Genomic DNA, 54,471 nt, shown 5'->3' with positions numbered 1-54,471 from the left:
TGTTATGCTGTGATAAATTTACACACAATACTGAGCAAATCTTATAAGAATTTTCAAAAAGGACACAAAGGGTGATATCAGAAGGCTGATTTGGAGCGGCTTGAAGCCACTCCAAATAAAGCCGGACAGAACTAGAGTGCCCCGGAGCATCCAGATAGTGCTTGGGGAAAGGGGCGGGCCATGGACACCCCGGGAGCGTTATGAAAGCTTGCGCATCCGGTCTGCGGATCCCCAGGTGCTCTCCAGGTGTTTCCCGGCTTTCCAAACAGCTGGGAGGCACCCAGCAAAAAGGCACCACTTTTGAAGTGGTACCTTTTTGAGCCGGGTGGATCGGCCTAGAGGACGGGGTTAGTACGGGACAGGGGCGGATGGCAGATGTTGCCGTCTGGAGCTGGTTTTTTTAGGTCGATCTCAGAGGCGTCTCTGAGTCGACCAAAAGTGCTGATCTGTTAGCAGCCAAAGTCTCCGCAAAGGCTTCCAAACCTGCAGCGTGCTCAAAAATGGCTCAAGGCAAAATGATGCTCCAGTGCTAGAGATTTAAAAACCCTAATTACCTTCACCTGTTGAGTCCATTAAAGGGCTCTAACACAATTTATGTAATATATAATGTCAGCATAGCCTTCAGGCCAATCTTAAATTCTATGTTTTATAACCTACTATTACAAAAAGCATGACAAATTCAAAGTCATGTAAAGACCACAGGGGTAACACAATTCAATTTATGGATCCAAAAACATTCTTCACAAAGTGGAATCTTATGAATATCATCAGAAGAGCTTCTAGCCTCATATTTATAAAGTACAAAATATTTAAAACTAGGGGTGCTTTCAGAATTTTATTTTTAATTCAACTACAGTGTTCAAGGATGCTAGTCCTCACAGGATGAATATTACTTCTGACGTAATACAAGCCACTCACATGAAATTAAATATACCACATTTCTTGTTGCACATGTGGAATAATGACATAATGTGATAGGCAAACCTCCTTGATTTGGAGTGAAACTTTGAATCTCTAAGGCTTGTGGACAAACGAAACACCTCTTACATGGATGATGCCCTATAAGGCAGGGGTGGCCAACGGTAGCTCTCCAGATGTTTTTACCTACAACTCCCATCAGCCCCAGCCATTGGCCATGCTGGCTGGGGCTGATGGGAGTTGTAGGCAAAAAACATCTGGAGAGCTACCATTGGCCACCCCTGCTATAAGGGCATTTTGTACTTTACCAGTTGAACTCATACCTGAATAAACCAGACAATCTTTAATGTTTCTTGTTCTTCTTAACCCCACATATGGTGGGTTTTCACAGTCCAGTATGGCACTAATTAAATGCCAATGCTACATAACGAATGTTATTAAATATTGGAGTGAAATCAAAACCAAATGTAATTCGGTTAGATTTTATTTTATTCTGCTGATTGAACAAAGTTTGTCTTTCCACTCTGTCAGCTCTAGTTTTGGCCAGTTTTATTATCTCTTCCAGGTAGCCCCTTTTCTTAAATTCTAAAGCCATACACCTGCTATTCTCTTGACAATGTGTATACCTTGTGCAATTGACCGTACAGAAGATTTTTACAAAGATGCACAGGATGGAATGAACGAAAATGCAGATATGAGTTTTTGTCCATCTGTTTGCTGTGGGTGCGGATTGCCAAACTGTTTGACATTTGTCTGTAAACCCTAGAGTCTAAAAAAGTTTCAGAATTCTTGTCATAATGACTAGAAATATTCATATGCAAACCATTCATCCGTTCCATAAATGCAGGTACAATATTTTTCCTTCTCAAAATCAGAAACAAATATTATATGAAACGATTGTAGAACGCAATCTGATCAAAGTGTGGATTGAAATTCACATTACAAATTTTGTCTTCTTCTAATTGTGCCATAAAAAGATTAGCAACACTTGGGACAAAACTCGACCCCATGGCAACTCCCCTAATCTATATGAAAAAAATTCTCCTTATACTGAAAGTAATTATTTTCCAATATTATCTCAACTAACTTCAATAAACCGGAAGTTGGGAGATCTGTATTCAACCTCTCTTCCAAGACTTTCTGAACCACCATTCAAGCCTTCTAGTGAGGAATGGTTGTTGATAGCAACACAATGTCTGTGATAACTAAAACGACTTCCTCGGGTATTTTAAATCCTTCTGTTAGACTCACAAAATGTTTGGTATCCTCAGTGTACAAATCCATTTTTTAAATGAAGGGTTGCAAAAAAGAAATCCACATGTTTTGACAGTGACTCAAGAATAGAATTTGAACCTGATATTATGGGGCGGGAAACCAGGCTTATGAATCTTGGCTAGTAAGAGTCATAAGTTAGCATCACTCCAGTATTGTTTGGATTTAATATTATCTATATAAAGTCTACAAAATTGATATTGGATTATTAGTAATTTTGTCACAATACCCATTCAGTTGTTTCACTCATCTTCCAGACAAAGTAAAAAAAAAAAGTAAAGCTAGGGAGGGACGGTGGCTCAGTGGTAGAGCATCTGCTTGGGAAGCAGAAGGTCTTAGGTTCAATCCCTCGCATCTCCCAAAAAGGGTCCAGGCAAATAGGTGTGAGAAACCTCAGCTTGAGACCCTGGAGAGCCGCTGCCAGTCTGAGAAGACTGAAGAAGACTTTGATGGACCAAGGGTCTGATTCAGTATAAGGCAGCTTCATATGTTCATATATGTAGTTCCCTGTGCAATCACCAGTCGTTTCCGACTCTGGGGTGACGTTGCTTTCACAACATTTTCACGGCAGACTTTTTACGGGGTGGTTTGCCATTGCCTTCCCCAGTCATCTACTGGGTACTCATCTCACCAACCTTGGAAGGATGGAAGGCTGAGTCAAGCTGAGCCAGCTACCTGAAACCAGCTTCTGCTGGGATCGAACTCAGGTCATGAGCAGAGTTCAGACTGCAGTACTGAAGCTTTACCACTCTGCACCACGAGGCTCTTGGTCTGGAAATCTCCGGGTATTACAACAGTTCTTCAGATGACAGAGATTAATCCCCCTGGAGCAAACAGCAGGTTTGGCAAGTGGACTGTATGGTATTGTACCTCCTCAAACTGCACACTCATCAGGCTCCATTCCCCGACATCTCCAGGTATTTCCCAATTCAGTGTTGGCAGCCCTATCCACACCCCAGCCAAACATAATAACATAAGAGAAGCCATGTTGGATCAGGCCAATGGCCCATCCAGTCCAACACTCTGTGTCACATAAGAGAAGCCATGTTGGATCAGGCCAATGGCCCATCCAGTCCAACACTCTGTGTCACATAAGAGAAGCCATGTTGGATCAGGCCAGTGGCCCATCCAGTCCAACACTCTGTGTCACATAAGAACAGAAGAGAAGCCATGTTGGATCAGGCCAATGGCCCATCCAGTCCAACACTCTGTGTCACATAAGAGAAGCCATGTTGGATCAGGCCAATGACCCATCCAGTCCAACACTCTGTGTCACATAAGAACAGAAGAGAAGCCCTGTTGGATCAGGCCAATGACCCATCCAGTCCAACACTCTGTGTCACATAAGAACAGAAGAGAAGCCCTGTTGGATCAGGCCAATGGCCCATCCAGTCCAACACTCTGTGTCACATAAGAGAAGCCATGTTGGATCAGGCCAGTGGCCCATTCAGTTCTACACTCTCTGTCACACAGTGGCCCAAAACCCCCAAGTGCCATCAGGAGGTCCACCAGTGCGGCCAAGACACTAAAAGCCCTCCCACTGTGCCCCCCCCCCCAAGCACCAAGAAGTAGGGTTGCCAAGTCTGGATTGGGAAATTCCTGGAGATTTAGGGATGGAGCCTGAGGCAAGATCTCAGCAGGGTAGAATGTCCTAGATTTTGTCCTCCAGAACGTCCAGATCTTGCAACGGTTAATGTGTGGCAGCAGAATGAAAAACCAGTTTTGCACACTTTCCCCCTCCTTTACTTGGCTCTCTTCCTTTCACGATCTACTATTCTTCTCTCCTTACTTCTCTCCCTTTTCTTCAGTCTTGATTTCAGCTCCCCTCTCATCCATTATGGTTGGCAACTTAGGATTTATTTGAGAGTCTTTTAGCACAAGGTTCCCAACTCCGAGCTGGGAAATACCAGAGATTTGGGGGGTGGAGCCTGAGGAAGGCGGGGTTTGGGGAGGGGAGGAGCTTCAATGAAGTGTAACGCCGTGGAGCCCGCCTTCCAAAGTGGCCATTTTCTCCGGGTGAATCGATCTCTGTCACCTGGAAATCAGTTGTAAGCCCAGGAGATCTCCAGCCACCACCTGGAGGTCATACAGCCAATAAGAAACACGGTATAAAGTTGAAGAAAATTTAGCCTGCCGACTCTGTAAATAAAGCCTCAACCATGAATATTTTTTTTACTTTATATAAGATTTCTGTAAGTCCATTTAAAGTTATTGAGAATCCACAGTTCAATATACAAACGGATATAAGCAGGGGTGGAATTTTACCAGGAGCTCCTTTGCATATATTAGGCCACACCTCCCTGATGTAGCCAATCCTCCAAGAGCTTAAAAAAAGAACTGTGTAAGCTCTTGGGGGATTGGCTACATCAGGGATGTGTGACCTAATATGCAAAGGAGCTCCTGCTAGAATTCCACCCCTGGGTATAAGTATGTCGATCCCACAGCAGTGTCTCCATACACAATTCACAGATCAGTGTTTCTCACTCGTGACCCAATACCCAACTCCTGCGCGATTGGGAAATCCTCTGCTTCAGGCCAAATATCAGATCAATTCTTTGTAAATGGTTTCTTTTAAAGTCCAAACTGCGAGTCTCGTTTCACATAATTGCTTTGTCCAAGCTAATTAAAAGATTACGAAGTAATATCATTTTAAAATGCATCTCAACATTACAATTTTACACTAGAATTTGGCAGAAAATACACCCCTTAACAACTTCTCTGAATAATTTTCCATGGGAACGTTCACAATTCTGTCACCTTCCAAATTGGGTTTACAAATTTTCATGAATACAAAGCTGGGAAGAAATTGTTCACAGAGAATTGACTTGATATTTGGCATGATTTCCCAACTGGAGAGCCTCGGACACAGGAAAGAGAAATCATCTTGCAGCTTGTCCATGTATTGAAAGATTTATGATTCCCATTTGCTTCAATTCAAAGGTTAGCAGAAAGGAACAGAAGTACATTGGCAGTCACTTGGGTACGAAACAGCCAGTAACCAGAAGGCTTGTCCTGCTCTGATACATCCAATTACGGCTCTAATTATAACAAAGTGCATTTGCTGTTACACTTTATTGCGATGTTATATTCAATTAGGCCATGAAGAAGACCACAGATTTATATCCCGCCCTTCTCTCTGAATCAGAGTCTCAGAGCAGCTTACAATCGCCTTTATCTTTTCCCCACAACAGACACCCTGGGAGTTAGGTGGGGCTGAGAGAGCTCTTACAATAGCTGACCTTTCAAGGACAACTCCTGCGAGAGCTATGCCTGACCCAAGGCCATTCCAGCAGCAGCTGCAAGTGGAGGAGTGGGGAATCAAACCCAGTTCTCCCAGATAAGATTCCGCACACTTAACCACAACACCAAACTGGCTCAGACTGAAGAATTTATGCACAAGTTTTCTGGTCGTTCATTTGGAATCTGCATTTAACTTGGGATACATATATCTACTGGATTACAGATAAGATATGGAGTATTTTAAAACTGAGAGCCAGTTTGGTGTAGTGGTTAAGTGCGTGGACTCTTATCTGGGAGAACAGGGTTTGATTCCCCACTCCTCCACTTGCAGCTGCTGGAATGGCCTTGGGTCAGCCATAGCTCTGGCAGAGGTTGTCCTTGAAAGGGCAGACTCTTATCCGGGAGAACCGGGTTTGATTCCCCACTCCTCCCCTTGCAGCTGCTGGAATGGCCTTGGGTCAGCCATAGCTCTGGCAGAGGTTGTCCTTGAAAGGGCAGACTCTTATCTGGGAGAACCAGGTTTGATTCCCCACTCCTCCACTTGCAGCTGCTGGAATGGCCTTGGGTCAGCCATAGCTCTGGCAGAGGTTGTCCTTGAAAGGGCAGACTCTTATCTGGGAGAACCAGGTTTGATTCCCCACTCCTCCACTTGCAGCTGCTGGAATGGCCTTGGGTCAGCCATAGCTCTGGCAGAGGTTGTCCTTGAAAGGGCAGACTCTTATCTGGGAGAACCAGGTTTGATTCCCCACTCCTCCACTTGCAGCTGCTGGAATGGCCTTGGGTCAGCCATAGCTCTGGCAGAGGTTGTCCTTGAAAGGGCAGACTCTTATCTGGGAGAACCAGGTTTGATCCCCCACTCCTCCACTTGCAGCTGTTGGAATGGCCTTGGGTCAGCCATAGCTCTGGCAGAAGTTGTCCTTGAAAGGGCAGACTCTTATCTGGGAGAACCGGGTTTGATTCCCCACTCCTCCACTTGCAGCTGCTGGAATGGCCTTGGGTCAGCCATAGCTCTGGCAGAGGTTGTCCTTGAAAGGGCAGACTCTTATCCGGGAGAACCGGGTTTGATTCCCCACTCCTCCACTTGCAGCTGCTGGAATGGCCTTGGGTCAGCCATAGCTCTGGCAGAGGTTGTCCTTGAAAGGGCAGACTCTTATCCGGGAGAACCGGGTTTGATTCCCCACTCCTCCACTTGCAGCTGCTGGAATGGCCTTGGGTCAGCCATAGCTCTGGCAGAGGTTGTCCTTGAAAGGGCAGACTCTTATCCGGGAGAACCGGGTTTGATTCCCCACTCCTCCCCTTGCAGCTGCTGGAATGGCCTTGGGTCAGCCATAGCTCTGGCAGAGGTTGTCCTTGAAAGGGCAGCTGCTGTTAGATCTCTCTCAGCCCCACCTACCTCACAAGGTGTCTGTTGGGGGTGGGGGAGGTAAAGAAGATTGTGACCACTCTGAGACTGAGGTTCAGATATAGGATTGGATATAAATCCAATATCTTCTTTTGTAGTGCTCAATTGATATGTGAAACCAGTTTTTGAATTTTCTATGTACTAGGTTTCATATCAGGTCTTCGACCGCAGATCTGTTACTTTGCTTCCCTCATATATGTGAAGGAGGTATATACTTGTGAGGAAATTCATGGATCTGAGCATGGCAGTTCAGCTGAGAGTCTCTCTCAAGAAATAACAGTGATATTATTGTGGGGGTCTGCTGTAGACCACTAAGCCAGGCAGAGGGCCTAGATGAGATACTCCTACAACAGATTGCAAAGTTCTCAAAGAGAAGGGATACAGTGATCATGGGAGATTTCAATTACGTGGACATCTGTTGGAAGTCCATCTCTGCTAAAAATGAAAGGCCTTGCTAACAACTTCATTTTCCGGAAAGTGAAGAAAGAAATAAGGGGATCTGCTATCTTGGACTTGATTCTCACCAACAGGGAACTGGTTGATGAGGTGGAAGTAGTGGGCGCCCTGGGTATTAGTGACCATGTGATTTTGGAATGTACAGTCTTGGGGGGGGGGAAAGTTGTATGTAGTCAGACACACAAGTTGGACTTCAGGAAAGCAAATTTTGACAAACTTAAGAGTTATGCTGGGTTAGGCTTCCCAAATCCCCCGCCTGGGCGGGGGACCCCCGATTTGGGGCCTTCTCCCCCCGCTTGCCAAAAATCCGGAAAGCGGGGGGGGGGGGGAATGGCGGCCCTTCCCACCCAGCCCCGATCCCAGCAGCTTCTCATTGCCCCTTCCCTTCCCACCTTTGAGGGCAGCCCAGCCAGCAGCTCCAGAGTGGTGGCGCCGCCGGGCGCGCCTCACTTCCGGCTGGCTGCCCGCTGCTGCTGCTTCCAAAAGCATGGCCGGAGCTAGAGGTGAGCCGCAGCACTTCTCTGGGGCCCTGCCTCCTGACTTGCCCTTGCCTTCGGTGGCTGGAGGAGCGCCGGTGAGGCATTGCAGGCACTGTCGGGGAAGGCGCGCGGGGACCAAGCGGCAGCCTCCCTGCAGCCTTCGCCGCTCAGCCAGGCCGGGGGGCAGGGACCGGAGAGAGCCATGGCCCCAGGAGAGGAGCGGAGTCCAGCTGGGAAGGCGGCGCGCAGCCGGGCTGGCCCTGCAGCCGGAAGGCTCTTGTGGCGCCGCAGAGGGATCGGTTTGGCGGCTCCTGCGCCCAGGAGAGCAGAGAAGGAAGCCGCTGAGGGGGGCCCCCACCCCCCACCACGTTCGCACCACCCCCTTGGCCAGGCGTCTGGAGGGAGGCCCTGAAAAGGCTGCGGAAGGGGCGCCTTTTTTCCGAGAGCGTGCAGAGCGCACGCCCCACAGAAGAGCTCTGGCAGCTGCAGTCGAAGAAGAGCCGAGCGCTCCCCTCCCGCCCCGTCCATGGCTTCCCCGCTGCTCCTTTTTGGGGCCTTGAGTCTGCTGCCTTCCACCGCTGGGCCCAGCAGCCCCCCAGCCTCCAACATCAGCTCCGCCCCGACGGTAGTGGTGACCTTGGCTGCGGTGCTGCTCAAGCGCAACATGCGCTGCGTGTGGGCCTGGCCATGTGTAAAACCTGCCCTGCGCTTGGCCCTGGGGGCACTGAAACCCCAGCTGTGCCGCGAAGGCCTCGCCCTCCGCATTGTCTTCACCTCTGCCGACCACCACGGGGACTGCTCCTACGAAGAAGCCGACCAGAAGGCCCTGAAGCTGCGGGCCTCCTGCGACCCCAACGCGCTGCTGGGCCTTGGCTGCAACACCCCCACCTTCGTCGCCAGGTGCAAGGCCTCGAAGTGGTGCCTGCCGCTTCTAACCGCAGGCGACTACTACCGGGAGCCTGGGTTCAAGACCCTGGTGTACGCCGGGCCGTCGGGGCGGGAGCTCAATGTCTTCCTGACCCTCCTGCACTGCCGCTTCAACTGGACTGCCCGCGCCGCCTTGGCCTCCATCGGCGAGGCCCTGGATTTCCATTGCTATCACACCCTGTTGCACATTCAAGGGCAGTGGCTGGGCGCCCCCAACTTCTTCATCAGCCAAGGAGTGCACGATCGCCCCCAGGACACTGTTGAGTTCATCCGAGCCCATGGACGAGGTGAGTCTGGCCAGACCAGGGCTGGATTATCAGTTAGCCCAAGTAGGCACCGGCCTATGGGATTCTGGGCCTTTAGGGGCCCTGGGCCAGCTTTTCCTCCATTTCCCAAGTGCAGGCAGTAACTGAATCGCTCTTTGCCCGACTGGAGATGTGGGGGGTGGTGGGAGGCTGTTTTTTGAGGTAGAGGCACCAAATTTTCAGTATAGCATCTAGTGCCTCTCCCCAAAATACCCCCCAAGTTTCATAAAGATTGGACCAGGGGGTCTAATTCTATGAGCCTCAAAAGAAGGTGCCCCTATCCTTCATTATTTCCTATGGAAGGAAGGAATTGAATAGGTGTGCTGTCCCTTTAAATGTGATGGCCAGAACTCCCTTTGGAGTTCAATTATGCTTGTCACAGCCTTGATCTTGGCTCCACCCCTAAAGTCTCCTGGCTCCACCCCCAAAGTCTCCTGGCTCCACCCCCAAAGTCCCCAGATATTTCTTGAATTGGACTTGGCAACCCTATGCTGGGTAGAATCCCATAGTCAGAAATACTTAAGGAGAGGGGAGTTCAAGAGGGGTAAACAAGCAAAAATATTGAAAACACAATCACAAATGATTCCTATGAGTAAGAAAAATGGGAGGAGCACAAAGAAGCCAGGGTGGCTCCATAAACAGCTTTCCAAAAACTTGAGAAATAGTCTCATTTATGATATTGGATTTATATCCCGTTCTATACTCTGAATCTCAGAGTGGCTCACAATCTCCTTTATCTTCCTCTCCCACAACAGACACCCTGTGAGGTGGGTGGGGCTGAGAGAGATCTGACAGAAGCTGCCCTTTCAGGGACAACTCCTGTAATAGCTATGGCTAACCCAAGGCCATTCCAGCTGCTGGAAGTGGAAGAGTGGGGAATCAAATCCCGTTCTCCCAGATAAGAATCTGCACACTTAACCACTATACCAAACTGGCTCTCACTGGCTTCTCATTTAGGAAATGGAAGGAGGGTCTTAGAACCAAGGATGAATATAAACAAATAACCAGTGCTTGTAGAGAAAGAGATTAGCAAGAGATGCTAAAAACAACAAAAAAAGGGTTCTTTTCTTACGTACAAAGTAAGAAAAAGAGCAAGGACGTGCAAGGCTTTTTCTGTGGGAAAAGCCCAGCAAGAACTCACTTGCAGCTGCTGGGATGGCCTTGGGTCAGCCATAGTTCTGGCAGAGGTTGTCCTTGAAAGGGCAGACTCTTATCTGGGAGAACCGGGTTTGATTCCCCACTCCTCCACTTGCAGCTGCTGGGATGGCCTTGGGTCAGCCATAGCTCTGGCAGAGGTGGTCCTTGAAAGGGCAGACTCTTATCTGGGAGAACCGGGTTTGATTCCCCACTCCTCCACTTGCAGCTGCTGGAATGGCCTTGGGTCAGCCATAGCTCTGGCAGAGGTTGTCCTTGAAAGGGCAGACTCTTATCTGGGAGAATTGGGTTTGATTCCCCACTCCTCCACTTGCAGCTGCTGGAATGGCCTTGGGTCAGCCATAGCTCTGGCAGAGGTTGTCCTTGAAAGGGCAGACTCTTATCTGGGAGAATTGGGTTTGATTCCCCACTCCTCCACTTGCAGCTGCTGGAATGGCCTTGGGTCAGCCATAGCTCTCGCAGAGGTTGTCCTTGAAAGGGCAGACTCTTATCTGGGAGAATTGGGTTTGATTCCCCACTCCTCCACTTGCAGCTGCTGGAATGGCCTTGGGTCAGCCATAGCTCTCGCAGAGGTTGTCCTTGAAAGGGCAGACTCTTATCTGGGAGAATTGGGTTTGATTCCCCACTCCTCCACTTGCAGCTGCTGGAATGGCCTTGGGTCAGCCATAGCTCTCGCAGAGGTTGTCCTTGAAAGGGCAGACTCTTATCTGGGAGAATTGGGTTTGATTCCCCACTCCTCCACTTGCAGCTGCTGGAATGGCCTTGGGTCAGCCATAGCTCTCGCAGAGGTTGTCCTTGAAAGGGCAGCTGCTGGGAGAGCCCGCTCAGCCCCACCCACCTCACAGGGTGTCTGTTGTGGGGGAAGGAGATAAAGGAGACTGTAAGCCGCTCTGAGTCGGGATTCTACACTGCGCAAAAGACCCAGTAATACTACCCTTTCAGATGCTGCAATCTACACTGAAAACTGGCCTCACTACTGTCTTGCGTCGACGTTTTTGCTACCATCTACACTTGAAATCCCGGAACAGGAGTGAAGCTGCATCAGGCTCCGTGTTGCTGCTCATTTTCCAAGACCAGGAATCCAGCGGATTTTCAGCGGAGTTGATACTTTCTGTTGCTTTCTTCATTACCACCAGCAGGTGGCGTTTTCCGCAGCAATCCTCATTGCTCGGTCCGTGAAGATGCATTTTTTTCTGCTGGCACCATCCGAGGGACAAAGGTTTAGGCAGTCTGTGCACTTGAAATGAAATTGAGAAGGCAATCCGTTTCTCAGTTCTGCTACCCAAGAATCATGAAGGAAGAATGGTCTCTGAGCCTATGCAGAGTTCCACACTCATGGCACAAGGCATTCCTTTTAGCAAGTACTAGCTCAAGCACTCCCACGTGAGAAAGCCCCAGTCCTTTTCCCCAGAAATGTTCTGTCCTTAGCTCATCCCATTTGGGGAACTTGAAAGCCATAATTCTGGGGAACTTCAGAGAATGGCATTCCCGCAAGGGCAGGCTTTGTCTGTGAGCCTCTCCTCCCCCCAAGGGAAATCTAACTTTAAAATCTGAATGTCTCCTAGAATAGAGAAACCTTGTTTTGTAAGGTTAACAGGTAACAGAGGCATCTTTTCCCTCAAGTAAATACAGAAAAAGAGAAGTAACATTAGACAAGGGCAGTTCTCCAGCCAAGAGCTGGAGATCCCCTGGAATCCCAGCAAGGTTTCCAGCCTTTAGTTTTCTCTGCAGGGTGAAGGGAGTTTGATGTAATATCTTTATTTTAACCCTTTAAAATGGCAGAATCAAGAACCTGAGAAAAAGAGGTTGAAAAAGGTTTTGTTAATTCAAAACATTCAGGGCAAATGGTTAGGAAATGACCATTTCACCTTTCAAATTGGCTGAATGTAAATCTTTGAAACTCCCAAGCCCATCTTTCTCTGCCACTTATAAAATCAGAAAATATTCATTGCCTCAGCTCTATGAATTTTACAGTGGTATAGCCTCTGAGCTTGTACGGAGTGCCTAAAGTCTAGCCCAAATAGAGCTGGCTAAAGTATTGCAAATGCTCAGCACTCGTGCTCCTCCTCCATCAGGAAGAAATGCTAATCATCCCCCCTCTTGCTCACAAAAGCCCAGTCGATCTCGGTAGGCTATATATATGTTTTATTTAAGGGCCAAGTGTTAACCTGGGTGCACCTCCTAATTTAAGGTTTGAACGGCTAAGCTAATAGTACTGGGCCAAAGGCTACTTCCTTCAGCACGACGATGTGAAGGTGACTGACATATTTGTTCATCATGCAGTGTCCCTGAAGGGTCTGGGTAAAAGTCGGATCTACATGGATCTTCATTAATTCATATGATTTTTACATTGAAATGAAATGAAACCACTTTAATTCTATACATCCTGTCTTAGACTATAGGCAGGACCCCAGAAATCATGCCTCCACGAATTCGTGGCGCCGCAGCAGTGCAAAAACTGAGTTGCAAAGCACGGATCCTCATGAATTCATATGATTTTTATGGTGAAATGAAATCAAACCACCATCATGTTGTAGATCCTCTCTTAGACTATAGGCAGCACCAGAAAAATCATGCCTCCACGAATTTGTGGCACCACAGCACTGAAAAAACATGTTTCCAAACCACGGATCCTCATGGATCCTCATGTTTTTTGCTTTGGGCCACTCCAAGATAACCAGCCAATCACATATCCTGTCCATGGGAAGAGTTTGCACCACAGAAATCATGGATCCACGGCTTCATGGCAGTGCCAGGGACCAAAAACTTGATTTTGGACCACGGATCCTCATGGATCCACATGATTTCTGCTTTGGATCCCCCCAAGCCCTCCATCCAGTCACTTATTATGTCCATGGGCAGAGTTTGCACCACAGAAATCGTGGATCCACGGCTTCGTGGCAGCGCCAGGGATCAAAAACTTGCTTTTGGACCACAGATCCTCATGGATCCACGTGATTTCTGCTTCGGATCCCCCCAAGACTCCATCCAGTCACTTATCATATCCATGGGCAGAGTTTCCACCACAGAAATCGTGGATCAACAGCTTCTTGGAAGTGCCAGGGACCAAAAACTACGTTTTGGACCACAGTTCCTCATGGATCCACGTGATTTTTGCTTTGGATCCCCCCAAGACCTCCATCCAGACACATATCATATCCATGGGCAGGGTTTAAAGCACAGAAATCATGGATCCACGGCTTCATGGCAGCCCCTGGGATCAAAAACTTGGTTTTGGACCACGGATCCTCATGGATCCACATGATTTTTGCTTTGAATCCCCCCAAGCTCACCATCCAGTAACATATCCTGTCCATGGGCAGAGTTTCCACCACAGAAATCGTTGATCCACGGCTTCGTGGCAGCGCCAAAGACCAAAAACTTGCTTTTGGACCACGGATCCTCATGGATCCACATGATTTTTGCCTTGGATCCCCCCAAGCTCACCATCGAGTCACATATCATGTCCATGGGCAGAGTTTGCACCCCAGAAATCGTGGATCCACAGCTTCATTATTTATTTATTTATTTATTTGTTTGTTTTATTATTGATTTATTTTATTTGATTTATATCCCGCCCTACCCCACCGAAGCGGGCTCAGAGCGGCTTACAACACAGAGATTCTAACAATAAAATTCAATTTTAAATACAATAACAATTTACATAATTAAGAGATTAAAACATTAAAATACATTAAAATTCATGGCAGCACCATGGAACAAAAACTTGATTTTGGACCACGGATCCACATGACTCCTCATGTTTTTTACTTTGGGCCACCCCAAGCTCACTATTCATCACATATCATGTCCATGGGTAGAGCTTGCACCACAGAAATCATAGATACACAGCTTCATGGCAGCGCCAGAGACCAAAAACTTGATATTGGACCACGGATCCTCATGAATTTTGCCTCGGATCCCTCCAACCTCACCATCCAATCGCATATCATGTCCATGGGCAGAGCTTCCACCACAAAAATCATGGATCCACGGCTTTGTGGCAGCACCAAGGAAGAAGAACTTGGTTTTGTACCATGGATCCTCATGAGTTTACACCCCGGAAATCATGGATCCTGGGCATCGTGGCAACATCATGGAGCCAAAACATGGCTTTAGTGACTGGCTATCACTAAAATATTCTTACTGTTGTGTTGTACTGCCCGTAAGCAGTATATTTTTGATTTGGCTTCTCCACACTCCAGTCCATTGTTTTGACCACCCACCTGGGGATTGACAACCCCATGGAACACTGACTACTGGATCTTTGGTTTGGGAAGGGAAAGTAGTTTTTTTTGGGGGGAAGTACCATACCCTGTGTGCAAAACTGTATTTACCCTTTTATAATAAATAGTTACTTTGCCTAAGTGGGAGGGGAGCTTTAAGAAAGGAGGCTTTGAGCCCTGAACCTGCCCTTATTTCCAGTGCCCAGGTTACACACAGACTTCCACAAACATTTCAGTTTACTGAACCGGTTTGTTAGGAGTGTGGCCCTTGGACATGGTACAGCCCTTCACCGTGCGCAGGGACTCCAAACTTGCAGCGAGTTTCCAGCTGATTCTGCTCTACTCACCCTCCACGGGTTGAGAAGATTGTGTTTAGGGGCGCAAGTCACAGCCCCCCCCCCAAAAACAGGTGCCCCAGGAAAGTGCAGGCTCAGGAGTTGGTCAACCTGACCCCCTGCAAGCTAGAGGTATCAAACTCACAGTGGACCTCCCTGAGTTGCCCCTCTACCTGCCCTCCAAGTTGTGTGCAGATTGGTTTTAGAATACAGTTTATCTCCAGATTGCTGCCAAGAAAACACAGCTGCCTGTGAGCTGAGGGGATCCATTCTGCTGGCCTAGTTCGTCACAAAACGAACTGGCCCGATTCGTCACAAAATTCAGTTTGGATTTCGGTTCATGCCCCTCCGCTATTAATGAGTGTCAGATACCACCAGAGGATCAAAAGCTGCCACAAGATGCTACTAGTTCTACGGTGTTCCACATATTTATTTAATTTATTTGGACTATTTCATCTCAATTTCTCCCCACATTAGGAGCTGAAAGACGCTCATGAAATGGAAGGAACATGAAAATGCACTTTGCAAAACTCTGATTGAAAGGGGCAGCCTTGGTGGACTGAAGTAATAGGGCACCGTTAAGACCAACAAAGTTTTATTCAAGATTTGAGCTTTCATGGCACACAGAGGCTCACACCTTGAATAAAACTTTGTTGGTCTTAAAGGTGCCACTGGACTCTAACTTTGATTTTTTACAAAATTCTGCACATTGTTTTGGGGGGAGGGGAAGGAAAAATAAAATGCTGCATACCACAAAAGTCCCCCCCCCTCCACATAACTTCAAGCGGCTAATGAATCACAAGAACCTTTCAAACAGATGATTCTTCTGTCAGCATGGCACACAAGGGGATAGGTTGTGGGACCCTTGGCTCTGTTGCCCTTCCATGGGTGCCAAGGATTTATGCCTCTAACAACACACAGGATTTAAATTATTTGAAGAAACTGAGGGACAGATAATTGACCTGGGGAATATTCGGCTGGCTTAGACATTGCCAATTTCAAATTCTGGATGTTTGGTATAGGGTCGCCCAGGGCTCTTTTGGTAGAAAAAGCCCAACAGGAACTTATTTGCATATTAGACCACACCCCTTGATGCCACCATTGTTTCACATAGGGCTTTTTTGTAGAAAGAGCCCGGCAAGAATTCATTAGCATATTAAGCCACACCTCCTGACACCAAGCCAGCCGGAACTGCATTCCTGCTCAAAAAAAGCCCTGGGGTCGCCAAGTCTAATTCAACAAATATCTGGGAACTTAGGGGGTGGAGCCAGGAGACATTGGGGTGGAGCCAAGAGACATTGGGGTGGAGCCAGGAGACATTGGGGTGGAGCCAAGAGACATTGGGGTGGAGCCAAGAGACATTGGGGTGGAGCCAGGAGACACTGGGGTGGAGCCAAGAGACATTGGGGTGGAGCCAGGAGACACTGGGGTGGAGCCAAGAGACACTGGGGTGGAGCCAGGAGACATTGGGGTGGAGCCAGGAGACATTGGGGTGGAGCCAGGAGACATTGGGGTGGAGCCAAGAGACATTGGGGTGGAGCCAGGAGACACTGGGGTGCAGCCAAGAGACACTGGGTGGAGCCAGGAGACATTGGGGTGGAGCCAAGAGACATTGGGGTGGAGCCAGGAGACATTGGGTTGGGGCCAGGAACAAGGTTGTGACAAGCATAATTGAACTCCAAAGGGAGTTCTGGCCATCACATTTAAGAGGACTGCACACCTTTTAAATTCCTTCCCTCCATTGTAAATAATGAAGGACAGGGGTGCCTTTTTGGGGGGCTCATAGATTTGGACCCCCTGCTTCAATCCTTTTGAAACTTGGGTTGCACTTTGGGGAGAGGCACTGGATGCTATTCTAAAAATTTGGTGCCTCTACAAGCCCCGAGAGCCCCGGATACTCGCGGATCAATTCTCCATTATACCCCATGGAAATAGGTCTCCATAGGGAATAATGGAGCGCCATCAGACATCGCCTCCCCACTATCTGATGATCCTGAAGTATATTGGGTTTAACAGTCTCTAAAATGTAGCAGAATCCAAGCAACAGAAGATATAAGGAGAGTCAGTGTGCCCTTAGGGAATATATATATATAAATAATCTCTTCTACCAAAAGCAACCTGGAGATTAACAAGAATTCTTGGCCCGGCTGCATCCCGGTCCAAGAGATGAAGCTTGAAAGGAAGGCTTGGGGAGTTCCGTGCATGCTGTTTTCATTTAGGATTCGTTTTCAGACCCTGGTCGAGCTGCTCTCTGTGCTTTGGCCTTTCTGCTTCCCCTTCAAGAACTTTGTGCAGAAGAAGGAGAGGCTCAACCAGAAGCGGTGGGGGAAATGTCCATTCCGGATACACCATATCTAGAACATTGCTCTGAAAAACAACAACAACAATCACCAGGGGTCGTTTTGTAGAAGAATAGGTGGTGGAGCTCATTAGCATAACATAAGCATACACCACCCCCTGCCAAAAGCAACCTGACACAAGAAAGGAGAGCCCCGGGCAAACAAGGCCTGCTTGAGTTGCCTAGAGATCCAGCCAGCCCAAGCAGGCCTTGCTGTCCTGAGGCTCCCCTGGGCTGCCTCCCCTCCAGTCAAGAGGCCAGCAAGCTACCCGCTGCCCAAAATCACATAAGAAGTGGAGAAAGGGTGGCGAGAGCTTCTCCAGATTTAATGAGGGCTGCTGGGGTGTGGCAAAGCTCTTGGTGGTTGGCTGGCTGCCCACTCTCCTAATCCAGGGATTGTTATGCAGCTGCACCTACTATTCAAGGGACAAGGTAGGTGGGGAAGAGGAGGGGGAACCCTCAGAAAGGTTCAGGAGCTGTGCTCCTGTGAGCTCCTGCTGAATTCAAGCAACCAAGCATAACTTCCCACATCCATTTCAAGTGCCTTGAATCTAAAGTTGCCAAATTCCCGGAGATTTGGGGGTGGGTCCTGAGGAAAAGAGGCTTTGGGTAAGGGAGGGACTTCAGCGGCATATGAGGTCATAGAGTTTGCCCTCCAAGGCAGTCGTATGTTCTAGGAAAACTGTTGTCTGGAGCTGTGTTGTAATTCCAGGAGAACTCCAGGGTACACCTGGAGGTTGGCACTTTTCTGTAAAGCAGCCAACTCCCCATAGGATTTGGCTTCTGTGTTGAGTTCTGTGTATCTGTGTTGACTTTTGGTAGAATTTTTAAGAGTTCGCTCTTGAGGTGTACCTGAGTATAAGCATTGGCAAGTCGCACCTTTAAGAACAACTAAGTTTTATTCAGAATGTAAGCTTTCGTATGCTCTAAGCAGGCTTCATCGGACAAAAACACATTCTAGTTTGCCATTGGAGTTTACCCACTCCCGGAAGAAAGGCCTTGTGGGACCTTGCTCAGTTCCTCACGGCCTGCAAAACAGCACTCTTTCGGCTCGCCTTCGACGGAATAATAGTATAAGAGGATGCCCGACATTGCTGAACACGTTGGAACTGCTATACCAGCACCAGAACTCTTTTAAATTATTTTAATTGCTGTTATTGAATCTGTCCTAATTGTTAAATCCTAGTGTTTATCTGTTGTTTTATTGTTTTGGTCTACTGAGCCTGCTTCGGCGGGGAGGGCGGGATATAAATCCAATAAATGAATAGAAAAAAGGGTACATTAAAATATAGTGGGAGATGGGTTAGTATATGTAATGAGATAAACAGCCCATATCCCTTATTTGAGTATGTCAATACAAAAAACAAAACAAAATTATTCTGATACACTGTTCTAAAAGAGAAATACATTGAAATACGGTGGATGTATAGCTATACTCAGTGAGAGTTGGCTAGAGATCCAGCCAGCCCAAGCAGGCCTCGCTCACCTGGGGCTCTCCCCCCCCACAGTCAAAAGGCCAGCAAGCCACCTGCCGCCCCTAATTACATGAGAAGCGGAGAAAGGGTGGTGTGGGCTTCTCTAAGGGTTAATGAGGGCTGCTGAGAGTGTAGCAAAGCTCCTTGTGGCTGGCTGGCTGCCCACTCTCCTCATCCAGGGATTGTTATGCAGCTGCACCTACTATTCAGTAGACAAAGTAGGTGGGTGGGGAGGAGGGGCATCAGAAAGGTCCAGGAGCTGTGCTCCTGTGAGCTCCTGCTAAATTCAAGGCCTGACAGTGCCCATTGAGTTTGGCAGTCTTGAGAGATTATACTTGAGGCTGTACTGTGGTTTCTTCCCTGCAAGAAGATATTGTTCATTCATTCACTTCTGAAGTCAGTGAGACAGTACAGATTACCGTCTAAAAGGGGGCAGGAAAGAAGACCATGAAATGTAGAATTGTTTAACTGCATCCCCCTACAGAGCCCCTCCTTATCTATGAGTGCCCTGGTTCTGCTCATTCAGTCACCCACAGAGGTGTCAAATGGTTTAGTATGAGATATAATGTGATCAATAGATCAATATGCTAGGATGAGCCACAGGTGTGACCCTTCCTTCCTCCCTCCCTCCCTTCCTACCTCCATCCCTCCCTGCCTTCCTTCCTGCCTCCCTCCATGCCCTCCCTTCCTCTCTCTCTCTCTCCCTTCCTTCGTTCCTACCTCCGTCCCTCCCTTCCTAGCTCCGTCCCTCCCTGCCTCCCTTCCTTCCTCTCTCCATTCCCTCCCTCCCTTCCTCTCTCTCTCCCTTCCTTCCTCCCTCCCTTCCTACCTCCGTCCCTCCCTTCCTACCTCTGTCCCTCCCTTCCTTCCTCCATTCCCTCCCTTCCTCTCTCTCTCCCTTCCTTCCTCCCTCCCTTTCTCCCTCCCTCCCTTCCTACCTCCGTCCCTCCCTCCCTCCCTTCCTTCCTCCATTCCCTCCCTCCCTCCCTCCCTCCATTCCCTCCCTTCCTCCATGCCCTCCCTTCCTTCCTCCCTGCCTCTTCTCCTTCCAGCATTCCCTCCCTCCCTTCTTTCCTTCCCCTCCCTCCTTTCCTTCCTCCCTCCCTCCATTCCTCCCTCCCTGCCTCCCTTCCTTCCTCCATTCCCTCCCTCCATGCCCTCACTTCCTCCCTCCCTGCTGCCCTTCTTTCCTCTATTCCCTCCCTCCCTCTCTCCCTTTCTTCCTCCCTCCCTCCCTTCCTATCTCCCTCCCTCCCTCCATTCCCTCTTTTCCTCCCTCCCTGCCTCCCTTCCTTCCTCCATTCCCTCCCTCCATGCCCTCCCTTCCTCCCTCCCTGCTGCCCCTTTCCTCCATTCCCTCCCTCCCTTCCTTTCTTTCTTTCTTCCTCCCTCCCTCCCTTCCTATCTCCCTCCCTCCCTGCCTCCCTTCCTCCATTCCCTCCCTCCCTTCTTTCCTTCCTCCCTCCCTCCTTTCCTTCCACCCTCCCTCCTTTCCTTTCTTCCTCCCTCCCTCCCTCCATTCCCTCCCTTCCTTCCTCCCTCCCCTCCTCCCTCTCTCCCTTTCTTCCTCCCTGCCTCCCTTCCTTCCTCCCTTCCCTCCCTTCCTCCATTCCCTCCCTTCCTCTCTCCCTTCCTTCCTTCCTCCCTCCCTCCCTCCGTCCCTCCCTCCATTCCTCCCTCCCTGCCTCTTCCTTCCTCCATTCCCTCCCTCCATGCCCTCACTTCCTCCCTCCCTGCTGCCCCTTTCCTCCATTCCCTCCCTCTCTCCCTTTCTTTCTTTCTTCCTCCCTCCCTTCCTATCTCCCTCCCTCCCTCCATTCCCTCTTTTCCTCCCTCCCTGCCTCCCTTCCTTCCTCCATTCCCTCCCTCCATGCCCTCACTTCCTCCCTCCCTGCTGCCCCTTTCCTCCATTCCCTCCCTCTCTCCCTTCCTTTCTTTCTTCCTCCCTCCCTTCCTATCTCCCTCCCTGCCTCCCTTCCTCCATTCCCTCCCTCCCTTCCTTCCTCCCTCCCTCCTTTCCTTCCTCCCTCCCTCCTTTCCTTTCTTCCTCCCTCCCTCCATTCCCTCCCTCCCTCCCTCCCTTCCTTCCTCCCTCCCTCTCTCCCTTCCTTCCTCCCTGCCTCCCTTCCTTCCTCCATTCCCTCCCTTCCTTCCTTCTTTCCTTCCTCCCTCCATTCCCTCTTTCCCTCCCTCCCTTCGTTCCTTCCTCCCTCCATTCCCTCCCTCCCTCTCTCCCTTCCTTCCTTCCTTCCTCCCTCCTTCCCTCCCTACCTCCGTCCCTCCCTCCATTCCTCCTTCCCTGCCTCTTCCTTCCTCCATTCCCTCCCTCCATGCCCTCACTTCCTCCCTCCCTGCTGCCCTTCTTTCCTCCATTCCCTCCCTCCCTCTCTCCCTTTCTTTCTTCCTCCCTCCCTTCCTATCTCCCTCCCTCCCTCCCTCCATTCCCTCTTTTCCTCCCTCCCTGCCTCCCTTCCTTCCTCCATTCCCTCCCTCCATGCCCTCACTTTCTCCCTCCCTGCTGCCCTTTTCCTCCATTCCCTCCCTCTCTCCCTTCCTTCCTTTCTTCCTCCCTCCCTTCCTATCTCCCTCCCTGCCTCCCTTCCTCCATTCCCTCCCTCCCTTCTTTCCTTCCTCCCTCCTTTCCTCTCTCCCTCCCTCCTTTCCTTTCTTCCTCCCTCCCTCCCTCCATTCCCTCCCTCCCTCCCTCCCTCCATTCCCTCCCTTCCTCCCTCTCTCCCTTCCTTCCTCCCTGCCTCCCTTCCTTCCTTCATTCCCTCCCTCCCTTCCTTCTTTCCTTCCTCCCTTCCCTCTTTCCCTCCCTCCTTTCGTTCCTTCCTCCCTCCATTCCCTCCCTCCCTCTCTCCCTTCCTTCCTTCCTCCCTTCCATCCTTCCTTCCCATTGGACTTACCTGGATAGCATGGCTGAAAGTGCCAGCGGTTCTGTTGGTGAGACCCACAGTGTTCAAGGCCTGCCACACAAAGGACTCCGGTGATGTCTTGAAGAATTTAGGCACCTCAGCGTTTATCTGGGTGTCAACAAACGCAGGCAGGATGCTCTGCAGAGGGAGAGTTTTAGGACACAGCTGGGGCAGGAGTAGGGTTGCCAAGTCCAACTCAAGAAACATCTAGGGACTTTGGGGGTGGAGCCAGGAGACTTTGGGGGTGGAGCCAGGCGACATTGGGGTGGAGCCAGGAGCAAGGTTTTGAAAAGCACAACTGAACTCTGACGGGAGAATGCCTTCTTTCCATTGGAAATAATGAAGGATAGGGGCACCTTCTTTGGGGCTCATAGAATTGGACCCCCGGTCCAATCTTTTTGAAACTTGGGGGGGGGGGGAGGATAGGAGAGGCACCAGATGTTATGCTGAAAATTTGGTGCCTCTATCTCAACAAACAGCTGCCCCAGAGCCCCAGATACCTACGAATCAAGTTTCCATTATACCCTATGGCAGGGGTGGCCAAGGGTAGCTCTCCAGATGTTTTTTGCCTACAGCTCCCATCAGTCCCAGCCATTAGCCATGCTGGCTGGGGCTGATGGGAGCTGTAGGCAAAAAAACTTCTGGAGAGCTACCCTTGGCCACCCCTGCCCTATGGGAATTGGTCTCCATAGGGAATAATGGAGTGCCCAGCAGAGATTTCCCTCCCCCCCCCCCCACACACACACCTGAAGGTTACTCATTAATGGAAGTTGTTGGCATTCTTACCCAGTATATGAAATTCTTTATTAGAAGCTTGGAGAAGCTAATGCGAAACAGGAGCTCTAGTACAAATCTGTTGCCTTATGGATCGCTGGCTGCACATATTTAAGAATAGGACTCACCAGAACTTTCCCAAAGAAGTCTTGGCATTGACTTGATGGAGAAGGAGGGACTGGAGTTCTGGTACACTAGTTCCTTGGATTGTACAAAAGACTGATCTATTTCACTTCTTTGGAACTTGAATATATTATATATTTGTATTTTGGTTTATTGGAGGCTGGTTTTCACGGGACCTTTTGCTTTAGATTCCCCTGCCTTTCTTTGCCGTGATGCTCTTTTTTTGGTTTCAGAACCCCCGGGTGATGGCCAGAGATATTTATTTATTTATTTATTACGTTCCATTTCTATTCTGCCCTCTCCGCAAGCAGACTCAGGGCGGCTAACAATCGATACTATAACACAATTTAAAACCAATAAAATACAATTTCAAACATTTTAAAACTTTGTGGTGCTATGCCACTTTGGTATGGCGGGATCTTTCTTTTTGCTGTTAGGGATCATGAAATCTTACTTTTTAATCTTTGGCATGACTCTGCAATTCTTGATACTCGCAGAACTTTGGTAGCCTTTCTTTGTGCAGCAGCCAAAGCAGTCATTGCCTCCGCATGGAAGGACCCTATCCCTCCAACTCTTTCTTCTTGGCACAAGAAGATACGGGATTTTTACTGATGGAAAAAATTACATCATCGCTATGTCTCTCTTCTTCAGACTTAAACCACGGCTTATTTATCTCTATTTGGTTCCCTCTTATCGAACACATCTCTCACAACTCCTCTCTATTTCACTTTTCTTCTCCTATAGATATTCTAGTCCTATAATCTTGTCTTTTCTTCTCCTTCCTCTAATCTCTTCTTCCTGTTTTTGTTTGTTAATTTTGTTTTCCGTATGGTTATTTCAACTGTGGGTAGCTAGCAATATACTGGAGTGACTTTGTGACCAACACTGAAGTCCTCAAGCGGGCGGAGGTTACAAGCATCGAGGCACTGCTGCTGAAGACGCAGCTGCGCTGGGCAGGGCAGGGCAAAACCACCGCCTTCCCAAGATTGCCCTGTATGGCGAACTCTCCACAGGCCATCGAAATAAAGGGGCACCAAAGAAGAGGTACAAGGACTCCTTGAAGAAATCCCTTGGCACCTGTCGCATCAACCATCACCAGTGGTCTGACCAAGCCTCAGATCGCAAAGCATGGAGGCACACCATCCACCCGGCTGTCTCTTCCTTTGAGAACGCACGCATAGCTGGTCTTGAGGACAAAAGGAGATTGAGGAAGAATTGCACTGCTACAGCACCAACCCTAAATCAGACTTTTCCCTGCAGCCACTGTGGCCAGATCTGCCTGTCCCGCATTGGTCTTGTCAGCCACCAGCGAGCCTGCAGCAGACGTGGACTATTGCACCCTTCTTAAATCTTCGTTCACGAAGCCAAGCCGAGAGAGCTAGCAATATAACAGTCATCATCGCTATTATTGTTATTATTATTAATTTTGGTTGCTATTCAGCTGATTAATCATAGTTTTGTTACTATCCTGTAGGGATTTTATTAACTCAATCTGCGTCCTCCTGAGGCACTGCTTTAGTTCCCTTTTTTATATTCTGTCAGTCATTATACAAGTGACTGTAAATTTCGGTTTACTATTTCTAGTGACTCCTGTAACTTGACTCTTTTTCTTGACATTGTATTATGAACTGTTTTGCATTTTCACAATAAACCTTTTAAAATTTTCTTTTTTAAAAATGAAAGCTGTGGCCACATTATCTCCAAAACCAAGAAGTCATTTCCTTGCCACTGGGGCCCACAAGTCCCTACTTCCAGAGTAACTTCCAGGAGGAATGTGATTCTCGGTTTGGAGGAAGAGGTTCGGTTGTAGGTCATCAAACAGAGGTTTCTCTATTCTGGTTACAACAAAAAAGTAATTTTCGAAGTGTGAGGGAGCAGGGTAGCAAAGATGAAAAGGCAAACTCCTCATTGAAGTCTAGTCCCTCGAGACTTGGATTAACAGAGAAAAATGTCATGTACTCCAGAGTGAAACTGATGCCCATGGGGCCCATTTTACCAGGGTACCTTTGTATTCCTTGGGACAGAGTAATAAGACATGATACCTGCACAATGATGCCTTTGGATTTGTATTCGATGTCTAAAGCTTGTGAGAAGAAATCAACAAATGTCTGCCATGGAAGCGAGAAAAAGGAGTTAAGCAGGGGGTTATAGGTCAGCAATAAACTCACATTACTAGACTCAACCGGCTTGTTAAAACAAAAAACAAAAAAGATGGAAAACCTAAGTAATAGTTTAGCTTATACACTGATGAAAGGGGAAGAACCACTGATGTTCTGCTAAAATGACTACCCAAGAGAAAATACAGCTTGAGAAATCTCCTATTTGAAAAACCACAGCCAGCGCAAAACTGACCAATAAGGAGAGACCAAACATGCCACATATGTAAGAAAAGGAAATTTTGCACCCTATCCAGGTTTTCTCATTGATATGCAGAATATACACTCTGCAATTCCCAACAGAAAAATCAGAAAGGAAAAAGGTACAGAGTGCATTTGAAGTAAAGCCCCACTGACACAACTTCAGTTAAAATCGGGAATAAACTGTGCCTGCATAATAGGTCTTTATCTCCTAGAGGCTGATGTTCCCCAGAAATCGGACTGGGGGAGGGGGGAAGAGGCACAGTCAGTTAGGTTGAGAAATCTCTGGCAATTTAGGGGGTGGAACTTCAGAGGACTGGGGAAGGGAGGGACCTCAGAGGAATACAGTGCTAAAGAGGCCACCTTCCATAGTAGTGATTTCTACAAGCCAACTGATCTTTCCGCATGCACAGGAGGTTGTGGAAATGCTAAAGAAGCGTTGGCACATCATTAAGCCACTGCAAGGATATTCTAATTTTTCACAAATAGGATGGATACAAGGTACTTGCATAAAAGACAGATTAATCTGTTCTGACCTAATATATAGAGCTGCACCTGACATACACCTGCCTGTAGGACATTTTAAATGCGGAAAGAACTGTTTGGTGTGTTCTCACACCATATAATTGAAGGAAATAACAATTAATAATTTTAATTGGAAGTTGAAGTAGTATTCTAATTGTGAGACCAGAATAATTTATTTATTGAAATGCGAATGTCCAGGTATAGACATCAAGCTGACAGTTTGGTAGTTATCCAGATCGTCTTTTTTCCCCTTCTTGACGATCATCAGTTGCTGACCCACCATCTCGCCGACACAGGGATTCAGGGGTTGACTTTGCAATGGCTTTTGTCTTTCCTTTATGGTCAGGGACAAAGGGTGGCAATCGGGGGACAATCATCCCAGAGACACTCACTAAATTGTGGTGTGCCACAGGGGGTGGTGCTCGTGCCAATGTTGTTTAACATCTATATGCGCCCCCTTGCTCAGATTGTCCTGAGGCATGGGCTGGGTTGCTATCAGTTTGCTGATGACACCCAGCTCAATCTACCGATGGATGGCCAGTCTGGCTGTGTCCCAGAAAATCTGGACCTGGCGCTGCAAGCTGTGGCATAATGGCTTATGCTGAGTCGACTGAAGCTGAATCCAACAAAGACAGAGGTCCTTTGTCTGGGTCACGGTGGTCAGGGCAGGGAAATTCCCTTACCAGCTTTTGATGGGGCACCACTGACAACAGCGTCCAGGGTCAGGAGCATGGGGGTGCTGCTGGAGCATTCCTTGACAATGGAGGCCAAGATAGCAGCAACTGCCAAATCTGCCTTTTTCCATCTTAGGTGGGTGAGGCAGTTGGGGAAGACTTTTTTTTAATGGACTCTTTGCGTTCTCCTTGGAACCTTTCTGAAAATCATTGTGGAATCCACCCCCTTAAAGAAACTTCCTGTATATTTGTGGTATCTTTAGAAATAATTTGGACGCTGTATTTAATATTTATATGTTTATAAATTTCTTTATACACAGTTTTGCCTAGGATTTCTTCTCCTACTAGATATAACACACTGCCTGCCTTAGTAAAAATAAAGGTTTTTTGCAGATTCAGAAATACCTTCTTGCTTTACTTAGATGTAATAGGGATTCCTTACCTTACTTGAGGAGTACATCACTTGAAGTGGAAATGGACGCAAGCCAGCTGTGGATGACAGGTTTATGATAATTCCTTTCTTCCTGTAGAGAGAGCCATTCAGAATGAGTGACATTTTCCCCTACAGGTAGCTGAGGTATAGAACACTCTGGGGCTGTGCACAAGCTTTCTTGAAAGTAAACCAGAGAAGGCACAGAGAATTCCCTTCTCTGGTTTATGTCCAGTATTTATTCAGGGAAATGGTAATTAATATGTAAAAATATGGTCTTTCTGAGTGTGTGCAAAAGTTCATTATAAATTTAGTAACGATCTACTAACAACGATCAATTCATCTCTCCCTCCATTCGGGGGGGGGGGGCGTGGCATGCTCAGCTGAGAGGAAGACGTGTTTTGTTTGAGCTCCCGGTAGAATGCTAAAGGGAATTAAGTATTCCTTCTTTTGGTGATAAAAATAACAAAGTCTTGAAGACTTTAATATAAGCTGGTGATAGTTGTGAAGTGGGAGTCTGGAAGTTGGCTAGAGGCTAAAGTTAAAGTTAAAACTAATTGGTGTTGAGAGAAACAGCAATGGCGACCTCGGACTCAGAAGCTGAAAGTGAAGATAAGTTAATGAATCCAAAAGATTTTCAATTAGAAGTTAAGAAGGCAATGGGAGCTGCCAAACACAGCATTATTAAAGCAATAACGAAGATAGTGGATGAAAAAATAACTAATTTAGCTGAGGCCGTTGAAGCTATGGCAGAGACTGTGAATAGTGCATGGGAAATGGCGCAGCTAAATGAGAAGAAAATTAACTTGTTGCAAAAACAGTCCAGACAGTTGGAAAAGCAAAATAAATACTTTAAAGATAAACTGATGGACTTGGAAAATCGGGCCAGAAGGTCAAATTTGCGGTTGAAAAATATTCCAGAAACGGAGGATATGGATAATGTGATTAAATGGATGGCTGAAATGCTCCCAGACTTAGAAATTTCAAGGGAAGTTTTGGACCGTATTCATCGAGTTGGGAAGCAGACAGCTGAGTGGAGGTGGCCGAGAGATGTGGTAATGTGCTTTGGAAAATATATATTAAAGGAGCAGGTGCTTAAAGGCATGAAGGCCTTGGATAGGCAAGATAAGTTACTGTATAATGATAAAAAAGTGTTGGTTTTTGAAGATTTATCACAGGAAACAATTAACAGGAAGAAAAAGTTAAGAGTGTTTACCAAGGTGCTGCAGGATAAAGGAATGAAATACAGCTGGAGAATGGCACCCTTTGCTCTGAAAATGGTGCATGAAGGAGTAGAGTTGTTTGCAGAAGATCAGAAGCAGATGGAGGAGCTATTTAAACGTGTGGGACTGCAGCTGCCTAAGGATTACAAGCATTTCCCTGACCGGGACTCAGAAGGGGAAAATAGTTTGGAAGAGGAAATGGGGAACACTCAGAAACAGAAGAAGGGGGAAAAAAAGGAGGAAAAAAAGACTTGGGACTTCAGGGAAAGGACTAAGACTAAGAAATGATTAAGGGAAGATGGATTAAGGAAGAAGGAAAGAAGATAGAAGGACCGGAATAGCTCAACATGAACAGGTTTTTTGGGTTTTTTTTTATTGTTGCTGTTGCTGTTTTTGAGTTTACAGTGTGGGAGAGATGTCTTTTTTCTCCCCCCTCCCCAATATGGATGTCAGTGGTAGCTGGATGTCTGATGTGTTTAGTGGTATGATTGGGAAGAAGATGTGTAGATGGTGGCTGATTGGGATGATGTTGGTATGTTTGGATGGTGTGATTGGGGTATGGATGGATGATTGGGATCTAAGGGGTGAATGGGTGGATTATGAATGGAGTAAGAAGGTGAGTGAATGCATATTGGGTAGAATTTTTTATACAAGAGATATGCCACGAGCATTGGCATATTGCATTTCTCTTGGATGGGTAGAATTGGTGATGGAGGGTAGGTGGAGGGTAGATAAGCAACATCAGGTGGGGCTGGTTAAGGGTTGTTGGGGTTTAGAATTCCAGGCTGGTAGAGAACAGAAGAGATATGGGGAAGAGCTATGGTTAGGTATAATATGATAAAAAATGTTAATGTTATATGTACAACTCTTAATGTTAGAGGGCTAGGAAATCCAGTGAAACGGGCAAGAGTTGGGAGATATATTCAAGAATTAAAAGCAGATGTGCTGTTTTTGCAGGAGGTATATAATGGGGGGGAAAGAGAGATGAATTTCCCTGGATTTGGGAAAGGTAAGAAATTTATTGCTCCAGGCTCCTTGAAGAGCAGAGGGGTGGGAATAGTATTTAATTCTAAAATAGATTTTGTTGCAGATAAGGTAATGAGAGATAAGGATGGAAGGTTTATTTTTGTACAGGGTCATTTGGAGGGTGAGCCGGTGGCTTTAGCTTCTTTGTACCTCCCTAATGTGCATCAGTTGAATGTATTGTATAGATTTTTGCAGAAGTTTGAAAAATTTTCACCCTATACTAAAACAATAGGGGGGGATTTTAATATTGATTTGCAGGGGAAAGGCAATGTTAAAAAAAGAAAGGCAGAGAAATTTAAAAGAGTGTGCGGGAAATTTGGTCTGCTAGAATTATGGATGGAAATGTTTCCTAATGATGTTGTGTATTCTTTTTACTCTGCCGTGCATGGAACTTATTCAAGATTGGATGGAATCCTAGTCTCTCAAGAAATGAGGAATTGGGTTAAAGATATGGAGATTGGGATGATTAAGATTACTGATCATGCCCCTGTTTCAGCCTTTTTGCAAATAGGTCATTGTAATAGATCTTATAATTGGAAGTTTAATCCATGGTTAGTGGCTGATGAAGAAAGTAAGTGTAATATTAAAAATGCAATGGAAAGATATTTTGAGGAGAATAGGAAATCAGATACTTCATTAACAATAATACGGGAAGCAATGAAAGCCACTATTAGAGGTGTGTGTATACAGAATTTGGTGAGACTGAAGAAAGGTAAAGATAGGAAAATTAAAGAAGTAGAAGAAGAAGTTAGAGTATTGGAGGAGAAATTTAGGAAATCTAAGAAGAAGGAGGATAAAGAACAAGTAGTTAGGAAAAGGGAAGAGTTGAATGTATTGGATGTTAATAGGACTACGTTAAAATTATGGTATAACAGACAGAAGTATTATGAGTTTGAAGGGAAAGGAGGAAGAATTTTAGCAAATAAAATTAAGAATTTTCAGGTTAGGAAAAATATTAAGGCAATCAGGAACGATATAGGGTTTTTGGAAACTGAACCTAAAATGATACTGGAGAATTTTATAGAATTTTATAATAAATTGTACGCAAACAAAGGGATTAAAAAGGAAGATATAGAAAAATTCTGTGAGGGGTTGGAATTTTTAGAATTAAGTGAAGATAGTAGGAAAGAATTAGATAAGGATATAACGGAAGAAGAAGTTAAGGTGGCTATAGATTCTATGAATATGCAATCTGCACCTGGACTGGATGGTTTTAATGCGGTATTTTATAAGCATTTTAAGGATATATTGGTGCCTCATGTGACTGAATTGTTTCAAGGAATTTTGGATGGATCTCCTACACCGCCTACATGGTTGGAGTCGAGATTGGTGTTAATTCCGAAACCTGGGAAAGATCAGACTTTAAGGGATTCTTATAGGCCAATTTCAATTACCAATATGGATTATCGAATATTTGCAAAGGTTATGGCAATGAGACTTAAAAAATGTATAGCACAATTGATAGGGAAAGAGCAATTTGGGTTTATGCCTCAAAAGTATTTAGTAGAGGCAGTTAGGAAGGTGATGGGTATGGTTTATTTAGCTAAAAATAAGGATTTGCCGCTTACGCTTTTGGCGTTGGATATTTATAAGGCCTTTGATTCTGTGGATTGGACATACATGAAGATCATATTTCAAAAGTATAGGATTGGGGAGAAATTTCAAAATATGATTGAGGCAATATATTCTAAATCTAAGGCGTTGATAGGAGTTGGTGGATCAGTAGAGGGTTATGTTCAGGTAATGAGTGGTACGAAGCAGGGATGCCCTTTATCCCCTATGTTATTTATTTTAGCATTGGAACCGTTAGTGAATAAATTAAAAAAGGACAAAAGAATTATAGGCTTTGAAGTTCCAGGGAAAGGGAAAATAGATGGGAATCTCTTAACAATGTATGCAGATGACATGATGGTGACAATTAAGGATGTGGAGCCCGCAGTGGCACCTTTAAAAAAGATACTACAGGAATTTGAGGAAGTGTCAGGGTTAAAAGTGAATTTTTCAAAATCTTCGATGATGTGTGTTAATGTAAAACCAGGGTTACAATTAGCAGCTTCAAAAATTTTGGGTATTCCCATAGCAAATAAAATGGTGAAATATTTAGGGGTTAATATTCCTAGGAATATTAAAAAAATATTTGAGTATAATTATAAAAGAATCTGGAGTGGAATTCAAGTCAAAATGAGAGACTGGAGGAAGAGGAAAGAGTCAATTAGTACAAGGAATGCTATGGTTAAAATGTTTCTAGTTCCTAGGTTGACTTATTTATTTTATGTATTGCCTTGGCATATACCAGAATACGTACTGAAGAGATGGCAAGGAGATATAGATAGATTTGTTTTTGCATCAAAGAAACCAAGGACAGCTAATAGGTATAGATATTATGGTATTAAAGATGGGGGATGGGGGATTCCCAATATAATTTACTATTATGATGCATATCAATTAAGGCACTTAATGATTTGGTTGGAGGGAGAATTAGGAGAAGAGCTGAATGGGATAGAAAAGGAAAATTTAGAGGTAGGAGGAGGAAAGGAAAGTTTATTTGAGAGAACGAAAAGGAGGAAGAAGATAGGTGATAAATTATCAACCTTTATGGGGCCCAGTAGGGTATGGGGGAAGTGGAAAAAAGAACTTGCTCCGGAGATATCATCTATTACTAAAATGTGGTATTATGATAAATTTGCTCCACTAAGGGGATCGCTGTCAAAGGAAGTAGGAGATAAACTGAAGAGGATTATGATTCGAGAATTGAAAGAGGTTTGGGGTACTGATGGGGTGAAGAAAGAGGAGTATAATATTTTGAATAATATTAATTGGTTGTTAAAAAGTCAAATCTCCTCATTGCTGAAGGAGGAAGAACTTAAAAATATTGGTAAAAGAATTAATACTCCCTTTGAAAACTTGGTGAAAGAGTATAGCGAAGATAAGTCAAAAATAGTTTCAAAATTGTATAAGATTTTATTAGGTACAGGGAAATCCCCGAGAGAATTTTTGAAGGAACATTGGGAAACAGATATTGGAGATAAAATTTTAAATGAAGATTGGGAGAGGATGTTTAGATTACCTCCCTTTGTTACAACATCTAGGTTAGTGCAGGAGCAGGGATTGAAGATGATACAGAAATGGTATTATACACCCATTAAGATGTATTATATCTCTAAATCAGGGAGTAAAAATTGTTGGAGGAAATGTGGAGAAATTGGAACTTTCAGTCACATGTGGTGGGATTGTCCCTTAGTGAAAAAATTCTGGTTGCAGGTTGGCATAGAGATGACAAAGATTATGGGATGGAAAATAAGTATATCTAAAGCAATGGCAATTATTAATTTGGATGGTGTGGGATTAAGATCAAAAGAGGATAGTAAATGGATTAATTTGATGTTAGTAGCAGCAAGACAAGTGATAGCAAGGAATTGGAAAGAAGCTGAAGAATTGACAATTAATCACTGGAGGGATAAAATGAATTATATAATTATTTTGGAGTATTTAACGATGAAGATACGAAGAATGAACGGATTAAAGGTTAGGGAACAGGAGGAGGGGTGGTTTAGGAAGATGGTGAGATATTTGGAAAAGTTTAAACAATTTAAGACGATTGGTTGGTTAATAAGAAAATGAATGGATAAGATGTTTAAATAGAGTGATGGAGTTGTATTTGGATGAAATGTTAATAGTTATAAATTTATGGAATATTATAATATATCTATGGCCTGGGACTCTCACAGAGGTGGATTGGTGTTGGAATATATAACAATAAAAAATATATAAAAAAAAATCTCTCCCTCCATTCACATCAGAAAAAGAAATTTTCGGCCTAAGGGAAGAAGATTACCTTTATTCATTCTTTTATTTCCTTCCATTTTATGTATTTATTTACCTCATTTATGCCCCAACATTCTCACAGTGGGGATCAAAAGCATCTTACATCGTCTTCATCTCCTCTGTTGTACGGTCACAAGAGAAACCGGAGAAGATGCTTAGAAAACTACCTGTAGATACTTTGTCTGAGAGAAAATTCCTGGATTTGGACTGGCTACAGAAGGGGCTAGATCTTTGACCTTCCCTCACTCATGACAAGCAGTCATAGGAGGTTATTTTTGTTAAGGTGGGGGGGGGGGGGAGAAGGAGGCTGGAACAGCACACTCCTTATTAGGTCCTGGAACTCAAACCCTTAACTTTCCTCATTTCTGAGCACAGAGGGGCTTATATTACCATAAGGATGGGATTTGCCATTCACTAAAGAATGCCAAACTAAGTTTTTCCAAAATATGAAGAAGACACAAGTCCAGGGGACAGCAAAAGCATTTGTGGAACACTGGAAACATGATGTAACACTAATGGATGGGACAAATAACGAATACAGAGTAGGAAGGTGGGGCACCCCAGTTGAACCTGGCTGATCAGAATGTCCGCTAGATCTGGGTACTGTTCTTCCATACAGTGGCTGAAGGGGGGCGGGGTTGTGCTCTCTGAAAGCCACCTAAGAAAGCCTAAATCAAACACATGCTCTTCCCCCCTCCCAGAATTTAGAAATATGTCTGTTCACAGGGGCTGCAGGATAATAATCCAGATGTTTTACCTAGCCACCATCCAAGGAAGGACAATCTGCGTCATCTGTGAAGACAAGAGATCATGAAACTGTCTAAGTGACAGGAAAATAGATGCCCAAACCCTTCCCTCTCCATAGTTCTGTAGCCACTAATCCTATGTGTCAATCCAGACTCATTTAATGCCAGTTCCAAAAGGCGTTGAATACAGGGGAAAACAGATTCTTTTGACACAGACTGTGCTCCTAACTATTTCTCGAGTGACCTGGAAGTGTATCCTGAGGTCACCAACCAACTGCATCTTGGTTCTCCTCCTTCCACAGAAGTCTGGAAAAAATGACTGTACTCTCACGCCCACATTCCACTGCCGTTCTAGACAAGAGATGGACAGTTCTGATATCCAGCAGCGATAGGGGACTCCATTTCACTCACCTTTACAGTCGAAAACATGTTGCAACGTACCACATCATCTATAAACTACAGAGGAAAAGGAAACATGGTATAATGTGTTTGGTTGTGCTCTTAGCTGCTACAAAGTCAGTATTAGCTCATTCAAGGAAAGATACCAAAGCTTTGACAATTGAATCTTGGTTATACAAGGTTTGGGACCATATAATTATGGACAAAATTTCAGCAGGTTTAAATCGAGTCGATCCGTATCAAGCTCAACTAAATTTTATAGCTACGTGGTTCCCTATTCTTGAGAAAACAGACAATGATCCCTTTTACTCAGATTCACTTGCAAAATACTCCATATATCGCAAAATCTTATTATATTAATCAGTACGCTCATTGTCTTCTGTATATGTTTAACTGTTTTTGCCTTTGTGTGTTTTATCATTACCTACATTGTACACCTTTTTTGTTTGATAACGATTATTAAATTTATTTTAAAAAAATAAACTACAGAGGAAAAGAAAACATGGTGTTTGATTGCCTTGATGACCGTGATTGAGTGCTTGCTAAGACAGAAGGAGCTCGTAGTCATTTTCCTTAAAAGGGTCGGAAAACTCTCTGCTGCTTTTGGAGTGTCTCAGGCAACAAAAGGACCATTAGGAAAGACCATCAAAGCATAAACAGTATCAATAAACCCAAAATTAATTCAAAAAGACTCCAATTTTTTTTGGTAGAATAATTCCAAAATATAATTGGTGGTCAAATGATCAAAACATATAAAGTATATATTCACAGCAGCAGATATTACAGATTACAAAGAGAAACAATCCTAGGGTAATACAATACAAAGTTTCATATCCAATATCCAATGATCTGAGTGCAGGAATGAAGTCTCTAATTTAACAGAATTCCTGTCTGTTGCTTTCAATACATATGTACAACAAAGTTTCTGATAGGAGCAAAAGAACTATCAGTGATGCACATATCCAACCTTAGTAGACTTGCAGTCTATTGCTCTCAATATATGTGCACAACAGAAATTCTAATAGGAGCAAAAAAGTCCAGCAGTAATACTGATAGGTTGATTACAGACCGGCACTTTGGATCGACTCAGAGATGCCTCTGAAGTTGACCCAAAAATCTCTACAGACTGCAACATCTGCCGGCTGTCCTCCTCCCGTCCTCCAGGCACCTGAGACTGGGTCAAAAAGCTTCCACTTCCAAAGTGGTAGCAAATCTTTGAGCCGGCCGTCAGTTGTCTCCCCGCCATCTGGACGGGGAAGGACGCAAGCGAGGCAACTTGGTGGTGTGGAACTGCCAAGGCACCCCAAGTATTTCCTGGGTTTTTTTCCTTAAGAAACTAATCAGAGCGCTGGAGCGCTCATACGCACGAGCGCTTGCCCCCCAAGGGGAAAAAAGGGGAATCCAGCTTCTAGGGCACCTTTCCGTGTGGCGGCACCTAGCTGCCTCACAGACGGGATGGGGCTGCATCGCCAGGGACTGTGTGGAGGCTCCGGGACGGCTCTTTTTGAGCCGCCTGGATTTGGAATGCCTCCAAGCCGCCCCAGAATGCCCATCTGTTCTCAGCCATATTCAACTTATTCAGCCACTTATATCCAGCCGATATCTTTTCTGGATAAGAAGATGCTTCAACTCAAGTCTTCATCATTAGCAGACATTTTGGGCAGGTGCTCACAGGAGTGGCGCTCTGGAACCTCTAAATTTTACTGTGCTCTTTCTTTCTTACCCCCCACCCCTAATACTTGCTTCTGGGCTTCATTGTTCAAACCTCCCATGAGAATTTTGCTGAACTCTAAGATTTGACAAATCTTCTAATATTTTTTCCCACAAAAAAGAAATGGGAAACTAACCAAAACATAGTAAGCAGACAGACAGAAATCTTCATCATGCCACTGTGGCCACATAGGAGAAAGTAATTTTAAAAAGTCTGATGGGGGTAAGGTTTTATTATGATAATTATCATTCAAGAAGCATTTTAAGGCAGATGCTGAGCTGACATCGTTTAGTACACCTTCAGAGGTGTGTGGCATATGCAAATGAGTAACGCAAATGAGTTGTGCTAATGAGCTCTGGCACCTCTTTTTCTACAACATGATTCCTGAATAAGGCAGCTTCTCAATGAAACCCAATCTCAATACGATAATCTCAGTTAGTCCTAGTGGCTCTCAATGTTGAATTGTAGGGTTCTTGTAGTCCTTTTCCTTAAAAGGGCTGGCAAACTCTCTGCTCCTTTTGGAGTGTCTCAAGCAACTTCAGCTGCTGTGAGGGTCCATTAACACTATTACTTAATGTAGCGTGAATGCTCTATGTTGTGTATACAGACCAAAGTCTGTATGTCTGTGTTCCTGCCTTGGAGCCATAAGGGCTGAGCTTGGGGACTTGGTGTCAAGCATGTATGAATCTGATCAATAATTGATGGTTTTAGGGGCCTGCCAGAGCCTGGTCTGGGAATTGTCCTGAAGGACCAAATGTTGTTAGTTTGTTATTCTTTCCTGAATTCCACCCCGCTTCATGACTGGTAATTTAGAAGTAGTGAGAAGGGAACAATGTAATCAGCACCTTCCCATGAATCCTCCTGCGGGAGGATGAGACATCTGGGCTTAGCAAGGACGAATGTCTGATAACGTCCTGGGAATGAAGATAGTTTGATATATTGTATGTGTGAACATTCTCCAGTATTCCCCCCACCTTTGGAATCCTTTTGAAGTAAGCCTTAAAAGTATTGTATCAATGTATTGGTTTCATTCTTCTCAAGAACTGGCTTCGGCCAAAGTATCGGTCTATCAAAAAACGAAGTCTTTGTTTCAACTTCGACTCGTCATTGAACCCGCATGCTTGACACTTGGGAAAAATGGGAAGCAGGATCCAAGTGCTTGTTGCCCTGCTCCAATCACGAGCCTCTGGCTGGTTTGAAGGATCAAGACAGTGTGCGATTGCAATAAAAAAGGCCAATGCCATGCTGGGAATTATTAGGAAGGGAATTGAAAACAAATCAGCCAGTATCAAAATGCCCCTGTATAAACCAATGGTGGGGTTTCATTTGGAATACTGTTTACAATTCTGGTCACCGCACTTCAAAAAGGATATTATAGCATTGGAAAAAGTCCAGAAAAGGGCAATTAGAATGATTCAAGGGTTGGAACACTTTCCCTATAAAGAAGGTTGAAACGTTTGGGGCTCTTTAGCTTGGAGAAACTTCGACTGTGGGGTGACATGATAGAGGTTTACAAGATTATGCATGGGATGGAGAAAGTAGAAAAAGAAGTCCTTTTCTCCCTTTCTCACAATACAAGAACTCATGGGCATTCAATTAAATTGCTGAGCAGTCAGGTTAAAATGGATAAAAGGAAGTCCTTCTTCACCCAAAGGGTGATTAACATGTGGAATTCACTGCCACAGGAGGTGGCGGCGGCTACAAGCATAGCCAGCTTCAAGAGGGGATTGGATAAAAATCTGGAGCAGAGGCCCATCAGTGGCTATTAGCCACAGTGTGTATATGTATATGTGTGTGTGTATATATATATATATATATATATATATATATATATATATATATATATATATATGCGTGTGTGTGTGTGTGTATACACACACACATATTGGCCGATGTGTGACACAGGGTGTTGGACTGGATGGGCCATTGACCTGATCCGACATGGCTTCTCTTATGTTGTTATGTTCTTATGATCCAATGGTATGCTAACACAGGGACCTTGAAGTGTATATAAGGGGCTCTGAGGGCCCAGTTCTGCAGTGTCTTAGTGCAGCCCTGTACTATGCTGCATCTAATAAAGAGGTGATTATCACTACCACCTCGCCTCTTCCATGAGTTGAACCCACTATATTATACTCTGAAGGAACATGAGAAAAGCCCTTTCGGAGCCTGCTTCTGTCTTCTAAAAAAATGCATGGGGTTTTAAAGAAAAGAAAAAGTGGGATGCTACTTTTGAGGGTGTGGGGAAAGACACAAGGCCAGCTAATCTTGGGGCTCAGACTACACTTACCTTGTCAGTGTTATCAAAATCCAGAAAACGCCTGATCCCGGGCTGTGTAAAACCAACATTGTTCACTGCAAAAAACAAACAAACCAAAGGTCAGATCACCACACTGACACTGAGGGCTCAAAAGGAAAAGAGCGGGAATATGTAAGACTTGGTCTCTTGGCAGCTACAGCACAGTAGATCATCTCACAAGCTCACGTTGGATGAAGAACCCCCGTTTTATAATTTATTAATAATAATAATAAATTTTATTTATATCCCGCCTTCCCCGCCGAAGCAGGCTCAGGGCGGCTAACAGAACATGGTATATACCATGATTTGTATAAAACAATTTTAAAATACAATTAATAAATACATTTAAAAAACAGTTACATAAAATTTAAAACTACAATAAATTAGGTGCTATATTCAACAGATGTATTCCGATGGCTAGACACTTTCAGGATTCCTTATAAGCTTGCAGAAAGAGGGTGGTTTTACAAGCCCCGCAGGGCTCGCACTTCCTCCGGTAGTTGATTCCACCAGTGGGGGGCCATTATAGAGAAGGCCTGCTCCCTTGTTACTTTCAGTTTGGCCTCCTTTGGTCCAGGGATCCTTAAGAGTCTTTGGGAGCTAGATCTTAGTGCTCTTTGGGGAACATGTGGAGAGAGGCGGTCCCTAAGGTAGGCAGGTCCTTGGCCATATAGGGCTTTAAAGGTAATGACCAGCACCTTGTAGCGAACTCGGAATGTAATTAGAAGCCAGTGTAGTTCCTTCAGCCCAGGCCACACATGTTCCCACCGAGGTAGTCCCAGTAGCTGCCTGGCCACCGCATTCAGCACTAGCTGCAACTTCCGAATTCGGCACCATGTAGAGGGCATTACAGTAGTCTAATCTCGAGGTGACCGTTGCGTTGATCACTGTTGCTAGGTCGCTACGTTCTAGGAAGGGGGCCAACTGTCTCGCCCTTCTAAGATGGAAGAAGGCGGATTTAGAGGTGGCTGCTATCTGCGCCTCCATTGTCAGGGGGGGCTCCAGTAGCACTCCCAGGCTCTTGACCCTGCGCACTGGTATCAGTGATGCACCGTCAAAGGCCAGTAGGGAGATCTCCCCTCCCAGCCCGCAGCGACCCACGCAAAGGACCTCAGTCTTCCCTGGGTTCAGCTTCAGCCCACTCAGCCTGATCCAGTCTGCCACGGCCTGCAACGCCTGTTCCAAATTTATGGGGGTGTCGGCGGTCCAGCCGCCCATCAATAGATAGAGCTGAGTGTCATCAGCGTACTGATGGCAACCCAGCGCATGTCTCCGGGCAATCTGGGCAAGGGGGTGCATAAAGATATTAAACAGCATTGGGGAGAGAACTGCCCCCTGAGGCACCCCACAGTTAAGTAGGTGTCTCCGGGACATCTCTCCTCCAACCACCACCCTTTGTCCCCGACCTTCAAGGAAGGAGGAAAGCCACTGTAAGGCTAGCCCCCAAATTCCTGCGTCAGCGAGGCGGCGGGTCAGCAGCTGATGATCGACCATATCGAACGCAGCCGAAAGGTCTAGCAACAACAATACCGCCGAGCCGCCTCGATCCAGATGTCGCCGGAGGTCATCCATGAGGGCGACCAACACCGTCTCCACCCCGTGGCCCAGACGGAAGCCGGACTGATATGGATCCAAGGTGGAAGTGTCATCCAGAAAGCTCTGCAACTGCAACGCCACAGGCCTCTCGATAATTTTGCCCAAAAAGGGCAAATTTGAGACCGGCCGATAATGAGCAAACTTGGCCGGATCCGATGTAACCTTTTTCAGGAGAGGGCGGACCACTGCCTCCTTCAGGGGTGTTGGAAAATGGCCCTCCGAAAGAGATCTATTTATGATGTCCCGTATAGGACAGCTTAACTCCTCCCAGCAGGCCTTAATTAACCAGGAGGGGCATGGTTCCAGATCGCATGTAGTAGGGCGTGCAGTTACAAGGATTCTGTCAACCTCCTCCAAGCTGAGTGGGTCAAAGCAGTCCAGGGTCGAATTAGAAGACACGCACGGAGCCTCGAGTTCGCTCACTGTATCTAATATGGCCGGGCAGTCATGGCGGAGTGATTGGACCTTGTCTGCAAAAAATTTCGCAAAAGCCTCACAGCCTATTTCCAGTTCCTTAACATTTGGCTTGCCTTGTGGCAATGTGGTAAAATTCCGAATTATCCTAAACAATTGTGCCGGGTGCGAGTTTGCAGACGCAATCTTGGTCGCAAAGTATGTTTTCTTTGAGGCCTTGATTGCCATCTCATAGGACCTCATAAACCCCCTATAAGATGTTCTAATCCTTTGTCACGGGTGCGTTGCCATTGCCTCTCTAGCCGTCTGAGACCTTGTTTTAGCTGACGCAGCTCCGGGGTGTACCACGGAGCCAGCCTACTCCGAGGCCGTAGAGGGCGTCGAGGTGCGATCTCGTCAATGGCCCTGGATAGTTGAGCGTTCCATATCTCAACCAGGCCATTGAGGGAATCGACAGAGGGCCAGGGATCCCGCAGGGCCGATTGGAATCGTTCCGGGTCCATCTGGCTCTGCGGGCGAGCCATAATAGGCTTGTCGCCTAAACAGGTTTGGGGTGGCATATCTATACGAGCCCTAAGGGCGAGGTGGTCCGACCATGGCACCACTTCAGTGGTTATATCGTTCACCATAACCCCAGCCGCAAAGACCAGGTCTAACATGTGACCGGCCTGGTGAGTGGGGGCTGCAACAAACTGAGAGAGTACTAGTGTAGCCATGGATGACACCAGGACCGTCGCCTGACTAGAGGCCGGGTCATCAGCATGGATGTTGAAGTCACCCAGGATCACCAGCCTTGGGTGCTCCAGCGCCCAGCCTGTCACCGCCTCGAGTAGGGACGGTAAGGCGCCGGCTGGTGCGTTAGGTGTATGGTATACCAGCCAGATCGCCAATCCCTCTCCAGCCTCCAGTGCCAAGCCAGCACATTCAATGCCTTCGAACTTTGGGGCCGGGAGCGCCCTGAAGGAGTAAGCTTCACGTATAAATAATGACACTCCTCCCCCCCGCCCGCTAGTCCGCGATTGGTGAAAGACCGAATAACCTGGTGGAGCTGTTTGTGAGAGGGCTATTGTATCTCCTTCTCGGACCCAAGTTTCGGTCACGCATGCCAGGTCCATGTCCTGTGCGATTAGGAACTCTCGAAGGACAGAAGTCTTATTGTTAATGGACCTGGCATTGCATAACACCAATGATGGAGGCGGGTTATTCTTCTGGGCCCTACTCCCTGTCACCATTGGGATGGGACACAGATTGGAGGGTGAGTGAGCACTGACCTGTCTCGGTCTCCCTCCCTTATATCGTCTGCTCCCACCGCCATACCTCCCCCTCCCCAGGAGCACTGGAATCCCTAGACCAGCCATTCCCCACTGGTGGTTACCGCTGTCCTAGCCAACACTGGCGCACAGTAGTCACAACGCTCTCCAGGTCACACGGTCCTACTAGATCCCTATATTCGGATTAACCCAATAAACCTACCCCCAATTCCCTTATATATGATTGGTCAGATACATAATTTAAGTCTGATGGCTAAAATTAATTATAAATCCCACCCCATAAGTTATCCTCAATTTAATTAGCCAATAAAATTCATAAATTCAAATCCAATACATACAATAAATATCTAATAGGTTAAACAAGTAAGCTAATTCCCAAATCAATTTTTAAACTAGTAGTCCATGGGTGAGGTAGAACGTTGATAAAGTGCAATATGAGTTCTTCCTGGTCGAGGTAGTACGATGTGGTGTGAGGTAGAAGCAGAGTGTGATAAAGTGACCAGTGAGAAAGTGATGAAGTGCGGGTAGGTGCAAAACCAACGTTAATGTTAATGTAGGGGGCGGTGCCGAGCCAGCCGTATCACCGGGTAGCGATCGTCGTGCCGGGTGCAGGTCTAATGTCTTCTACATGGCCTGGTGAGCCCGGGGGGGGGGGGGGGGTAGAGACCCTTCTCGTGTTCCCCGCCGCGCTATGAAGTCCCGCTGCTCTCCCCGTGGAGAGGCCAGTCCACTCGGTACCCGGCAACGTTGGGACCGTCGTTTACAGCTCCCCTCAATGGCAGCGGGACCCCCGGCCCTATCCGCTGTCGCCCCCGGGCCTCCGCCGATGGTAGACTCCTCTTGGGGCTCGGCCCCGCTAGACACTCGGCGCCTCCGCACTCCGTCGGCAGCTTGTGCAAGCAGTGAACACTCCTCCATCTCACTCTAGCAGGCGTCTCCGGCCTCGCGTCTTGCAGGCGTCCCCGACCTCGCGTCGGCTCTGCTTGTCGGCCCCGCGTCCTGCAGGCGTCCCGTCGGCTCCACTCGCCACTCACTGCTCGTCGCTGACTCAGCCGCTTCACTCCGCTCATTCCATCCAGCGATATCGGCCCTGCTCGTCGTTCGGCCGGTCGCCTCTCACTCCACACCACCGACTCAGCCATCTCCGGCTGCACATCCACTCCAGGCTTGCAATTGAATAAATCTTTTATTTATTTATTTATAAGCCACCTTTCTTCCTTATGGGGATCCAGGAGACTGACAGTATAAATAAAACGCATTAAATAGATTACATAGACACACATAAAATCAAATTTAAAATCACCATTTATGACTGCTCTAATCAAACAGCCGTCCTAATAAAACCTCTTCAGCTGCCTCGCATGGATGGAAAGTGAGGCACACCTCTCTTGGGAGGTTGTTCCATAATCATGGGGTTGTCGGTAACTGGAAAAAAGCCCACAGGAAAAAAGTTCACAGAAAAAAATCCCACAGTTATAAATGCTCACAAAAAAAAGTCCACATGGAAATAAGCCAACGTGGGAAAATACCATGTAAAGCACCATAAAGTTAAAGGTAGTCCTCTGTGCAAGAACCAGTCGTTTTCAACCCTGGGGTGACGCTGATTTCACAACGTTTTCACGGCAGACTTTTTATGGGGTGGTTTGCCATTGCCTTCCCCAGTCCTCTACGCTTCCCCCCCAGCAAGTTGGGGACTCCTTTGACCGACCTCGGAAGGATGGAAGGCTGAGTCAACCTGGAGCCGGCTACCTGAAACCAGATTCCTCTGGGATCGAACTCAGGTCGTGAGCAGAGGGCCCCGACTGCAGGACTGCAGCTTTACCACTCTGTGCCACGGGGCTCTTAAAGCGCCACAGATACTTATAATTGTGGATAACCATTCATCTCCATTTATGAGAATGAACAGGTATGACCTATATTTAGCGTTGTTATTTTTGGATTAAAATATGTCATAGTCACATGCAACAATTTGTGTTGTGATTTTATCCAGTATAATTAAAGAATAATTTTCCTATGTTAATTTTATATTTGATGGACTGCAGAGGGACCTGGCTTGCCCATGGCCAGGAATAAGTGAGGTATATGGCAGCCTGGGACTCCACCCCCCCTAAGGGGTGCATAAGAACATAAGAGAAGCCATGTTGGATCAGGCCAGTGGTCCATCTAGTCCAACACTCTGTGTCACATAAGAACATAAGAGAAGCCCTGTTGGATCAGGCCAGTGGCCCATCCAGTCCAACACTCTGTGTCACATAAGAACATAAGAGAAGCCATGTTGGATCAGGCCAATGGCCCATCCAGTCCAACACTCTGTGTCACATAAGAACATAAGAGAAGCCATTTTGGATCAGGCCAATGGCCCATCCAGTCCAACACTCTGTGTCACATAAGAACATAAGAGAAGCCATGTTGGATCAGGCCAGTGGCCCATCCAGTCCAACACTCTGTGTCACATAAGAACATAAGAGAAGCCCTGTTGGATCAGGCCAATGGCCCATCCAGTCCAATACTCTGTGTCACATAAGAACAGAAGAGAAGCCCTGTTGGATCAGGCCAATGGCCCATCCAGTCCAATACTCTGTGTCACATAAGAACATAAGAGAAGCCATGTTGGATCAGGCCAGTGGCCCATCCAGTCCAACACTCTGAGTCATATAAGAACATAAGAGAAGCTCTGTTGGATCAGGCCAATGGCCCATCCAGTCCAATACTCTGTGTCACATAAGAACATAAGAGAAGCCCTGTTGGATCAGGCCAATGGCCCATCCAGTCCAATACTCTGTGTCACATAAGAACATAAGAGAAGCCATGTTGGATCCGGCCAATGGCCAATCCAGTCCAATACTCTGTGTCACATAAGAACATAAGAGAAGCCATGTTGGATCAGGCCAATGGCCCATCCAGTCCAATACTCTGTGTCACATAAGAACAGAAGAGAAGCCCTGTTGGATCAGGCCAATGGCCCATCCAGTCCAATACTCTGTGTCACATAAGAACATAAGAGAAGCCATGTTGGATCAGGCCAGTGGCCCATCCAGTCCAACACTCTGAGTCACATAAGAGAAGCTCTGTTGGATCAGGCCAATGGCCCATCCAGTCCAATACTCTGTGTCACATAAGAACATAAGAGAAGCCCTGTTGGATCAGGCCAATGGCCCATCCAGTCCAATACTCTGTGTCACATAAGAACATAAGAGAAGCCATGTTGGATCCGGCCAATGGCCCATCCAGTCCAATACTCTGTGTCACATAAGAACATAAGAGAAGCCATGTTGGATCAGGCCAATGGCCCATCCAGTCCAACGCTCTGTGTCACAGAAGAACATAAGAGAAGCCATGTTGGATCAGGCCAATGGCCCATCCAGTCCAACACTCTGTGTAACACAGTGGCCAAAAGAATTATATATATATACATATACACACTGTCGCTAATAGCCACTGATGGACCTCTGCTCCATATTTTTATCCAAACCCTTCTTGAAGCTGGCTATGCTTGTAGCTGCCACCACCTCCTGTGGCAGTGAATTCCGCATGTTAATCACCCTTTGGGTGAAGAAGGACTTCTTTTTATCCATTTTAACCTGACTGCTCAGCAATTTCATCGAATGCCCACGAGTTCTTGTATTGCGAGAAAGGGAAAAAAGGACTTCTTTCTCTACTTTCTCCATCCCGTGCATAATCTTGTAAACCTCTATCATGTCACCCCGCAGTTGACGTTTCTCCAAGCTAAAGAGCCCGAAGCGTTTTAACCTTTCTTCATAGCGAAAGTGTTCTGATCCTTTAATCATTCTAGTTGCCCCTTTCTGGACTTTCTCCAATGCTATAATATCTTTTTTGAGGTGCGGCGACCAGAACTGCACACAGTACTCCAAATGAGACCGCACTCGCAAGCGTTCTCCTCGAAGCTCGGCTTGCTTTGCGAGGGAAATCAGGCTCAGAGGAGAATGCACCCGTCCCCCTGCCCTACCACTCTCAGCTTCTCCCGGCCCCTCCTGACTGCTCTTGCCTTCAGGCGAGAGAAGCCGAGTGGGTCACCTTCTCCTCCTCCAAGCTCGGTTTCGCTTGCAAGGGAAGCTGAGCTCAGAGGAGAACAATGTGCCCGGCCCTGCCTGCTCTCGCCTTCAAGGTGAGAACAGCCGGGCTGGGTGCATTCTCCTCTGAGCCTGACTTCCCTCGCAAAGCAAGCCGAGCTTCGAGGAGAACGCCTGCGAGTGCACTCTCGGAGATGCTCCAACACTGCCGTAAGAAGGGCAGCTTGGCTTGCTTCTGAGAGCGCGGGCGTGGCTCGCCTGGCTCACCTCCCTGCACTCCCCTGCCATGCCGCCATGCCTGCCCTCCCAGGTGTGTGGGGGGGGGCATGGGGTCATGAGAACAATGTGGGGGCTTGGTGAGTTTGTAAACTGTGGTAATCCATTATTGGGACGCAAAAGGACTGCCATCCTGGTTTTGTGTGAGAGGGATGGATTTTAACTGTTTTCATTATGGACCTTATGGTTCTGTTGTATTTTCAAAATGTTGTGAGAGCCACCCCAGGTTGCAGGAAAAGCAGTTGGTTATAAATCTCTAGATAGATAGATAGATAGATAGATAGATAGATAGATAGATAGATAGATAGATAGATAGATAGATAGATAGATAGATAGATAGATAGATAGACAGACATCAGACAGACAGACAAAAGACTCCTCACTTATTCCAGGACTCACATCTCCTATTTTGCACTTGTGTAATGCTGCAACTGCTAAGTCCTTCCCCAAATGGTGACTCTATGACATCATGTTGTTGTTGTCGTCGTTGTTGTTACTGAATCACCCCATTCTGGCCCAAGCCAGGATCTGGGCAATTTACATCAGATGTGGATTTGGCTAGATTTTACTTAACATGAACAAGCTATTTTTTTTACTTTTTCTGCTTTTACACCAGTGGAATGTTAAAAAGGAGGAGAGAACAATTCATGCTGGAGCTTTAATTTGCAGAGCAGATGTTCCTAATGTTTTTTTGAAACTGTGAGCACCTTGATATAAAGTGGCGGGTGTAGCCACAAAATGGCTTCCACAGGACATAGAGCCAGGCATAAAGAGGGCCAGTTTGGTGTAGTGGTTAAGTGCGCAGACTCTGATCTGGGAGAACCGGGTTTGATTCCCCACTCCTTCACTTGCAGCTGCTGGAATGGCCTTGGGTCAGCCATAGCTCTGGCAGAGGTTGTCCTTGAAAGGGCAGCTGCTGTGAGAGCCCTCTCCGCCCCACCCACTTCACAGGGTGTCTGTTGTGGGGGAGGAAGGTAAAGGAGTTTGTGAGCCACTCTGAGATTCTTGAGTGGAGGGCAGAATATAAATCCAATGTCGTCGTCTTCTTCTGCCACAGCTTACCTCTATTCACACAGTGGAAATCATTATGCTCTGGAGATTTTTTTTTTTTTCAGTGGGTGGGTGCCAGAAAACAACACTTGGTCACCTGATGGTTACTACTACCACCGAGACATAGAGAGACCCAATGTTCGAACTTACCTAGAATGCCAACCTCCAGACCCTGCAAAGCGGCTCGAATTGACTCATAGATTTCTGAGCCATGGGTGAAATCTACTTGGATCACCTTGGTGCTTCGGCCGTGCTGCTCCTCTAAGAAATAAAGAGAGAATTTCACGCAGTGGGAGAGCTGGGACCTCATCTGTGCCTCAGTCTAACCACAAATTACAGTACCAACACAGAGATTGTGGTTCACCCCCAAAAATTCCTCTGCATCCTCCTTGACAGCATCCAGTGATCTTTCCGGGTGCATTTCAACACCTCCATTTCAGACAGCCTCCTGCAAGGCGACAGTGTGCAGAGATGCTTATTGACTGCCTCAGATAGTTTGATTTCAGGTAAAGAATTGACAACACTACCCTAAGGAGAGTTCCACCCACTAAGAAATGAGATCAATAAATACAATCTCAGGTGGAGGGGCAAGAGATTCTTCTGCTCATGCTCAAAAGAGAGCACCATCCATAGCTCGAAAAGTGTAAGGAGGTCTCGCAGTCCTACTCGCAGAACAATTTCCCAGCTGAGCTCCTCATTTCATCTTCTGTGACACGCTTATTTGAGTGATTCTCATATGATTCGTTCAAGTCTAGGGGCATAATTTCACCTTTAACGGCAACGCGTTTAACTTCTGATGGATTCTAGGGCTTGGGTTATAATAAACTAAGCTTCCTACCGCTCCTGCAGTTAAGAACTTTTCTTAGTAATACTTCATTTCCACCCAGGCCAGCAGGGCCTCACTCACCAATTTCTGAGGCCACCTGCTTCAGTTTCTCCAGGGAACGGCTGATGAGGACCATGTTGAGGCCTCTTCTAGCAAGCTGGCAGAGGAAGAAGAAAATGAAGGTCAGGCATGAATCCAAAGGGAGTAGCTGTTAACCAAATGGACCCCTTATCCTGGTGTGCCAGTGCCCAATGATGAACACAACCAACACTCCCTCTGTGCTGTGGAATCTAGTGAGCAAAAATTCTACTTTCTGAGCTACTGGCATTAAAGTCATGAGCTACTGTATAAATTAGTTTCCTCTGGGGCCATTTTTCCAGAGCTAAGACAAAAATGTGTGAGCTGGAAACTAAAAAAATATGAGCTAGCTCACTCTAACTCAGTTTAGAGGGAACAATGGACACAACCCGTTGGATTCCAGAAGTGGACACAACTTTATTGCAATAAAGGGGACCTTGGCAGCAAAACTGAAGGACTCTGTTAGTAAGGCGCCAGTGTTAACTTTTTATACAGTGTGACAAGCAACTTTTTTACGTGCACAGATGTCTTTTGGTTACAGAGGTTGGGAAATAAGTTGTTGTGAAGTGCCCTTCCCCCATTCCTGTAACCTAGTAGGGGATCCAGAATAAAGAGAAGTATGAGAGTGAAAATCTTCTTCCCCTTGACTTGAGGCCAGGGGACATCCCAAATGGTCCTAGACAGGAACGCCACGGGCACTTATTGACTTACCTCATGGGCGTAGGCTTTTCCAATACCACTTGTGGCTCCAGTTACCACTGCAAAGAAGATAAAGGTACAGTTCCTCAAAAGGGTGGTAGGTGGTTTTAGGATGCATTTTATTCAACACCAAGCCTCAGCTCCAGAACCTTTCCCACTCTTCCTCTCCATCTACTTTGTCCATTGAATAGTAGGTGCAGCTGCATAACAATCCCTGAATGAGGAGAGTGGTCAGCCAGTCAGCCATAGGGTTGCCAAGTCCAATTCAAGAAATATCTGGGGACTTTGGGGGTGGAGCCAGGAGACTTTGGGGGTGGAGCCAGGAGACATTAGGAGTGGAGCCAAGATCAAGGCTGTGACAAGCATCATTGAACTCCAAAGGGAGTTCTGGCCATTACATTTAAAGGGGCGGCACACCTTTTCAATGCCTTCCTTCCATAGGAAATAATGAAGGATAGGGGCACCTTCTTTTGGGGCTCATAGAATTGGACCCCCTGATCCAATCTTTTTGAAACTTGGGGGGTATTTTGGGGAGAGGCACCAGATGCTATACTGAAAATTACCCCCAAAAACAGCCCCCCCAGAGCCCCAGATACCCGCGGATCAATTCTCCATGATTTTCTATGGGAATAAATCTCCATAGGGAATAATAGAGTTCCCAGCAGACATTTCCCTCCCCTCCCCCCGCTTTCTGACGACCCTGAAGTGGGGGGAGGGCCTCCAAACCGGGGGATCCCCTGCCCCCACCTGGGGATTGGCAACCCTAGTCAGCCACCAGGGGCTTTGCCACGCTCCCAGCAGCCCTCGTTAACCCTTGGAGAAGCTCCCACCACCCTTTTCCCACTTCTTATGTGATTTTGGGCAGGGAGGGGGGGCAGCCCAGGAGAGCTCCAAGCAAACGAGGCCTGCTTGGGCTGGCTGGATCTTTAGCCAACCCAAGCAGGCCTTGCTCGCCCGGGGCTCTCCTTTCTTGCGTCGAGTTGTTTCTGGCTGGGGGGCGGTGTGGCATATGCTTGTGAGTTATGTTAATGAGCTCCGCCACCTATTTTTCTACAAAACAACCCCTGAGCAACACCATGGCTGGTTTCAGATGACCAGTGTTAAGAAAAAGCCTCTTAGCCTCGACTTTTCTTGATTCCCACAATTCTAGATTCTATGGTTTTCCCGGACACTCCAGTCATTTGGGAGGGAAAACTCTATGGGAAAGTCCCCCACCGGAGGCTTCAAGGTACTTGACAACCCTAATTGGCTCCCGAACACACACACACCACCAGTTTTATATATTGATTTAATTAGGTTTCTAAACTGGCCTTCCCAGTACTGCAAAGCTCAGGGCAGGTAACAAGAAGTGAAAAACAGCATCATTTGCTATTAAAAAACAAATTAATGTAATAACAGTTGAGGATAAAGAAGAAGAAGAAGATGATGATATTGGATTTATATCCCGCCCTCCACTCCAAAGAGTCTCAGAGCGGCCTACGATCTCCTTTACCTTCCTCCCCCACAACAGACACCCTGTGAAGCGGGTGGGGCTGAGAGGGCTCTCACAACAGCTGCCCTTTCAAGGACAGAGTCTCAGAGCGGCCTACGATCTCCTTTACCTTCCTCCCCCACAACAGACACCCTGTGAGGTGGGTGGGGCTGGAGAGGGCTCTCCCAGCAGCTGCCCTTTCAAGGACAGAGTCTCAGAGCGGCGTACGATCTCCTTTACCTTCCTCCCCCACAACAGACACCCTGTGAAGCGGGTGGGGCTGAGAGGGCTCTCACAGCAGCTGCCCTTTCAAGGACATCCTCTGCCAGAGCTCTGGCTGACCCAAGGCCATTCCAGCAGGTGCAAGTGGAGGAGTAGGGAATCAAACCCGGTCTGCATACTTAAGATAAGAGTCTGCATACTTAACCACTACACCAAACTGGCTCTCAGTCTAAAATCAGATAGCGGCAGGCACTAATAACATCTTATGTCCCAGAGCAGTTGTGGCACTTATGTGTTTATGAAAGCCAGTACAAGAATGCAGTGAGGGGAGGGAGGGCTCTGAAAGGCTGAGGAAGGCCAGATGGCAAGGGAGATTCGCTGCCTCAAAATGCCTGGCAAAAACTTTTTGTTTTACAGGCCCCAGGGCCATAGCCAGGATTTTTTGGGGGAAGGGGTGCCGGGGGTAGTATTAATTAATTAATTGAGCCTCAAGAGCCGGCAGATTGCTGGTTGGGCAGGGCGCTGCAAAATCAAAGGGGCAGAGCCCCATTGGGCCCCCCTCTGTCTATGGGCCTGCCTCTGGAACTGGATCAAGTTCTTCAGGGCTCGGATCTCATTTGGAAGAGCATTCCGCCAGGCTGGTGCCAGAGCTGAAAAGGCTCTGGCCTGGGTTGAAACAAGATGAATACTTTTGGGGCCGGGGACCGCCAGAAGGTTGCTGTTCATAGAGCACAGTGCTTTCTGTGGGGGCGTAGCAGGAGAGAGGGGCTTTGAAGATTAGAACCGAAGTCTTGAATATGATCTAGTATTCAACTTGGAGCTAGTGCAGCTGGCAGAGCCCCAGTTGTCTATGGGCTCTAGATGGAGTGCTTGTAAGCACACGTGGACTAGTTGGAGTTTCTGAGTCAGTCTCAAGGGTAGCTCTGCAAAGAGCGAGTTACAGTAGCCTAGTCTGGAGGTGATTATTGCATAGGGGCAAGACAGGAAGGGGAGGGACCAGTTGCTGAATCTGGCACAGATGCAAAACTGCCAGTTTGGCAACATTTGTGATTTGAGCTTCTGTTGAAAGGGAGGGTTTTCCAGAACTACTCCTAAGCTCTTTGCAATTGGCCTTGGTGTTAGTGGATCATTGTCAAGGGTTGCAAGTTGGCATCCCAACCTGAGATCCCTGGCTCAGCCACAGAACCTCCATCTTTGTAGGATTTAGTTTCAGCCGGCTCCGCTTCAACCAACCAGACACAGCCCCTAGACTTCTGGCCAGACTGTCTGGGACGGCATTCTATCTATAGTTATTGCTGAGTGTCACAGCCTAAAGCTCCATATCAGCTGGGCGAGAGGGCACATAGAGATGTTAAATAACTTTGGGGAGACGACTGCCCCCTGGGGAACACTGCACACCAAAGTTGGGTGAGCTATTGCATAAATTAGTGTGCTCTGGGGTCATCCTTCCTGAGCTAAAAGAAAACTGTGTGAGCTTGAGGCTACAAATCTGTGAGCTAGCTCAGCTTAGAGGGAACACTGCCTCTCACTCAGACCCCCTTCTCTCCCCAGAGTAACTTTCCCCACTGTAATTCCCACTGCTTTTTCCCGTCATAGGGGGAAATGGGGCTCTGAGGGGAAGAGGCTTCTGCATCTCCCCTGCAAATTTGGAGCCTCTACCTCAAACCTCCTCACCCCTCAGCTGCAATTCATTAGACCCTATTTTGCCTTTGACTTCAATGGCCCATAAGGTATAATTGGGCTGTATATTTGGGAATAGCCAAATATCTCCCGATTCAGATTCTGCTACCGAATCTGCTATTAGGAAATATTCCCCCTCCTTAAATTTTTAAGCCCCGAATACTCCCGAATCTGAATTTCCCCTATTTATTTTCTTTGCCCACCCCTGTAGACATTTCCCTAGTGGACTATAGACATTTCCCAGAAATACCCAGCAAATTGTATCCCATAGCATTACTGTTACTTCTCACGGATCTCTGAAGACACTGAATCAGGAGCATAATATATGTAGGTCCTGGAAATGTTTGAAGAAGGGTGATGGGATGATACTCTGAGTTTCAACATTATCTGGCTGTCATTCAAGTTCTTTGACTTCAGATTTAAACATTGAGAGAAGTGAAACTCTACTAACCACACACAAAGACTCTGAATATATTTACACTGAATTTAAAGCTTCATTTTTTTTTTTTTAGAAAATTCAATCCACATTTAAAATGCAACTTTTGCTCTGAGAAATTCTGCATAAGAAAAAACTGGATTATTTGGCTGAAACAATCTGCTTGTGCCACCAATTTCATTTCCTGGTTGCAAACTGAACTATAACTCTAAACCCTGGGTTGCAAAAGGGTAGCTTAGCTTATCATAGCAAAATAAAATGGAACTCCAGTAGCATCTTAAAGATTTAATTATTTATTTATCATTACGTTAGATTTCTATCCCGCCCATTTTGCAAAGACTCAAGGGGGCTAACAACATAAAATAAACAAAGGCAACATTAATAAACAGTATTAAAACCATAACAATACAATTGACCTTCTTTTCTTTCAATATGAGCTTTCACCAGTCACAGCCCTCTTCATCAGATAGATATATGAAGAAAAAATGCTGGGACTGCCCCAGAATTAAAAACAGAAACCTCATCAGTTAAATATTTACTTGGTTAAAAGGGTAAAGGCAGTCCCCTGTGCAAGCACCAGTCATTTCTGACTCCGAATGACAATGCATCACAATGTTTTCACGGCAGACTTTTTGTGGGGTGGTTTGCCCTTGCCTTCCCCGGTCCTCTACACTTCCCCCCACCCCTCCCCAGCAAGCTGGGCGCTCATTTTACCGACCTCAGAAGGATGGAAGGCTGAGTCGACCTTGAGCTGGCTACCTGGACCCAGCTTCCTCCAGGATCGAACTCAGGTCATGAGCAGAGAGTTGGTTTACTTGGTTACACTGCATGTAATGGCATCTAACAGGATAGTTTTGAAGAAGAAAGCCAATTTTCTGTGCTTCGACATGGTTTGCGGCAAGCGCTGTCTTTAGAAGAACACTGACTTCCGCGAGAGAATTTTTTTCCACCTGTAAACAATACTGCTTGTGAAGGTTTACAGTAAAACATAATTTAATTTTTAAATTTTTTTTCAGAGGGTAGCCAAGGGGGGGGGGGCGGTCTGTGGTAGTAGAAGAAGATTAGAATCCAAGAGCACCGTAGAGACCAACAAGAATTTCAGGGAACAGGTTTTTGAGAGCCAAAGGTCTCTTCATCAGAGAGCAGCTTAGCATGGTGCCTCCATTAATCTATTCACATAAGCTGAATCTATTCACATAAACTATCAAGGGACTAATTGCTGACGGTCTATATATCCCCCTGTCCCCACAATATGAGGTCATCGCAGAAAGAGTGGAAAGAGAAACAGCAATTACATGGAACTTACCTGCCCAAGGTCCATAAGAAGTCAAATCTACCCCTTTCCACACATGAGACAACACGTGGATCCTCAGCCCCTGTGCTAAACTCCAGGCAGCCTTCAGACAGAGCCAGAGAACGCTCAGAACTCCAATACCAGTCAGCAACTGCTCCGGGGAGAAAAAGCTGAGGGAAGCCATCTCTTCACCTGTTTTAGCTGCAACAAGGATCAAGCAACTCATTTAGCTCCTAACCACCTGGTATCTTGCCATTGGTTTACAGCACAGAGGAATATATGCAGACTCTGTTGAAGACACGCCTCTTGCAACTGCCTCCCAATCTGAAACTGTCCTTCTTGAACTCTGTAGTTTGATGGAGCAGGCCCTGAGTCATCCATTATTGTGACAAAATTACTAATGATTCAATATCAGTTCTGCAGGCTTTATACAAATAACATTCAATCCAAACAATACTGAAGCAAAGATGCTAAAGACTACAACAAGTCCCAATAGTTCAAAACACGGGCACCTTTGGTTTCAGTCGAGGAAACCCTCTTCATTCACATTTCATAGTAGTGGGAATCCCATGATGAGGGAACGAAGACACGGACTCAGATTCCTTCAGCCAGTGCTCTGCATCAGAATGGAATCCCACGTGACAGGCAGTCAGCTGGTCGCTCCTGTTTCAGTTTCATAAATATTTTTTCAGGCAAGGGGTAATCTAATTCTTGTACTGGAATATTAAAATATCACAACAATACAATTAATCCACTCTCCAACACCATACGTAATCAAAATCCATGATCCATATACTTACTGTTATGCTGTGATAAATTTACACACAATACTGAGCAAATCTTATAAGAATTTTCAAAAAGGACACAAAGGGTGATATCAGAAGGCTGATTTGGAGCGGCTTGAAGCCACTCCAAATAAAGCCGGACAGAACTAGAGTGCCCCGGAGCATCCAGATAGTGCTTGGGGAAAGGGGCGGGCCATGGACACCCCGGGAGCGTTATGAAAGCTTGCGCATCCCGTCTGCGGATCCCCAGGTGCTCTCCAGGTGTTTCCCGGCTTTCCAAACAGCTGGGAGGCACCCAGCAAAAAGGCACCACTTTTGAAGTGGTACCTTTTTGAGCCGGGTGGATCGGCCTAGAGGACGGGGTTAGTACGGGACAGGGGCGGATGGCAGATGTTGCCGTCTGGAGCTGGTTTTTTTAGGTCGATCTCAGAGGCGTCTCTGAGTCGACCGAAAGTGCTGATCTGTTAGCAGCCAAAGTCTCCGCAAAGGCTTCCAAACCTGCAGCGTGCTCAAAAATGGCTCAAGGCAAAATGATGCTCCAGTGCTAGAGATTTAAAAACCCTAATTACCTTCACCTGTTGAGTCCATTAAAGGGCTCTAACACAATTTATGTAATATATAATGTCAGCATAGCCTTCAGGCCAATCTTAAATTCTATGTTTTATAACCTACTATTACAAAAAGCATGACAAATTCAAAGTCATGTAAAGACCACAGGGGTAACACAATTCAATTTATGGATCCAAAAACATTCTTCACAAAGTGGAATCTTATGAATATCATC

At 46.4% G+C, this 54,471-nt stretch overlaps 1 protein-coding gene across 1 annotated transcript; it reads right to left on the bottom strand.

Moving 5' to 3' along the window:
• Positions 1 to 16,926: 16,926 nt before the first annotated feature.
• LOC132585873 (very-long-chain 3-oxoacyl-CoA reductase-like) lies at positions 16,927 to 53,148 on the bottom strand. The gene is made up of 11 exons (XM_060257751.1): positions 52,915 to 53,148; positions 47,812 to 47,858; positions 47,104 to 47,179; positions 46,347 to 46,457; positions 37,550 to 37,614; positions 33,561 to 33,605; positions 33,161 to 33,195; positions 26,342 to 26,423; positions 24,386 to 24,451; positions 21,438 to 21,584; positions 16,927 to 17,082 (listed from the first exon to the last, which is right to left on the bottom strand). Exons 1-11 carry the CDS (start codon positions 53,126 to 53,128, stop codon positions 16,927 to 16,929), a joined length of 1,044 nt encoding a protein of 347 aa, XP_060113734.1. The 5' UTR covers positions 53,129 to 53,148.
• Positions 53,149 to 54,471: the final 1,323 nt, after the last annotated feature.

The sequence above is a fragment of the Heteronotia binoei genome, chromosome 17, assembly GCF_032191835.1.
Source record: "Heteronotia binoei isolate CCM8104 ecotype False Entrance Well chromosome 17, APGP_CSIRO_Hbin_v1, whole genome shotgun sequence".
NCBI classification, from domain to species: domain Eukaryota; kingdom Metazoa; phylum Chordata; class Lepidosauria; order Squamata; family Gekkonidae; genus Heteronotia; species Heteronotia binoei.
Note: the sequence above shows the minus strand (reverse complement) of the source record. Positions and strands in the feature narration are given on the sequence as shown.

Coding starts and splice junctions, on each gene's coding strand:
- LOC132585873 (XM_060257751.1), bottom strand. CDS start 53,128: ATGAGTTGCTTGATCCTTGTTGCAGCTAAAACAGGTGAAGAGATGGCT. Junction 46,458..47,103: donor GCAGGTGGCCTCAGAAATTG/GTGAGTGAGGCC, acceptor TTTATTTCTTAG/AGGAGCAGCACGGCCGAAGC. Junction 33,606..37,549: donor ATTTTGATAACACTGACAAG/GTAAGTGTAGTC, acceptor TTTCCTCTGTAG/TTTATAGATGATGTGGTACG.